The 63,957-nt window shown below is 37.8% G+C and overlaps 4 protein-coding genes across 9 annotated transcripts; 3 read left to right on the top strand and 1 right to left on the bottom strand.

The window, feature by feature from the left end:
• Window positions 1-13,641: 13,641 nt before the first annotated feature.
• LOC110704799 lies at window positions 13,642-19,230 on the top strand. 5 transcript variants are annotated; one of them, XM_021882618.1, is made up of 8 exons: window positions 13,642-13,846; window positions 13,936-14,074; window positions 14,388-14,429; window positions 14,883-14,931; window positions 15,388-17,617; window positions 17,721-18,041; window positions 18,148-18,247; window positions 18,392-19,230. In XM_021882618.1, the coding sequence occupies exons 5-8, from the start codon at window positions 17,145-17,147 to the stop codon at window positions 18,677-18,679; spliced, it is 1,182 nt and encodes a 393-aa protein (XP_021738310.1). In that variant the 5' UTR covers window positions 13,642-13,846; window positions 13,936-14,074; window positions 14,388-14,429; window positions 14,883-14,931; window positions 15,388-17,144; the 3' UTR covers window positions 18,680-19,230. The 5 variants fall into 5 exon arrangements, with proteins under 5 accessions (XP_021738310.1, XP_021738306.1, XP_021738309.1 ...); XM_021882614.1 differs by having other exon boundaries at window positions 13,650-13,846; window positions 18,332-19,230; XM_021882617.1 differs by lacking the exon at window positions 14,388-14,429 and having other exon boundaries at window positions 13,650-13,846; window positions 18,332-19,230.
• A 20,600-nt stretch (window positions 19,231-39,830) lies between these two features.
• Window positions 39,831-42,137, top strand: LOC110704731 (IQ domain-containing protein IQM6-like). Its single transcript, XM_021882539.1, has 9 exons — window positions 39,831-40,099; window positions 40,463-40,577; window positions 40,704-40,769; window positions 40,867-40,955; window positions 41,046-41,136; window positions 41,449-41,688; window positions 41,778-41,879; window positions 41,998-42,079; window positions 42,130-42,137. Exons 1-9 carry the CDS (start codon window positions 39,831-39,833, stop codon window positions 42,135-42,137), a joined length of 1,062 nt encoding a protein of 353 aa, XP_021738231.1.
• A 6-nt stretch (window positions 42,138-42,143) lies between these two features.
• On the top strand, window positions 42,144-42,742 carry LOC110704798 (IQ domain-containing protein IQM6-like). The gene has a single exon (XM_021882613.1). It carries the CDS (start codon window positions 42,163-42,165, stop codon window positions 42,718-42,720), a length of 558 nt encoding a protein of 185 aa, XP_021738305.1. The 5' UTR covers window positions 42,144-42,162; the 3' UTR covers window positions 42,721-42,742.
• A 349-nt stretch (window positions 42,743-43,091) lies between these two features.
• Window positions 43,092-55,818, bottom strand: LOC110704797 (homogentisate solanesyltransferase, chloroplastic-like). 2 transcript variants are annotated; one of them, XM_021882611.1, is made up of 10 exons: window positions 55,507-55,818; window positions 54,169-54,290; window positions 53,915-54,061; window positions 53,014-53,239; window positions 47,708-47,781; window positions 46,712-46,804; window positions 45,567-45,684; window positions 45,372-45,434; window positions 44,846-44,878; window positions 43,092-43,374 (listed from the first exon to the last, which is right to left on the bottom strand). In XM_021882611.1, the coding sequence occupies exons 1-10, from the start codon at window positions 55,726-55,728 to the stop codon at window positions 43,300-43,302; spliced, it is 1,173 nt and encodes a 390-aa protein (XP_021738303.1). In that variant the 5' UTR covers window positions 55,729-55,818; the 3' UTR covers window positions 43,092-43,299. The 2 variants fall into 2 exon arrangements, with proteins under 2 accessions (XP_021738303.1, XP_021738304.1); XM_021882612.1 differs by having other exon boundaries at window positions 55,516-55,816.
• Between the last annotated feature and the right edge of the window lie 8,139 nt (window positions 55,819-63,957).

Here is a 63,957-nt window from a genome sequence, read left to right as displayed (position 1 = left end):
CGCCTCGGCCGAGCTGCCACCAACCGAACCTTGCCCTGGCTTGGCCATCACCAGACCTTCAGGAACCATAGGATTCTTGCCCTTATCTTTCTTCCCTCCAGAGTCCACCTAATTTCCTGAAGGAGGAGCTGCAAGTGGGCAGGTCTGTCGGCTTAGAAATATAAATGCCAATTCTAGGCCTGGCCAACCTGGTATGTTGTGAAGGGGGTTGTTGAGGATTTTGGACGGATGCCCTAGCGTCCGCCTTAAAAGAAGAAGGATGTCTCTTAGAAGAAAGTAGCTCGGACGGCATCAGGATCGAGCTGGTATATTGGGAAGGGGGTCGTTTCGGATTTCGCCCGGACGCCTTCTTGGAAGAAGAAGTGCCTGGATGATTTTGCCCATCAGAAGAGGAGACAGTCACTTCTACTATGGATCATGCACTACCACTAACAGTGGTTGTGTTTGTGTCCTCCCTGTCCAAGTTGCTCGGATCGTAGGGGACTAGGGGGTCCACCATACTGCCATCAGGGTTTCTAGGGACATCTTGCTCGTACGCGCCATGTTCGAATGCAGGGATAAAGAAGAATAGGTGGGGGTGAGTTGGTACGCACTAGAAATGGACCCACTCCATAGAGAGGAAGACTCTTCCCCGTCCACTCTAGACTCCTCAGTCTCAGGCGAACGACCAGCCTCATGAGGAGAAATAGATGAAGTCGAGTGTTGTGCCAGTTCGTGTTTAAAAAATAAAATAAGTATGGAAAAGGAAAAGAAAAAATATAAAAGAGAGGAAACGGGTGGTTACCTCATTACGAGTAGAAAGTTTGAGGAGCTTTGAAGATCTTGAACAACGTTGACCAGAGAATTCATAAACTCGGACGGAAACCTCAACCTCACGGCGGAGCTCTCTAAGATTTCGGAAGAACAATACTTTCTCTCTCTAAAAGCTCTGACTTCTCTTTAGAAAACACAAAAATCCAAAGTGTTTTTATGATGTCAAACCAGACCTATTTATAGGCCAAATTTATGAGGGAAAAAGGGTAAAATCACTTTTCCTGCCCAGAAGTACAAGCGGTAACTTTTAAAAAAGTTTAACCTAGAAATTCGAATGGTTAAAAAACTGAACCCGTCATTTAAGACGGGAAGATGTACAGACACTCTAATGTCGCGTCAAAATAGACGACCAGGTCAGCAGAATTCGAATCATAATTCCGGAAAATACAGAAGACAGTTGTTCACTTAAAGCCAGTCGGCACAACCCGTCCGCCTGATTTTAAGACTTTAAGTCCACTAATGAAATCAGGCGGACTGATCAAGGCAGCTATCCCAAAGGAGAAATCCCATGGACGGACGGACGATACTGTCTGTCTCCTTTTAATGATGATGCTCCATCAGCCTGACATTCGGACAATACTGACGGATAAAAATCAGAGGAGGCGGCCTGTATGGTACGAGTTACCCTCTCTAAGGGGCAAATATTTAGGGTAAAAATACACCAACACGTGGTCCAATCCCATACACGTGGCCCAAATAAATGGAAATACGTGTCCCTATAGGAAGATGACACGTGGAAACCCTAAGAGCACCTTAAGGAGATAAAGGCCTCCTAAATCCCGAGAAAGCCACAAAAACGGCGCCTCCAAATGACACATGTCCTTATCTAATTGTGCCGCCAATCAGAGCACAGCTTTTTAGGGCACTAACCCTCAAGGGGCACACTTTCCCACCCCTATAATTACCCTAATCATTTATAATGGGAAGGGTGGATTAAGACATCATTCAAAAACATTGAATAGATCCAACTTCTCTCTACTTTCTCTCTCTCCGTTACTTCATTTTCCGGTCACTAACATGATCGTCGGAGGCGAATATTCCATCAACCGGTCATTGTTTTGCAGGTGTCCTAGTCCATCCGGCCGTGTTCAAGACCTGTATCCCGAGGGATTCCAAAAAAACCCGAAACAAAGCTCAACAAAAGAACCTTGGCCACCAAGTCCAGTCCCTAAATTTGAATCCCTAAGTCCAACTACCTGCTCATGTTCTGTGCACAAGTTAATGACCCTAAACTCAAGTAATAATGTGAGGAAAGGATCACAGGACCTATTGTCAAACCCCAAATATCTTATACCAGATTGAAATACTTTCTAGGGTCCCAAAATTGAACTTTAACAATGCCTGTATACCCTAAGCTGTCAACTATTTTTTTTAACATATTTAGCATCAACATTTTGAAAGGAATGGTGTCCTTCCAACAAGTTTACTATTCCGGTAGAGGGTTCAGAATTATTACAGAGGTAATTCTTCAGTAAGGTCAAGTGATAGGAATGCATAGGTGGAGGCCGCTTCCGATCAGTAATATCAGGGTACAATTGATATTACAGCTTAATCTTAACTAAACCCTTCGGGTCGAACCCAATCGAATCTTCGATCCGAGACGTCGAATTAATCCGAAAGGATTTAATCAGTCGACAGAGTTTTACGAATACAGACGTCGGAAATCGAGCCTAGGGCGTCGATACCGAGCGTCACAAAATCACAATCGACAAGCATGAGCGTAGCCATAGCTAGGCTAGGCTAGCTCATCGCAACCTAGGTGCACCATGTGTGTGCTAGGCGCACCATGGTGTGCTAGGCACCATCGCAGCCTAGGCGCACCCTAGTAGCCCATCGCAAGCTAGCATGGGTGCCTAGGTGCGCATGGCAGCCATCGCAGGCCACACAGGCACCAGGCAGCCCATAGCAGCTAGCAAGCATGCTAGCGTGGTGCCTGGGTGCATGTGGCGCCTATCGCAGGCCATGGCAACACCAGGCGCACCATCGCAAGCACTAGGTGTTGCGTGCTTGCGTGCCTAGCATGGCAGCAGCATCGCAAGCACCAAGTGCTGGCATGGCTGGCTGCCTGGCAATGGCGCGCCATGTGCGTGTGCTTGAGTGCTAGCCTTCGCATGGCAGCACTAAGCATCGCAGCATATGCGAGGGCTGGGGCCAGCTTGATGCTAGGCCTGGCACTAGCAGCCTCGCACAAGCAGCCTCGAATGTGATGCTTGTTGGCTGGCAGTGCGTGGTGCGTGGCGCATGGCTGGTGCGTGTACGTGCGCACATGCCTCGCATCAAGAACAAGCAGTGCTAGGCACTGGCTAGTGCTAGTGCGATGGGGTATGCGAATAATGCGGGGGGCAGTGTGGCCAGCATGCGTGGCTCGCTAGCAGCACGCATGATGGCTGTGCTAGCAGTGAGGCGCGAAGAGTGAGTGTGTGGGCTTCTAGGGCTAATGCCAGCACTAGGTGCTAGCAGCGCCCAGCGCCAGCACGTAGCACCAGCACAGCCCAACAGCAGCGTACACTGGCTGGCTGGCTGGGTGCTGGGCAGCGAGGCACGCTAGCTGGCAGCCCCAGCTGGCACGCTGGCTGGCAGCCAGCTAGCACACCTTGACCCGGTTTTGGGCATGGTGTGTGGGGACCAATACATGGCCTTGGGGATCAAGGCAATGGTCCCCCCAAGCATTGGTCCTCACTTGGCCTTCTCTATATTTGTGCCATGTGTCGATTTGTGATTGTGTTGATTAATTATTTAATTTTGGAATTAAATAATTATAATTTTACCAACTCTCCCACATTGATGGGAGATTGGAAATCAAGGGATCATTTCCCTATAAATACCAAGCTTGGTATTGGGATTTGATACAACCTTGAGTGGAATTAAAAAGGAAACTCTAGAAAAGAGTAAACCTTTGATTCGTAAAACTCATAGTTATTTTGTCCGGGTCTTGACTAACCTTCAAGACTTAGGACGCTCGGGTCGGGTCGAGGGTACGATCCGTTGGAGATCTCGTCTTTTCGGGATTTTGAAGTAAGAGCTCTTTGGGAGCGAAGCACGCGTCAAAGGTATAATTCTTGTCCTTAATCTTGTTTGATTAAGTTAATTATGCTTGTTTAATTGCTTTAATTAAGGGGCGGGTCTTGGTGGGTTTCCTTCCGCGTAGTGTCGGGTCACTACGAAACCCTACAGTGGTATCGGAGCCACGCTCCTTTTAATTTTTGCAATTATTGTTTAATTGAGGTGTTATAAAGAATTTATTTTTCTGGTTCATGTTCATCTAATTAGATTAGATGCTCGTTTTAATTAAATTTTAAAACTCGATTTTATTATCGATTTGGCTGTCGAACCCAGATTTTGGCTCAAAAATAGTGATTTTTGGGTGGAATCGACATTCTGGAACTGTTTCAATCCTTTAGGGTTGTCCAGAAGCCAAATTCGAACCAGAAACCCATTTTTTCTAGGGTTTTTCGTTTTTCAACGAAAGTTTTAATTCTTTTTAAGCCTTGATTAATGCAAGCATTACAAGGTTAGATTAAATGCACATTTGCATCACTAATCTACTGGTTTTAAAATATCCTTGAGCATAATAATGGAGTGTTTATTAGTGCTTAAGTTGATATACCAAGTAATCACATAAACTTGTTTTTCACAATTTTGCTAATAAATTGCAATAAGGTGTGAAAACTTGTTGTGATTTTGCATTTTGAGTTCCCAAGTAATGTTAAAGTTCTAATCTTTAAGTGTTTAAATGATTGGAACCCTAACCCTAAATTCCAAGTTGAACAAAGTTTGGATTTTTTCATGTTTTTGGTTGATTAAAATCCATTATGTTCAATTACTTGTGAGTAAAATTTGATTAATCTTCATATTGGAAGATGTAATCTTGGTATTTTACACAAGTATGCAAGTTGGAAAATTTTATCATTGGATGATTATTTTGTTTTTCCAACCCCCTTTTGTCAAATCCATGATTAATTTGCATATTGGCAAGATTAATTTTGGACATAGCTCATTTTATTTTAAGCATAATGTTTGACCTAATTTTGTTCAAAGTTAAAATTTTGGATAATTTTAGGCTAGTGCACCAATTAAAATAAAATTTGTTTAAGTTAGACTTAATGGTTGTTTTATTTTATTTTATTTTCCCTAAAATTAATTCTAAAATATAATTTGGAATTAATTCATGTCACACGTAAATCGGGATTCAAAATCCTAAGTCATAGCACGCAAATCAAGGTCACACACCCAAGTGGCACCAAGGCCAGCCGGGCTGCCTAGCAGCCCACATGTGGCTGTCTATGGTGCGCACAAGGGTAAGGCTTGATGCTGCTATGCGCTGTGTATGTGTGGCGGGGATGCATGGCAGGGGTGCGTAGGGTGGCTGGGCTGGCTTGCGAAGTAAGCTGCTGGGCAGCAGGGCAGCAAGCATCAGCCAGCGCACCACGAGCATCATGATGCGTCTGCCCAGCAGGCCAGATGCTCGCAGGCACCAGCGTGCTAGCAAGCATGCGAAGCATGCTGCCTGGCAGCTGGGGCTTGAGGCACTGCTTGCTAGGCACAGCAGGCCTCAACCACGCACCATGGCGCCATGCCATGGGCTGCCTAGCAGAGTAGCAGCCATGGTGCGCACCCACCAAGGGCTTTGTTGGGTGATCTTGCTTAACGTTAAGCTATGATTTTCAATTTTTCCTGTATTAATAATTTTAATTATTTATTTTAACGAGGCTAAAAACCTCGAATTTTATTTTGCAAAATTTTGACAAATTACGGGTTATACCGACTTAATTAATCGGGTTAATTAAGTACGGATGCGGAATTTAGTGGGAGCTTGATTAAATGCGTTAGCATTTTGCGTTTAGAAATAATGAATTAAACCATTTTGACTAGTTTTAATTAGGCGCGTTAATTGGATTAACGACCTAAGTTAGTTACTAGTTTTGCGTGTTTAATTATGTATTTTGTAAAATTGCATGGGCCGTTCACAAATAGTGAACGGGTGAATGAAAAATTGCTTTCGAAACAGGTTGTTTGAAAATGGCAACTAGTGGGGCCCGACTAGGATAGAAAATACGGACTGCGTTCCGTTATGTATTGTTGTAAATCTAAATACGGTCTGCGAACCGTTAAGTATTTTTGTACTATTTAGATTAATCTTAGTCGTTCTAGCTAGTTTCTTTTATTTCATTTTGGTCAAGAAGTCTTAAGATGGTGTTCGAGGAAGACGAGCCAAGATGAAGACCCATGGAAATTGAAGATTTCAAGGGGTCAGCCAAATGCATCTTTTTATGCCTTATATATTGTTATATATATTTGTTTTCTAGATGCATGTCTAGGATTTCTATGATGTTGCGATGATTAGTTAAGTTCACTTAAATCAACCAACATAGAAACCCTAGGTCCCTTAATAATATTGAGCTAAAATTTGCCATTCCAAGGACAACACTTACCGAACTAATGCGCGTACGTGATGGATTACGCCAAAGCGAGGCATCACTACTTCCCTAGGAACGTAAGGTATACTAGGTATACAAGTTGTCTTGGTTAAGCTCAACGATATCAGTAAGGAGTCCTTAGATGTCGTGGCAAAAGAGATAAAATGTCAAGTATGCATTAGATGCGACATTTTATCAAACCGAGAGTAGCTTGGAGCTATTAGCGATTGGATTGCTTACCTTAAGATATTTAATGGTTAAGACAAGCCAAAGCATGCTTGACCATTTCTTGATCTTTGGGATCTCGGAATCATTTTATTCTCGCCCAAGAGGGACAATCTTAAAATGCGTGGATAAAAAGTTCAATAAGTGTGAATAAATGCATGAATGCTTTAAATTTCAACTTATTGATGTATGAATGGTTTTTCACTTCAAATTCTTTCAATTGTAGAACAATGTCTGCAAGTAACTCGAACAACAACCAAATGTGCCCGGAACTCCCCGAAAAGTTGGCATTTCCCTTAAACTTGGTCAACTTTAAGGAATGGGAAGAGGAACTCAGGAAAACTCTCCGGAATTGTTCCTTGGAGTATACTCTTGATACTCCCATTCCAAGCTTCTTTGCTAAAGGGATCATGACCGACGAGGCTCATGAAGAATGGTCTTCCAATTGCAAAAGGGTCTCACGACTCATGGCAAATTCCATCCCGGAAGACTTGAAGGAAACTCTATCCTCCTACCTTCCGGACATGTTCCTCAAAGCTCTTGAGGACGTTGTCAATGTAAGAGTCACCAAGAGTGACAATGGCAACTTTGATGGACTCGTGTTTGACTTGACCAGGTCACTTTCAAACATGAGAATTAAGCCACCAAATGTTGGGTGTCTTGCTAAGGAAAGGCAACGGCTTTGGACCAAGGTCTACAATGCTAAATTGAGACCAGGCATGCCCCTCCGACCTCATGTGCTTGGTATGACTAGGCTCTTCAAGCACATGCAGCTTCTCGGAATTCCATTGGAAGATGAGATGGCGGGGCATATCTTGCTTGCTTCACTCCACTCGGGCTATGATGCACTTAGAGTGCATATCGCTGCGGGAAAGGAGACACACTCCCTAAAGGAGGTGGTGCAACTACTTAGCCAAGCCACTGCCTATGGAATGACCAAAAGGCCCTTGAGAGCTAAGAAGAAGGAGTTCAAGAAGGTCAAGGCAAAGATGAGATGCTTCCATTGTGGCATGCAAGGCCACTACAAGAGGGAATGCATGCTCATCAAGAAAGAGGGGATCACTCCGACCACCTCAGGTATCTTCCTTAACACTTGTGGATTAAGCTTATCATAAGGTATTGGATACCAAGTATGACTCATTTAATGTTGCCTTTTCAGGGACCAAGTGAGAAGCTTATCAAGTGTTGGTGCATGGACAAAAGACGACGAAGATGGTTTTTCGGTCGTGCCTGCATGCACTATTTTGTCTATGACATGTAATTAAAACTATTTCTAGTTTTATCATGCTTTGAACATATTATGATCCGTGGTGTTGGACACCTAGGAATTTCAAATGTAAAACTTTTAACAATAGTTGTTTCAAGTTTACAAATTTATGTTCAATTAAATTGCATGTTTTACATATGACAAAAGTTGATACCACTAAGCTAAGACCATTGAGTCGAATCAAACCTACTTGTGGCATTGTCGTCTTGGCCACATTAATATCAAACGCATCAAGAAACTTCTTCAAGAAGGTGTTCTTGACTCATTTGACTTAGAGTCATTTGAAAATTGCGAAGGATGCTTATTAGGCAAGATGATCAAACAGCCATTCTCCAAGTTGGGAGAAAGGGAAAGTGACTTATTAGGCCTAATACACACGGATGTATGTGGACCTATGAGCACACCCGCAAGGCAAGGTTACCGATATTTCATCACCTTCACCGACGATTATAGTAGGTATGGCTATATCTACTTAATGTCGAATAAATCTGAATCCTTTGAAAAGTTCAAGGAATTTCAGAAAGAGGTTGAAAATCAACTTGGCAAGAAAATTAAAGCACTTCGATCGAATCGAGGTGGCGAATATTTGAGCCATGAATTCGACGATCATTTGAAAGAATGTGGTATTCTTTCAGAATTGACACCTCCTGGAACTCCTCAATGGAACAGAGTGTCCGAACGGAGGAATCGAACCTTGTTAGACATGGTTCGGTCAATGATGGGTCTTAGTGAACTCCCTATCTCGTTTTGGGGACATGCGCTACAAACAGCAGCACTAACACTGAATAGAGCTCCGTCAAAAGCTGTTGAAAAGACTCCATATGAATTATGGACTAAGAGACCTCCAAGGTTGTCTTTTCTCAAGATTTGGGGATGCGAAGCATATGTCAAGCGATTAATTTCGGACAAACTTCACCCCAAATCGGATAAGTGTTTCTTTGTGGGATATCCAAAAGAAACCAAAGGGTATTACTTCTACAATAAATCCGAGAACAAAGTATTTGTTGCTCGTGATGGTGTCTTTTTGGAGAAGGATCACCTTTCCAAAATGACAAGTAGGAGGAAAATCGAACTCGATGAAGTTCGAGAGGACGAGCAACAACAATGTCAACCTGACAAAACTGACAATCTGGATACTTTGGAAGCATCTGAGAAGATTGGTCAAAGTCAAACAGACAATGTAAATGCTCAACCGATTACCCTACGTAGGTCGCAACGACAAAGATCTCAACCAGACAAATACCTCGGTATTGTCTTAACTGATGATCAGGACATCCTAGTTATGGATGGTGATGAGCCGGCGACATACAAGCAAGCTATGACGAGCCCCGACTCTGCAAAATGGCAAGAGGCCATGAAATCCGAGATGGACTCCCTGTCTGAAAATCAAGTCTGGGACTTGGTGAATTTGCCCGAGGGTTATACACCCATTGGTTGCAAATGGATCTTCAAAGTGAAGACAGACAAAGATGGAAATGTATCGGTATACAAAGCTAGACTAGTGGCAAAAGGTTATAGACAAGTCCACGGGATTGACTATGATGAAACTTTTTCACCAGTTGCAATGCTAAAGTCCGTCCGGATTATCCTAGCGATTGCTGCATATTACGATTACGAAATATGGCAAATGGATGTCAAAACCGCCTTCCTTAATGGGATTATGGAAGAAACTGTGTATATAACACAGCCAGAGTGTTTTGTCAATCCAGGCAACGCTGGAAAGGTTTGCAAGCTGAAGAAGTCCATTTATGGACTAAAGCAAGCCAGCAGGAGTTGGAATCTGCGATTTGATGAAGCCATCAACAAGTTTGGTTTTATCAAGAATCCAGATGAGTCTTGTGTATACAAGAAGGTCAGTGGGAGTGATATTGCATTCCTAGTCCTGTATGTCGATGACATACTGCTCATTGGAAACAGCACAAAATTGTTGGAGTCCGTAAAGGGCTGGTTGGGAAAGTGCTTTTCAATGAAGGACTTAGGAGAGGCACAGTACATATTGGGCATCAAGATCTACAGGGATAGATCTAAGAGGATGATTGGATTAAGCCAGAGTACTTACATTGATAAGGTACTGGCTCGATTCAACATGGAAAATGCCAAAAGAGGGCATTTACCCATGTCCCATGGCATAACTCTCAGCAAGAAACAGTGTCCACAGACACCTGTTGAGCGAGAAAGAATGAATCAGATCCCATATGCTTCGCTAATCGGATCGATCATGTATGCCATGATATGTACAAGGCCGGATGTATCGTATGCCCTAAGTGCAACAAGTCGATACCAATCGAACCCAGGAGAGGCGCATTGGACTGCGACCAAGAATATCCTTAAGTACCTGAAAAGGAACAAGGATAAATTCCTGGTATATGGAGGCCACAAAGAACTGGTTGTTGAAGGTTACACCGACGCTAGCTTCCAGACTGACAGAGACGACTTTAAGTCACAGTCAGGATATGTATTCTGTCTGAATGGAGGAGCGTTCAACTGAAAGAGTGCCAAGCAGAGCACCACTGCAGACTCTACAACTGAAGCCGAGTACTTGGCCGCTTCGGAAGCAGCCAAGGAAGCTGTTTTGATTCGCAAGTTCATCAGTGAACTTGGTGTTGTACCCTCAATCAAGGGACCGATAGACCTTTATTGTGATAATAATGGAGCTATCGCTCAGGCTAGAGAGCCGAGAGAACACCAGAAGGTCAAACACGTGCAACGACCATTTCACATGATAAGGGAATGGAAATCCGAAGGTGAAATCAGAATTTGTAAGATCGGCACGTGCAACGGCCGATCCTTTGACTAAACCTCTGCCTCAAGTGAAACACAACAAACACGTTGAGGCAATGGGAATCAAGCATGTTTGGAGACTGGCTTTGATATTCCCTGTACAAGTGTTTTAATTAAACAGGGTTGATTTAATGTAAGACACTGTACTAAAACCATTCATTAATGGAGTAGTTAATTTTTGTGCAAAATTATCATTCACTCCATTACTATTTAATTATGGTTTAGAATTAAATAATGAGTCCATTCGATTTACGAAAATATTCAAAACAGGGTATCAAGACCATGTCTTGGATAAAGAAACACCTGTTAAGTGAACGTTGAATATTAAATCGAAAAGTATCCCTAATCGAGGTCATCTAACAGATGGACGATTGATGACCGCAATAGATTAGTGTGTAGTATGATTTACATCACCGTTTCTTGTGCTGCGAGGACGTGACAGTCATAAATCATTTGCACAGGTACAGTTTAGAACTGTACTGGATAAGACCTATGAGAGTACTTTAAGAAAATTAAATTTTGTCATAAGTACATTTCTCATTATGGCTATCGGAACTTATTTCCTCAGACCATGAGTACTGTGAAGTTTTCTTGTTTGAGTACTAGGCTCTTTGATGTTTCCTAACGTCTGCCGTAACTGGGGATCATAACGGGAATACTCGGGAGTCTATGTCCTCTTAGTAAGAAGAACTTACAATACAAGACTAGGATTGTCCCCCTACTAACAATAGGGAAAATGTTTTGTTGTTTAAAAGGCCGCTCGAAGAGTGAGACTGTAAAATGCATGGCCATGCTAGATGGATTTTAGAAATCATCTGCTTATTTGACAGTCGAACTCGGAGATCGAGAAACACTTCTTAACGTAATAAGGATGACAAGGAATCTTACCTTATAGTTCACGAAGAAACATTAAGTGACAAAGGAAATGAGCTATACACAATATGCACACTTGTCCGGAAAGACAAGTGGGAGATTGAAAGGAATGGTGTCCTTCCAACAAGTGTATTATTCCGGTAGAGGGTTCAGAATTATTACAGAGGTAATTCTTCAGTAAGGTCAAGTGATCGGAATGCCTAGGTGGAGACCGCTTCCGATCAGTAATATCAGGGTACAATTGATATTACAGCTTAATCTTAACTGAACCCTTCGGGTCGAACCCAATCGAATCTCCGATCCGAGACGTCGAATTAATCCGAAAGGATTTAATCAGTCGACAGAGTTTTACGAATACAGACGTCGAAAATCGAGCCTAGGGCGTCGATACCGAGCGTCGCAAAATCACAATCGACAAGCATGAGCGTAGCCATAGCTAGGCTAGGCTAGCTCATCGCAACCTAGGCGCACCATGTGTGTGCTAGGCGCACCATGGTGTGCTAGGCACCATCGCAGCCTAGGCGCACCCTAGTAGCCCATCGCAAGCTAGCATGGGTGCCTAGGTGCGCATGGCAGCCATCGCAGGCCACACAGGCACCAGGCAGCCCATAGCAGCTAGCAAGCATGCTAGCGTGGTGCCTGGGTGCATGTGGCGCCTATCGCAGGCCATGGCAACACCAGGCGCACCATCGCAAGCATTAGGTGCTGCGTGCTTGCGTGCTTGGCCTGGCAGCAGCATTGCAAGCACCAAGTGCTGGCATGGCTGGCTGCCTGGCAATGGCGCGCCATGTGCGTGTGCTTGAGTGCTAGCCTTCGCATGTCAGCACTAAGCATCGCAGCATATGCGAGGGCTGGGGCCAGCTTGATGCTAGGCCTGGCACTAGCAGCCTCGCGCACTAGCCTCTCAAAAGCAGCCTCACATGTGATGCGTGTGGGCTGGCAGTGCGTGGTGCGTGGCGCATGGCTGGTGCGTGTACGTGCGCACATGCCTCGCATCAAGCACAAGCAGTTCTAGGCACTGGCTAGTGCTAGTGCGATGGGGTATGCGAATAATGCGGGGGGCAGTGTGGCCAGCATGCGTGGCTCGCTAGCAGCACGCATGTTGGGTGTGCTAGCAGTGAGGCGCGAAGAGTGAGTGCGTGGGCTGCTGGGGCTAATGCCAGTACTAGGTGCTAGCAGCGCCCAGCGCCAGCACGTAGCACCAGCACAGCCCAACAGCAGCGTACACTGGCTGGCTGGCTGGGTGCTGGGCCGCGAGGCATGCTAGCTGGCAGCCCCAGCTGGCACGCTGGCTGGCAGCCAGCTAGCACACCTTGACCCGGTTTTGGGCATGGTGTGTGGGGACCAATACATGGCCTTGGGGATCAAGGCAATGGTCCCCCCAAACATTGGTCCTCACTTGGCCTTCTCTATATTTGTGCCATGTGTCGATTTGTGATTGTGTTGATTAATTATTTAATTTTGGAATTAAATAATTATCATTTTACCAACTCTCCCACATTGATGGGAGATTGGAAATCAAGGGATCATTTCCCTATAAATACCAAGCTTGGTATTGGGATTTGATACAACCTTGAGTGGAATTAAAAAGGAAACTCTAGAAAAGAGTAAACCTTTGATTCGTAAAACTCATAGTTATTTTGTCCGGGTCTTGACTAACCTTCAAGACTTAGGACGCTCGGGTCGGGTCGAGGGTACGATCCGTTGGAGATCTCGTCTTTTCGGGATTTTGAAGTAAGAGCTCTTTGGGAGCGAAGCACGCGTCAAAGGTATAATTCTTGTCCTTAATCTTGTTTGATTAAGTTAATTATGCTTGTTTAATTGCTTTAATTAAGGGGCGGGTCTTGGTGGGTTTCCTTCCGCGTAGTGTCGGGTCACTACGAAACCCTACACATTTTCCGGTATATCATCAAATGTGCTCACTCTCCCCCCCCCCCACTATAAATCATTTGACCAGCCTAACCCATTCCCCCCCATGATGAACTATTAAGCAAGGTTTCAAATGCAGCATATTGGTTAATAAACAAAGGAAATGAATACATGATCACATATCCACTATAAGTTCAAATCATTTGTCACTACTAGAATCCGCCTAAATAACGACAGTTTAGCTACGATGGCCATAAAAAACCATCGTAAATTACGACGGTTATTATACCTTTTACGACGGTTGATTTGTCATTAAATTATATAATAAACTTATGACAGACAATAACCATCGTAAAAATTGCTTTTTAATTTTTTTAAAAATTCGAAAGCTTGCGACATCCTTAAACTATTGCAAAAACTATTGCAGATTTATGAAATTTTTTTCTAAAAACTAATTTTATTAAAACAACCCTATTTCCCCCTCTTTCACTCCATTCCCATTAACAGGCGCCGCGACGAGAGAGGAACGAGAGGGAACTCCGTCAACACTCCTCTCGTCGATCCGTCGTTGGGAATTCGATCCTCCACAATCGTCTAGTTGGTAATCCCGTTTCTTGTCTATTCTATTTAATTAATTTTAATTTTATCATTTTATCACTTAAACCCTACCTTTTCGTCGCTCGCCTAAAGCCATCAGAAGGCCATCGGAGTGTCGCTTTTTCTGACGCCGGTGCGCCGCCTGCCCTGACTCTGGTTTGCGACCTCACTAACGCTTGAGCTCTGAATGCCCTGACGCCGGACTAGATTTGTCCTTTGACGCCGGTTTGAGGTAAAAACCGACCTTTATCCTTCAAGAACTTTATCCTTATCGCAACTTCTTAGAAGTATTGCAGTTATCTAGAAGTATTAAATTTGGATTCTTGAAAATTTTCTGACTTGTTACTAGTCAGATTTATATATATGTCCATTTAAGAAAGAAGATGTGTTAACAACATTTGTATGGCGATATGAATTGGAGACTTAGAGCTTTAACCCTAGGTGCCAAATTCTTGTGAGATAGTTGGTGATGGTTGTTTTCTCTATTTTGCGGCAAGTATGAATAGTCTCCCTCCCTAATACTCTGTACAACAAATTGGTGACAGGTTTTGCTGAAAATTTGCAACCGCATGTAGGAAGATTATAAGGTACAGTGAAGCTATACTGCAGTGAAAATATTTTGTTATACTGTCAACCACTATCTCTCTGGCATAAAAAGCTCAGCAATCAGCTCTTTGTGGCTAAGCTAATCTCCCTAAGCTTTCTAGTTATAATGGTTTTTTTTTTTTTTTTTTTTTTTTTTCACTTCGTTTTTACTATTGAAATTTGAGAAAAACTATGAATTTATCATGCACTAGTGCCTTTTAAATTATAGGTTGATTATGTGAATTAGCAACATGCTGAACATACTAGTCTAGATTTTAAAGTAAACATATTTAATTTATCATGAATTATGAGAAACCTTGAGAAGGGCAGTAGAAATCTGGAAAATTATGAGAACCCATATAATCTATATTTTTTTTAACTTAGTTTTTACTATTTTTATCAAAAATATTTATAATAGTTCACAATTAATAATTTATTTTTTCTAATTTATGTAGGATTTAAGCAAATTGGTGTGCTTTTGCTTTGAGTTGGTTCCTTTCTAAGGTGAGTTGTGCATAAATTTATTTTGTATGCTTCGAATGAAATTTTTTTTGTTACATTTGTATGAGCTATAGGAGTTAGTTTATAGGATGAGTATGAGTATGAGAATGAGTTTGTTTAAAGTGTGTATAAGTATGTAATAGTTTATACTAAAATATGTATGTTATAGTTTTAAATTCAAGTTAAAGTAGTTATGCATATTGTTTAAAGTTAGTGTGTATGTAATAGCTTAAAATGTCATTTATAAAATAATTCCATATTTAAATCTGAAAAAGTATAAATTTTATATAAGGTAAAAGTTTACAATAGTGAATGTCATGATTAAAGCATAGAATTTTGTTTATGAAATATTAATTTATGTAATGTATGTTATGATTTGTTCTTCAAATTTGAGATTCTTAATGCTAGGTGATTATTAATATTTGTGATAAAGTTCTGTGATTTTCCGATATTGAATAGTGTTGTAGAATTTATCACCATGAAAAGGAAGGAGCACTGGTGGATGTACGATAGATATGACGGCCGTAACTTTAGGTCCGAGTTCTTGAATGGGGTCGACGAATATATTGCGTTTTGCAAAGCAAATCCCGAGAGCCCGGGGTTAGATGAAGTTAGATGCCCTTGTGTGAAATGCTAGAATAAACGTTTGTTACCTGCTGACACGGTGAAACTTCATTTGTATAAGAAGGGGTTCTTACCTGAATACTTTGATTGGGTTTCTCACGGGAAGGGTTCCCTCAATCAACTGATGAGCAACCTAATCCATACCATGAAATGATCTTTGATGCTCTTGGGAATAACCTTGAAACGTTGGGTCATACTAAGACTAGTGACGGTGTTGAGGAAGAGCCTAATGATCAAGCCAAAGAGTTTTTTTAACCTTTTACAGGCATCCCAGAAACCACTGTACAAGGGGAGCTCCATGTCTATGTTGGAAATGGCTTCTAGAATTGTATCTATCAAGTGAATACAATTTGCCTCATCGGTGTGGTGATGCATTTGCTTCTTTACTATATGAGGCATTACCTAACAACATGGGTAAGACATTTTCACAAAGAAGATTCTTAAAGGTTTGGAGCTTCCCCACGAGAAAATTCATGTGTGCCCGAAAGGTTGTATGTTATTTTGGAGAGCTGATGCACAGTTGGACAAGTGTAGAGTGTGTAAAAGCAACAAATACAAGAAAACTTCACAAGGGTCTTTGGTTCCGTTGAAAGTCCTCACTTATTTCCCAATCACTCCTAGGTTGCAAAGGTTGTTTGAAACCAAGAATGTTGCTGAAGAAATGACTTGGCACTCTAAAAATCCCCGAGTCCAAGACATCATGGTACATCCTAGTGATAGTGAAGCTTGGAAGCACTTGGACACATCATTTCCTGAGTTTGCATCAGAACCTTGTAATGTGCGACTCAGATTGTGTACCGATGGGTTTGCTCCACATGATAAGTTCTGTGGTCAATATTCATGTTAGCCGGTGATTTTAACCCCTTACAGCTTGCCTCCTTCTATGTCCATGAAAAACCATTCATGCTCTTGTTGTTGCTTATTTCGGGTCTTAAGAATCCAAAAGGGAATTTGGATGTTTACATGCATTCTCAAGTCTATGAGTTGAAGCAATTGTGGGATGTTGGTGCAACAGCTTATGACATTTCTAGAAAGCAGAATTTTAATCTGCGTGCTGCCATTTTGTGGACCATTAGTGATTTTTCAGCCTATGGTATGCTTTCTGGTTGGTCTACAGCCGGGAAAAAGGCTTGCCTTAACTGTATGGACAAGGCAAAAACACTTTGGCTTGACCATGAAGGTAAAGCCTCGTGGTTTGATTTTCGCAAACAATTCCTTTCTATTGATCACCCATTATGAACAATAAAGTCGCCTTCTGTAGAAACAAGGTGGAGAAGGGTCATCCACCACACATCATGTCCGGCGAGGAGTTGTGGCAATGTGTTAAAGACATGCCAAAGGCCACGGATCGCCTTAAAGCTCTCGCAAGACTTAAGAAGTCGAAAAAGAGTTGGTTCAAACAAAGCACTTTATGGGAGCTACCGTACTGGAAGACTCTATTGGTATGCCATAACCTAGATGTCATGCATATTGAGAAGAATTTTTTCAACCAACTAATTCACACTGTTATGGATGTGAAATAAAAGACTTGCGACACACCCGCCTCCCGAAAAGATATTGCCAAGTTTTGTAAACGTCCACGGCTCTATGTTATGGAGGATGCTCGAGGAAACAAAACTCTACCAAAGGCCCCATTCACCCTCAATAGGGCCCAGAAACAAGTGCTATGCAATTGGGTCAAAGATTTGAAGTTTCCAGACGGTTATGCTTCTGACTTGGCAAGGTGCGTAGCCTTATTATCGTGCAAGCTACATGGTATGAAAAGCCACGATTGCCATGTCTTCATGGAGAGATTGTTACCGGTTACTTTTAAGGAATTGTTGCCTGTTCATGTGTGGAAAGCCATTACGGAAATAAGTTTATTCTTTCGTGACTTGTGTTGCTCCACTATCACCTTAAGTGACATTGAAAGGTTGGAACACAACATTGCTGAGATATTGTGTAAGCTTGAGAAGATATTTCCACCATCATTCTTCCATTCCATGGAACGCTTACCTGTCCACTTGCCATATGAAGCTCGGTTATGTGGACCTGTTCATTACCGGTGGATGTATCCATTTGAAAGGTAATGTAAATTACCAAAGCTTCTTTTTTTTATCTACAACAATTAACTACCATAGTTATTTCCATTTCATACATTTGTAATATCGAGTTAGTCCTTATTTCAGGTTCCTTAATCATTTGAAACGCAAAATCGGCAACAAAGCCCGCGTTGAACGGTCCATTTGCATGGCATACCTTGCTGAAGAGATTTCAAACTTCTGTAGCAACTACTTCCAGGACGGTGTAGATACAAAAACTAGGGGCTTATCACGAAAAGTCAATCTTAATGTTGAGAATACCTTAGATCAAAATGTACCAGAATGCTTTAGGGTTGATTGCGGACGTTCTTCCACTGGTGGTGTTCTTCGGTTCATGGATGAGGTTAAACTTATACGGGCACACTTGTATGTGTTAACAAATACTGGAATTTTAGAAGACTATAAGAGGTAATTGATTGTTACATGTTTTAATTAAAGTTTTTCATATTGGATGAATAGATAATCTGAGTTTCAATACACTCACAATTATAATCATTATGGTGCTTAATTTAAGGGGTTTCGAGGAGTATATTGTACAAACCCGACCTATAATCCGTAAAGAAGATGTGTGGGTTCGTCATGAAGTTGAGTTCCTCGAGTGGTTTAGGAAAAAAGTGAGTACTATTGGACTTTCAAATGTTAAGTTTTTTTCATTATTGAATGAAGTTATGATTTTTAACATTTTAATGGCTAATCAGGTGATTGAAGATAAGCCAGATAATTATGTACTATTTGCTTTGGCAATGGGTCCATCTAAGCGAGTGCGCACTTGGAACCAATACTATGTGAACGGATACAATTTTCAGACTCATGAACATGGAAAACATAAATCCACCCAATACTATGTGAACGGATACAATTTTCAGACTCATGAACATGGGAAACATAAATTCACCCAAAACTACGGTGTTGTGTGTCAAATAAGGAAGGTGGAGACTACTTTGGTATCTTGCAGGATGTCATTGAACTCGAGTTCACTAATGCCAGCAGAGTTTATAAAACTGTTTTGTTCAAGTGCAGTTGGATGGACCGTACGAGGGGCATGAATGTTGATCATTATAAGCTCGTAAAAGTCAATCATACAAAGAAATACCCGAAGTACGATCCTTTTGTGCTATCTCACCAAGCAAAGTAGGTGTAATTTGCACCCTACCCTAGTCTGAAAAAAGATCGTTGTTAATGGTGGGCTGTGTTTAAGACAAAGGCAAGGTCGTTTGTTGATGCTCCAATAGACCTCGGCTTTATACAAGAAACACATGTAGAGGCACCAACCTTGAGTGCTCCAGAAGATATTCCTGGGTACGAGAACGGCGATGATGATTCGGATGATGAAGATATCCCAAACCTTGAACCCACTTCAGAAGAGTCCAGTTTTGAGTCAACCAATAGCGATGATGACGAGGACGATCTTTTTTTGGATTATGATAGTGATGAGGATTATTATAGCGATGACGGGGATTCTTGAGAACTTTAGTTTGTGTACTCAGATAACTATATATGTAATAATATGAACAATGAAGTGTCTTTGTAATGTAGAATATCGTTCTTCCCTAACTGCTTAATTCCTTATTTTTTATATTTATCTTTATTGTGATTATACCATCTTTAATTGATTCCTTATTGTTTATACAGGTATACCATTGTTGTGTTTGTGTGTGTGTGTGTGGGTGGGTGGGTGGGTGGGTGCGTGCGTGCGTGCGTGTTTTTTTCCCAGGTTGTTATAGCTGGAGGTAGGCGACGAGTTTTGGGACAGGGTGTACCTGAACACAGGAAGGAACTATTTCCATCATCCGAGACACATGACAGCCAAGATAGTCATGTACCAAAGATCTCGATACCAGAGACCCTAGTAGATGATTCTAAGACACAGTATTTTGGGTCCCCTATAATTCACACCACTACATGCACCTGAAACCCAGAATACTTCTACACCCGATGTAGAGCATGTTGGGAGTTTGTCTAGCCCAAGTTACACAGTTAATTCATGGATGATATACGCATATTTATCAATAATAACTATTTTCTATGCCTTTATTCATAGGTTCAATGACAATACAATAGCTAATGTAATCACAGACATTTTTCAGGCTCACTTTCGTGGTCCATGGATCAACTACAAGGAGGTGGACGATGCCACTAAGACTCATTGGTGGAACAAGTTTAAGGTTTATTTGTATTCTTGATAATGAACATGTTATCTTTGGAACACAATTGCATTTACTAACTAATTCATTCTTGTGCCCTTGGTCTAGGCTCGATTCATTTGGTCTCGTGACTTGCAGAATATTGTGGAAAAAGAGTACTCGAAGAAGGCGACAAAACGGTTGAGCGACATGTCCTACAATGTCAGTGTCAGAACTCCGGGCTACCCATACTGGATGGGGAAACTTTCTTTGCATATTTGATGAAGAAACGAGAGGATGAAAAGTTCTTAAAGAGGTCTGAACAAGCTAAAAAGAACAGAAGGGGCGGTTCCCTGTCTAATCCAATTGAACCGTCACACTTTCAAGGTTCTATTTCGGCGGTTCAGCATGCTAAGAAATTGGTAAAGTATTAGTAATGGATAACCATTTCTATGTGATAGTTATCTATTACAATTTCAAACTAATCTATTGTATTTGAATGTGTATAGGCAAAGACTACTGGTGGAGTTCTCCCGTCTGCCCCAAAAGTATTCTTGAAGACCCATTTCAAGGATGTTCCCGGGGAAGGAAAAGTGCCAACAAATAAGAGAGCTAGGGAGATCGCGGTAATATGATATATTCACTCGATTCATTACTTGAATTATACGGAAAATAGGCCCGTGTTAATTTAGTTTCTTCGAAGTTGTACCTAAAATGTTAGAAATGTGATCAAGAAACATATATCTATGCATATAAGACATGATTGAAGGCTTTTTTCATTCATTTCATACCATATATGAGTTATAGGAAACTAAGTAACCATATATGCTCACTTAGAGCTAGTTTGTTGAAACTTAAAATCTAATTGTTAGTAAAATGATCAAGAAACTTATTTTTAAGTGTTAGAAACTTATATCTACCCATATAAGACATGATTGAAGGCTTGTTTCATTCCTTTCATTCCATATATGAGTTATAGGAAAGTAAGTATGCTCACTTAGAGCTAGTTTGTTGAAACTTGTACTTTAAATGTTAGTAATATGATCAAGAAACTTCTTTTGAAGTGTTAGAAACTTATATCTACCCATATAAGACATGATTGAAGGCTTGTTTTATTCATTTCATTCCATATATGAGTTATAGGAAAGTAAGTAGCCATACATGCTCTCTTTGAGCTAGTTTGTTGAAACTTGAACTTAAAATGTTAGAAATATGATCAAGAGACTTCTTTTCAATTGTTAGAAATGTATATCTATGTTTATAAGACATGATTGAAGGTTTCTTTCTTTCATTTCATTCAATATATGAATTATAGGAATGTTAGTGGCTATAATTGCTCACTTTGAGCTAGTTTGGTACAAGTTGAAACTAAAATTTTATTCAATGATTAATGTATGTATTTTTAAGCGTTAGAAACTTAAATATGTATGTATGTGTGTGTATTGTTACAGGATGCATATCAGAAGAAGGTGGTAAAATGCACTTCTCAGGGTTCGCAACCTAACCCAAAACAATTATATTGGGAGACTGTTTGCGGTAGAAAGCGGGGTGTGGTAAAGGGACTAGGTCAGAGTGATTGCCTGTTCTACAAACCTCCTTCTGGTTGGGGAACGATTCATCGCAACCATATTGTCCTTCCATTGTTTCTCGGGTAGAAGCTCGGGTACAGGAAGAGGTTGCATCGCACTTAGAGGGCATAAATGCTCTATTCAATCTCAGGCTACAAGAGGCACTAAAAAATGAGCAAGCAGAAGCAGTACAAGCGAAAAAGGTTCTCATTGCAGACATGCTGAGGGGATGGTCTGAATTTGGCCACGAATACCTTTCTTCTTGCATTCCTAGTCCACCTCTCCATCCTAGGTGGCAAGATTGTTCAGACATGGGGGGTGGTGGTGCTAACCAGACTCCAGTGTCGTAGCTCTTATGTTTTAATTAGTTAGTCCTAACCTTTTGTATGTTAGGTGTGCAGTCCTAACCTTTTGTATGTTAGGTGTGCAGTACTAACCTTTTGTATGTTATTTCTAGAACTAACCTTTTAATCACTACCTAATTAAACTTTAATGCAATTAGTATTTAAATCAATTTATGCTTTATACATATATATTCATATTATGGATATTATGGAAGTAGGTTCAGCTTAGGATGATATATGGAATCAACGAATCATAAGCAGTAATTACGCAGTAACCTGCTTAGGTCATTGTGACAGAAAGAATCCGTCGCAGTTTGCGACAGTTGTTTGCGTCGCAATCTGCGACAGTTTAGAACTGTCGCCCTGCCCAAAATTTGCGACAGTTTTAGTTTGTCGTAAAATGCGATGGCTTTAAAAACTGTCGCAGTTTGCCATGGCTTTAACTATTGTCAATTTTGGCGTAGCGACAGTTAGTAGCTGTCGCAATTTACAACAGCTGTGGAATCTGTCTTAAATTACGACAGTTTAGTGTTGTCGTCATATAATTTCAGCGACAGTTAATAAAATTGTCGCTTAAATTAGTTAAACTGTCGTAATATTTCTGTACGACAGCCAAACTGTCGTAAAAATGAATTTCTGCGATGTTTGTGATAGCGACAAAAGGGTTACGACAGTTAGCTGTCGTAACTAATTTTTGCGATGGTTTTTAATATTTTTTGCGACAAATTCAAGCTGTCGCAAAATGCCTATTTTCTTGTAGTGTGTTTATGTAGACAATCATATGTATATAAACGGCAATTTTTATGCAAATAAAGCAATGAAAATTGACACAATTGCATACATAATTCATAATTTCATTCACATTAATAATAATAATAATAATAATTTTGTTCATACAATCATTCAAAAGGTAGGCTCACCAACTACAGCCTACTAGAACTACCTTTGAACACTATCATGGCAAAGTGAAAAGAACCAACAGCTACCGCTCTTGTCACACAAAAACCTACTTATCCCATGACAGCCACATTCTACTTCCTTCATTTTTACATCAAATTAAAAAAAATAAAAAATACTGGATCCACAAAAGCTTAATTAACTAGGCAGCACCCCAAAAACAAGCATAACCGTGCTGCACCTAAACCACCCCACCCCCCTACTCCTAGTCCTCCTTGAAGAGGAGTGGGAAACCATCAAAGTAGAAGGTCATGTCTTTGTTCAGCCACGCATGGAGGTCGCGGCCGTTGTTGGATAGTACATCTCGAAGGATCCACTTCTGAATGGCTACCCTTGGGCCATGGAAGGGGTAGGTGAAGTTCAAGTTGCGGAGGCGCCACCAAACCTGCCACTTCTTGCAGGTTTTCTCCACAAGCTTGGTCCTCCCACAGCAGGCACTTGAAGATGTGAGTGACCAACATATCCTGTTGGCTGGAAAGGGGGTGAGCGTTTCCCAGAGCGTCCATACCTAAAGGCTAAGATTTTTTAATTCCATTAGTGAGGTGTTCTTACTCTAAGGGTGTGTTACACAAACTAACAGCAACACCCTAATTATATAATTAATTATAAAATTATTTTACAATTAAAAAAACAGAGACACACACAACAATCAAGATTAATACCTTTGTTTAATCATAGTCAAAACCTTTAGCAACAACAAAATTAAAAAAAAAAACCTTAGTTTAATCAAAGTCAAAGCCTTTAACAACAACAAAATTAGTTTTTTACTCCTTCGATGAAAACAAACAAACAAACCCACAGAACATTCATGCAAAAAAGACAAAGAAAAGGAATATACCTTCTCCTGATGTCAGCTTCGATACTTCGCGAGCCCTTTCCTCAACAAGATTAATGGCGGCCAAGTCATCAAGATTCTTACAGAAAACTTTCTTTTTTCGGAGGTGCTTTGATGGAGTAAATGTGAGTATAAGGTCCCCCCGTACTTGCTTTATATAGGGAAGTGGGAGCTTATGTGTTGTCTGATATGGGAACTTAAGGGGTAATTTTGGGAAAGCTTGCCCAAGAAGCTTCGTGAAGAAGATTTCCCGCCACAAGCTGATGTTGATGGATAAGCGTTGGGAGAAGAAAACGCATCTTTTCTCTTTTACCAGGGCAAAGTCATCATTGCTCTGATTTTCGAAATGAAAAAAAATATTTTTTTTAAGTAAAATCGGTTACAACCGGTTATTAGAGGTAAACTCATCGGAATATTCCCACCGGCAGGTACTCTGCCATAATTGAATACTCTTTTTGCAACTTGTGAAAAGTGAGTACCTTATTTGCAACTTCTTTGATAGTTTAGTACCCACTAATGTAGTTCACTCAGTGATACATACATATTCTTCAAAAAAAAGTGATACATACATACAATAAAGATGACTTAGTTTTACAATATTGTGAGATACAAGTGTAGCTCAAGCCCACAATTAACATGATTTGAAAATAATATATGACTTAGTTTCATAATATTTGTAAGATAAATTGAAATGAATCTGTCATAGTCTCATTTGAGGTTCAGTGGTGTTGAATTAAAGTGTGTTTTAGTCCTATAAAATATCACATATGGTATATATATGATAAAGATATGGTAAATTACTGAGAAACTTATTTATGTTTTTTTTTCGTTTTTTTTTTTTTTTGTACTTGCATTTTTTACTTTAGCGGAAACTTAACCAAATGAGGTGAAATTCCTTTTTGAAGAAGTGGTCATGAAAGAACCTAATAAGGAAGTGATTATTGAAGAAGTGGTCAAGTGCAAGAGAGGTGGAGAAGCTTGTAATGTTAATAAAGATCCTGTTGCAACGGGTTTGTTTGTATGATGCTCGAGGACATATGCTTCTAAATTCTAAGCTGCCTAGCTATTATGCCCTATGATGTCTTATCATTATTGTCGAATTATATATTTTGTAATGTTGCATGGTTAATGGTGGATAATATCCTACTTTGTAAGATCTTTGGTTAGTCAAGATCTATATATATATATATATATATATATATATATATATATATATATATATATATATATATATATATATATATATATATATATATGGAATAAATTAAAAGTGCAACATTCTTGTGTGGTACTATGCGTTTTATTCATATTATGGTAGAAGATAGATAAGTATATATCAACTTATTTATCACAAAAATTCCTCAAACAACTTATTTATCATAAAAATTCGTAAAAACCTCCTTATAACTACATTCATTTCGATTTTCAAGAAGTAGACCATTATAAAGTGCATATCCTGCACCATCTACCATGACAAGAAAAGTTAATATAAACAGCATAGCAAATTGTATGACCAAGAGCTTACCATTCCGCAAGCATGTAACGCTTACCAAAACAAAGGAGAGTCCGAAATGAATCAAAACCCTCAAAAAATACAAACTGAGAACGAAGAACACAACCTTCAATTCGGGCAATCCGATATTTCAGCCAATGAAGTATCTCTTGTGCTTTTTTGTGTACTCAAATCAATATGATCCACAAAATGCTAGAATCAATGGGGCCAACTCTTCCTATTGTTGGTTGATTAATTCAAACTTAGTTGGAGTATTTTTAGGAATATTGTTTTAGTGTTTCGGTTAAGTATGTAGTGGATTATCTAGTTGTTGTTAGTGGGTCAAATTATAGTTGCATTAATATAGGTTATGGTGGATTATGCTTCCATCATTATAGCTTTAGTTGTTTATCATTTATTCTTTATTTAAGTAGTGCAGTACGTTAGTTTTGTTAGTGTGCAAGTGAATAAATATCAGTTTTGTTTCTTTCAAAAAAAAAAAAAAATCAATTTTGTTTCTCCATTAATATCACCGCTTTAGTATTAGCTTCAACGCCGCCTATTGCACTTCTTTTGCCTATGTCTACAATCAAAGTTTTATTATTTCTTACTTTAAAGTTAGCTTAGTTTGCATTGCATCACCGCTTCCCCTAGTTGAAATCAGTCCATATTTTTCTACCATGATGCAAGCACAAGAGTTCATAAAAGCCAATGCACTTGTAACAAAATCCATAAAAAGACCTATAAGAAAAAATAGTTCTTGATTTGCATGGTGCACCCGATCCAAAAAAAAAAAAAAAAACATTGTTATAATTTTAAAGAGCATAAATATATATAGAAAAGAACATGTTACCTGGGATATTGCTCAAGACAAGCTCAATGAAACTGTATCTGGGATTGCCAGATGTCTGCTGGGAGCCTAGGAAGCTAAATGTGGAGTATCGTCTAACATCCAATGAAGTCAAAGGCAACTGAATTTGGCATAATTTCATATATTTGTGGAACAGAAGAAGTGTTATGTAGGAATCGGAAGCAACTTTCCATAAGATGTTACCCTAGAAAATATGATACAGTAGCAATGATATTAGGGCCTTTGAATCCACTTTGAATTGACTAGGGCGATACTTGACTATACACTGTTGAATTTGATAGTCTATGTTGTAAGTGATGATTGACGATATATGTATCATTGATTTTGTAACTTAATTTGTTTAGGAGGCGAGAAGAGGCACAAAAACATGTGAATGAAGCACTCGGAACTTAGATTGTAAGTGATTTTGAATTATTCAACACTGATAAGCACGGTCTGATGATCTTGATCTCTACTTGGGCGGATATACGTAAACCAAATCAATGGCTGTGTTACTGGATAAATACGTTATCCTGTGTGGGAGTTTACTCATGATGGTGATTATCCCATTGCTGATATTAGGAAATTAACATGAACTTCTGATGATCTTTGTATATTAGGATTTAGGACTAATATAACGAACCGTATCCGGACTACTGGTAACTATATTCCCACACGTCTGGAATTGATGATACCAATTAACATGAACTCGATTTGTCCCATTTTGATTGTTTGCTTCCAAAATTTGCAAAAGCTCCACAATATTTTGCATAAATAAATTGAGATTTCACTAATAAAAAACACAGGGTGCTGCAATTTTGAAACTATACCAAAAGACGAAGGAGAGAGAGTGTTCATTGAAGTTGAATCTTTGAAAACCCCTGTTTCGTTAACTTACGGCTATTATGTGGCGTTTACTGAATCTTCAACTCTGTCCGGTAACGTGGCTGCTTACTCACCTTCAGTATGCACACTTGTCCATGTCACGCCACGGAAATTACAATTGCATCCTCAACTTAATAGGATGAAATACCAGTAAAGCTCTTAGAAGATTAACTTGAATTTACCGCTAGTATTTAGTAGGATTAACTTACAAGTAATTTATGGGCATTGTAATTTTATTTATTTATTTATTTGAAATCAAGCTGCGCATTTCATTATAATAGATTAATATCTATCAAAGTGATTAAACTTTGAGGGAACGGACCAAGAGATACCATTGTAAAATCATCCATCAGTACTCCTCACAATCCTTTTCATATTCTTGCATTGTTTCCCAATTTGGAAGGTTTAAAAAGCTTTCCCCATTTAGAATTTTTGCATATAGTAAAAAAATACTCCGTACTTTTCAGGTTTCCTTAGTTTTATTTGATGAATGTGCCCAATTCTATTATAGAGTATGAATATATTTTCTTTGTCCAAACAATCAATAATCGTCAATAATATATATTATCAATTATTTATTAGATGATGTGATTAATTATTTGAATAATATCATCCGTTTATTGGATGATATAATTAGTTTTTTGGATGATATCATTCGTTTACTAGCTTATATGATAAATTGTTTGGATGATATTATTTATTTAATAGAGGATATTACTAATTTATTGGATGATATCATTTTTTTTATTGGATGATATGATTAATTTATTGGATGATACTATCCATTTATTAGATGATATGATTACTTGTTTAGAAAAATTAAGAATCTCTATACCTCCAAATGACATGTCTAGATTATTCTCCAACATCATACATTTTAAATAACAACAAAATATATATATAAAAAAAAAAAAGTTAGACACTTAGTATTTCTTGCCTTATTTTTCTCTCTCCTCCACTCAAGAGTTCCTTAACTGCTTGCTCAAGAACTTCAACTCATCATCAATCAAATCAAAGCAATAATCTTGTCTTCCACTACTTTATTTGCTCTTCCAACAACCAATTCGTATGGCTTTATTTGTTCATCTGAATATCTAATTTTGATTGATTTTAATTTGCAGTCGTTCTTCCCTGCAATGACAAAGATCGTCAAAAGTTTTGAATGTCAACTAATTTTCTCTGTCATTTTTTGGATTAATTAATTACAACACTATTTGATTCATTTCTTCACTTTTCGAATATTTATAGTGGTGTTTTTGGGATATTTGATTTGTTGTAGTTGCTAGATTTGATTTTTGATTTTTGATTTTTGATGGGAGAAAATATATTCATCACCAAACTCATTTGAAGAGGGTAGGGCTTGCCTTTAATTAGAGCGTGTCTGACGAAAGTATTGGTGAGGCGTGCCTCACGCAATATGCTCTCATATTACAAACAACATTACAATTTTCTCTCTATTTTTTTAAATGCCCATTGGAGCTTGACACACATGCCGATGCAGAACTTTAATCAATAGGAATAATGTTTTTAATTACCAATAACTATAAATTACATTAATTGAATATTAATAATTTATTCATTGTGACGATTCTACCAAATATCTGAGCACTATATTTTTTCTTATGTAAAATTTACAAGTATTGGTCAAAGTTGATCAAATGAATAGTGCAAAAGTATCCATGAAACACTTTGGGGTCGTTTGGTTAGAACAATGGAAATGAAGTGGAAAGGAAACAAATAAGAGAAAAAAAGAAATCATTTAACTATTACCTTTTCATTTGTTTGGTTTAACTATGAAAAAGAATCACTTTATTTGAGGAGGGTAAGGGTATTTGTTATCTTAGGTTTTAGAGAGGTAACAAATTGGTGGAATCCCTTACCGTTAGGTAAAGGTAATTGTTACCAAACCTTCTAACCAAACATTCGGTAATGCTAATGGTTTAATCGAATCCGTTTCCAACCCAAGATACACACTAACCAAACATGCTATCAAAGAAAAACGAGGGAGTATGTATTAATGTATTGACATAAATGAGGGATATAAAGATTGTTGTAATTAGAGCTGACAATCGTGTCGTGTCGTGTTCATGTTCGAAATTAAATAGGTTGGGAAGTTTCAACACTAACTCGACCCAATTATTAAACGTGTCGTGTCTTGATGATCCGTTTAATTAAACGTGTCGGAAACCCTTGACATACACTAAGCCGTTTTATTCGTGTCTGATTCATGCCGTGTGGGTGTGTTACATGGGAAAAAAAATATATATTAGTTTCATTCAATAAGTTTATCAAAATTTCCGTTATTTATAAATGTGGGTTTTTTTTTCTTAGACGGGTTGAGTCGTGTTAATTTCGTGTTGGAAATCTCAACGTTAATACGACCTGTTTAAGTAAACGTATCATGTCGTGCCGATTCTTTTAATTAAACGTGTTGAAAACCCCTTATACTAACCCAATATTTCGTGTCCAATTCGTGTCTTGTTGTCGTGTCAACTTTTGCCATCACTATTCGTAATGTAATGTGATGACATTAAATTAGGTACAATAATGGAGAGCGCCTCACCACATTAGTCACTTAATTATTTCGGAGTGAAGGGCTTTTGTCAAAAATTACATGATTGCCCAAGGCATTGTATATATAAGCACAACTAAAGCTAGGCACGGGCCGGGGTGGCCCGCGTGTCGCCCGGCACAGCCCGCCATTCGACGCAACACGGCACGGCCCGACCCCAGGCCCGGCCTGGCACGCCCACCGGATTTCGTGCCACGGGCCGTGCCACGGACACGATGCTGGTTTTCCAGGCACGGCACGGCACGAGCATGGTTGTGGCCCCGCGTGCTGGCACGTTGGCCCGGCACGTGGCACGGTGTAAAGCACGGCCCGCCGGCACGAAGTTCGTGCCGGCCCGGCATGGCCCGCGTGCCTGGTGTTAATAACGGTAATATTACCGTTTTACAACAGCCATTAACGGCTATATTTTAGCCAAATTGCTCCCCATATAAATACCCACCTCCATTCACTTCCCAAATCACAATCTCTTCTTCTAATCTCTTATATTCTCTAATAATCCTTAATCTCTTATTCTCTTATATTCTCTAATAATTCTCTTAAGTTCTCTAATTATTTTTTAATATAAGAAAAAATTAAAAAGTTCGTAATCGTAATTAGTGGAGCGTTGAAGCACGGTTGTAAGATCTAAATTAAACTTTAATTTATTATTGTTTTTATTGTTATTATTTGACTTGTTTAATTATTATTGTTGTTAATTGTTATTGTTATTGTTATTGTTATAATTGTTGTTATTAATTATTATTGTTACAATTATTGTTATTATTTATTATTGTTGTTATTGTTATTGTTATAATTGTTGTTATTAATTATTATTATTGTTATTTTTATTGTTAAAATTGTTGTTATTAATTATTATTATTGTTAATCAGTTTTTATTAAAAATGTAATTGTTAATTATGGCATCGAACAACCCATCATTTAGGGGGGGGGGGGAAAGGTCGACTTGGCCGTAGTAGTAGTTCTAGGGAACCACCTAATACAACGAGCCCCCAAATTCCGAGTCCAACCAATGACCCCGGTTACTTCCCCCCGGGCTATGAGCCATTTAGACACGATGGTACTTCCGGTTTTCAACCCTATAATATGTCGGATTTCCACCACCACTATCAAACCAATTTTCACCATCAAACCAATTTCAAAATCCACAACAATTCCCACAATCCGGTCAATTCCCACCTAATTATTTTGGTGATCAACAAAACTATTATTCTAGCCAAAGTAGCCAAGAAGATACTGAAATTCCCTCCGGTTCTACCCCTTCTACTACTACTAACCCAAACACACATCATGAATGGTTAACCGAAAGTGAGATGCTACTTTTGAAAAAGTGAAAGAGTGATGTATGGCGTTATTTCCTCCTAAATAAACCCCAAACACGTGCAAAATGTAAAACATGTAATAGTGTATCCTCGGCACTATCCAAATCCGGGACGGGACACTTAAGTAGACACATGAAAACTTGTGCACAACCAGCTAGTGATCCAACCCAGCCAAAAATTTCTCAGTACCATCCATACGGCTTTACCTACAACTATGAGAGGGATAGGGATGAACTAGGGAAAATGTTAGTACACGCCGAACAACCTTTTCTTTTCTCGGAAAGTGACCCATTTAACACTTACATTAACAAAGCACTACAACCCTAACATAAAAGAATCTCTAGGAAAACCGTTCGTTCCGCCGCCATGAAAACCTTCCTAGAGTACAAATTGCTGTTACAAGCCGAATTGAGTAACCTTAACTGTAGAGTGTCTTTGACAACCGATTCTTGGGATAGTGGTTATAAATATCACTAATTATGTGTGACTTGCCATTGGGTAGATGATCAATGGTTGTTACAAAAAAGAATAATACATTTCAAAATGCTGGAATACCCACACACCGGCATTAACATTGCTCACCATTTAATGCAAGCAATAGACGAATACAACCTTCGAGATAAATTGATGTCTATGACTTTTGACAATGCAACCTCTATGACATACACAGCTAATCTTGTCAAACAAAACTTAACCGATGTAATATTAGACGATAATGCTCTTCATACTAGATGTGTTTGCCAGGTATTTAACTTATGTGTACAGGATGGAGTTCGGGCAATTGGCCCATACTACAACAAAATCAAAGATGCTATTATGTCCATTAATAGCTCAAACATGAGGTAGCAAGAATGGAAGAGTTTTCTAATTAACAAAAGATAAGGGCAATAAAAATCAAAACCGATTGCCCAACTGGGTGGAATTCCACCTATGACATGTTAACCAAGGCAATTGAGTACAAGAATCCGTTAACACTATTTTACAACCAAAAATTTCCATAAACTGCTTTATATGATGATGATTGGTATAACTTTGAAAGATATATGCAATTTTTACAGTTATTATATAACATGACGTATTGTTTTTCTTCTGTTTACAATCCTTGTGCTCAAAACTTTCTTTCTAATGCATGTTTACTCTCCCAACTTTTCGGTGATCATCGCAGCCAAAGTGATTATGATCAGTATCTTCCAGCAATGGAAACAAAGTGGCGTAAATATTATAGTGAAATTCCTTTGATTTATATTTTTGTATCCATATTAGATCCTAGGCAAAAGTATGAAAACACATTTATGTTAGTTGACATTTATTTTCAATGCATGAATCTTGACGATGATGTAGAAACCAATAAGACTCATGTGAAGGATCAGTTTTTTGCTTTATATAGAGTCTATATATGAAATCAAATATGGCACCGTTCCTCGCTCAGGCCTTTCCCAGCCATCCAAAAACGTAAGTAAGAAGGCCAAACATTTATTTTCACAAGCTACTAACTTGATTTCAAGGTTTTCAGGTGATTCATCAATCAGGAGAACGCAAAGCGACGTCTCGGTTTGCAGATGTACCTGAGTTACGACTTCACCAAAGGCATGGACGACGATGAGATAAACAGCCTCGACCTCCTTCCATGGTGGAAACAACAAAGCGGGAAGCATCCAACTTTGGCGGCAAGCGCATCCGGAAGGGTTCTGGACGATAGAAGAACAAGTCTAAAACCCTAAACACTAGAAATGTGCGTGTGTTTCAAAAATTGGTTGGATGCGGAAAATCGCTCACAAGACCGTTCTTACGAGGACAACGATAACGATGAAGGAACCTCCGCTTCCGACCGTTCGGGTTCGGCTAGTTCCCAATCTATCCAACTAGCCGATGAAGCCGAAGCCGAAGCCGACGACGAAGACGAAGACGAGCAACAAGAAGAATAGACAATTTTTGTATATTGTACGATTTTAATCATTATCGTTTATCAATATTATCATTATCCAATTTTCATTGTTATCATTGTACAATTTTCACAACTCAAGTAATAATAATATGAAGTATGCATTATTCACATCCAAAGTCCAATTTGCCTTTTTTCCCCGTTTGTTATAATTTGTATATTAATATAACAAAAAGAAAATTATACCAATTAATAATACAAAAAAATATTTAATAAATCATAAACATTAAATTTTAAAGTAATAGTATAAACTAAATATATAAATATAAATATTGAATATAAAAAATAATAAAACATAAATGTTCAACTTAATTTATTTTATAACTTATAATTTTATAACTTATAGCTTATAAGTTATAAGTTATAATTATAATTTTATAACTTATAAGTTATAAACTTATAAATTTATAACTTATAAAAGTTATAAGTTATAATTATAATTGTATAAATTATAGGTTATAAAATTATAACTTATAAGTTATAATTATAATTTTATAATTTATAAGTTATTAACCGTTAACAAAAAATAAAAAAAAATAAAAAAATTATTTACCAAAGGCCAGCCCGCCAGGCCAGCCCACCAGGCCAGCACGCAGGCCAGCCCACCAGGCCAGCACGCAGGCCAGCCCGCCAGGCCAGCCCACTAGACCAGCACGGCATGAGCCCGCCAGTCACGAAAGGGTCGTGCCAGGCCGTGGGCTGGCCTTTGACATTGGCCGGCACGGCACGACACAAACACCTGGGCATGCCAGTGACCGTGGCCCGCCAGGCACGGCCCGCGGCGGCCCGACACGGCACGATGCCCAGGTTAATGCACAACTTATGGATAAATGATGTTACAACAACAACTAATTTTTTTTTTTTTTTTTTTTTTTTTTTTTTTTTTGAGCCACAAGGCGGGTGATGTAAATCGATCTCAAGATCACCTGAAACCGGGAGGGGAGCTTTAACAACAACTAATTAATATAATAGAAATATAAAATTATGGAAAGAGTTGCTTTCAATTATCTTAAGCTGGTCATCTTTGCAGCACTCTTGATGAGTGCTACACGTTCGTCTATTGGTAAATTAAAATTTTATTTTAGTTTCTTACTTAAGCTAAATTGTTAGAATTAAGCCCTGCTCACTTCACATTATTAATGTTGAATTTAAATTATTTTTGCTTAACTTAAATTATTTTTCAGAATTGAAAATAATTTTACTGAACTGAATTTATTTTTATGGAAGTGAAATTATTTTTACTCAACTGAACTTATTTTTATTGTGCTGAATTTATTTTTACATAATCTTATTTTTTAAGGTAAAGTGAACAGTAATAACAATTGTGTAAAATATTGGAGTTGCAGCAACAGTTGGGCAGAAGACCTTTATATATATAAAAATATGCATGCATAGCGTGCATGTAGGACTAATGCTTATTATCTATTCTTATTTTTATTGCAGTAGAACACATATGTGAATGTGCTGGAACGTATTTTTGTTGAAATCTTATGAAATTATATTATTTAATTTGTTTTTGTTTTATATGAAAAGGTCAAAATATATGAAACAAGTTAAAAACAAGCCCTAACTTAGTGTTCGTTGTACTTGTTTATAAAATTATATATTCGTACTTGTTTTACTAAATTATTATAATACCACAAGCCAAATTGAAATGAATTGCTCAGTCTTTATGTGAGGTTTACTGTTGAAAGTTGTTCCAAAAATTAAAAGGGTTTAGGGTTGAAACTTGAAAGTACGTTTTAATCCCATGAAATATCACTTGTGCTACATGCATGATAAAGACATGATATATTACCGACTGATATGAGGAACAATTAATTATCTCTCGTGTGTGTGTGTTTTTTTTTTCTTGGTACTTACAGTTTTAACTTTAGCGGAAACTGAACCAGATGAGGTGAAATTCCTTGTTGAAAAAGTGATCATCAAAGAACCTAACAAGCAAGTGATTATTGAAGAAGTGGTCAAGTCACTCGAGTGCAGGAGAGATAAAGAAAATTGTAATGTTTTTAGTGATCCTTGTTGCAATGGGTTTGTTTGTGTTTTAAACAGATGCATCTGAAAATTAAGTTGCCTAGCTGCTTTGCCCTGTGATGGCTTATCCAATCATTGTCGAATTATATATTCTGTATGTGAACTGCTATTCGACGCTCCCAATTTACATGGTGACGCTCCCATTTAAATGTGAAATTACTGTTTTGCCATTGTGTTAATTTGACCTATATAAGGCTCCACCACTTTGTCACATAGTTTACCGAGCAGTTTAATATTATTCCCGAACACTTTGACCCACCACTTGCATTTAATCAATTATTTAAAAAATATTAATCACAACAAAAAAAACCAAAATTACATAACATTAATCATGAGTAAAAAAAATTTAAGCACGAAAAAAAAACCAAAAAAAAAAACAAAAACAAAAAAAAAACAAAAAAAAAGACGAATTTTAGGGACATCCGCCTGAAATTTCCGGATGTTCCTTAGGACATCCGCCTGAAATTTCCGGATGTTCCTTGGGACAACCGGAAATTTCAGGCGGATGTCCTTTGGGACATCCGCCTAGGAACATCCGGAAATTTCAGGCGGATGTCCCAAGGAACATCTAGAAATTTTAGGCGGATGTCCCTTAAGACATCCAGAAATTTCAGGTGGATGTCCCAAATTTTCAATTTTTTTTGTTTTTTTGAATTTTCAGATTTAAAAAAGAAAAATTCTGTTTTTTTTTTATTTTTGAAGAGAATTAGTTTTTAGAGAGAAAGTACGAGCGTTAAATGTGTTGTAACTGTCGGTAGTGAGTGTCGTGAGTTATTTATATACGGGGGCAAAAACGAAATTTCATGAAAAAACTGCGAGCGAGGAGTTGTAATTTGGGAACGACGTTTAACAACACCCATATATTCATGCATGGTTAATGGTGGATAATATCCTACTTTGTAAGATCTTTGGTTAGTCAAGATCTATATATATGGAATAAATAAAAAGTGTACCATTATTAAATGGTACTATATGTATCTTAGTTTTATTTTTGGTAAAATTAAGATGAATAGGTATGTACTTATTTATTAGGAACATTTACCAAAAATTTCCTTATAAAACACTTTTTTTTTTCTATTTTTTTTTTGTGGAAACACAAATTCTTAATTAAGGCGAACTTTCATTAAATTATTGTAAGATTGGTTAAAATTACCCTAAAAGTATATATAGCTATCCTTATATATATAATATATTATAAAAATTTACCATTCTTCAAACATAAATTTTAATCTTAAAAAAACACTCATAATGTATTAGATTATCATATTATCTTTTATAACATGTAATCATTAGAAAATACACATTATATTAAGTTAAACTCATCACAAATTAAAAGTTACCCTTAAAGGGATTAAAATCACCACAAAAATTGTTAAAGTTATAGCTCTCAGAGTGACCGTCTTTCAACAAAACTAACATAAGTCCGACTTATACAAGAGTTATTGTGGAAATCTACTTTATAACCCCTTTTTTTTTTTTTTTTTTTTTTTGTGAAACACAGTACACCTTAAACAATAATTATTTTTTTTTGCAAGGCACCACAATATCCTGGTCACCAAACTCCAGTCATATTGTGACATATGTACAACCAATATAATTTTATTTTATTTTTTTATATTTTATTTAATGAAAATTATATTATAAGATGTTGTAGCTCACTAATAGAACATTTTGTAGCTAAAAAGTAGTGTAGCTGAAAAAATTGATGTGGCAAAAGACAAGCTACGTACAAGCTAAGACATTGTAGCTTACTATGGAGATGCTCTAAGAAAGCAAAGAAAACATGCCATCAAAAAATTTGCATTTTACCACCCCCAAAAACATTTATGCTATTTTATTATTTTACTACTACATACTCCTTTAAAACTTTTTTTTTTTAATACCACCTCATAAAAGACATTAAATAAGATTTCACCGCCTCTTACCTTTATTCCGGTTAAGTTTCCGGTTGTGCTGTCCACATAAAGGCTATTTTGATCACTATTCATAAGATAAGAGAATTTTCTAAATTACTCTCAATATATAAAACATAATATAGTCATGTTGGGTGTTAATTAATTCGTCTTATTAAATAAATTATTAATATTCAATTGTTATATTTTTTTTTTACTAATATGCAATTAAAGATATTTATGGTCAAAGTAATGCATTGGCAAACATGTACTTGTAAATGGAAAAAACTTTTAAGAATTGTGAGAGTATATTTAATATTAAGCCAATTTTAATTTTAAAGCAATTAGAAAATTTTACAAGTATCGTCATTATTAATTAGTTTAAGTTTCTTTCAAAAAATAAAAATTGTTTAAGTATGAGAAATTTGTTAAAACAGATTTTTATGTTGTCATTTTGTGAGAAAGGGTATTTTATTTAAACAAATTAAAGATGGTAATTTGGGACCTTAACGTACTTAATTTTTTGCTCACCAGGACCGTTTCTTGGGCTTCAGTCATTAACTACCACTTTCGACATTGACTATCATGTGCATAGCACGTGCCTTCGTCAAAAGTCTCATATCTCTCCCTTTTTCTTCCCAACATCCATTTTCCACCATTGCACTAGGCATCACCATTGCATTACCATTCAACCACCATTTTATCATCTTAATCAACATTATGCATTAAATAAACTTTAATTAAGTGTTTAAATCAAGTTCAATTTCAATTTTAAGAGAGAGAGACGGAGAGAGAGAGAGAGATGGGGGGGGGGAGGCGACGAGCCTATGTGGGGTTTGCATTAGGGCATTATTAGATGGGTCTAAGGAGGAGAGACATCCTAGGCCTTGTTTAGCAATTGACTGTTACATGTCAGCTGTTTACATCGGCTGCTTTGACTGCTTGTTTACATTGGCTGGTTTGACTAGCTGTTTGACCATTGGTTGTATACAAATATATGTTTGGTAAAATCAGTTGTTAGCTGTTCGCTTCAACAATGTAAAATGACCTTGAAGGATATTATTATGTGTATTCATCTATTATGAATAATCAGTTGTTAGCTGTTATCTATTATGAGTCGTAACTAAATATAAAATACTAATTGGTAATGCATACTTGTTTATTAATTATTTACATACCTATTAGGTTATATCAAACTAAAATTATAAAAAATAATTTATAAACTGTTTAGTGTAGTTAATTTATTATTCAATAATGATTAAAAGGGAATATTAAACAATTATTATATAATTAGTAATAAATAATTAACATCTCTTAATGAATATTAATTATTAAAGTAATTACTATGGAGTAATTAATTAGTTTATTAATAATTTTTAGTTAATTTATTACTTCGTACTAATTGCTAATTATTACTTAATTTTATTAAAAATTAATTTTTTTAATTACTTCATACTATTACTAATTATTACTTAAATTTTATTAAATATTATTTATTAATTATTTTATTAGTAATTAATTAATAATTAATACAAAGTAGTTAATAATAGTATAAATTTATGACGAGCCGAGGTATCGCGCGGCCTGACCAATAACTAGTTTATTTTAGTAAAAATCTAGAGCGATAAAAACTTCCCTTCTTAAATAAATGCTTATTAATCACAACCACAACCATTAAAAACGAAAAGGTCAGTAGATATTCCTCTAAAAAAAGTCAAAAAGAATTTTTGGAAAAATAGTTGTCAAAGGTTTTTTTTTTAATTGATTTTTCCTATTAATGATATTTTCTCCATCCTACATTGTTTTTTCCCTTCTTTTATCCAACCTTTATATAATTAATTTTCCTCTTTTGACAACTTTGTCCCATCATTTTGTATCATTGTTTCTCTTTTCTCCTTGATGTTTCCTTTTAGTTGCATTCTTTTTACAGATTGATCAGGCAGAAATCTCCTTTTGATGGTATGTAACTCTATATTTTATTCTAAGATTTTCATTTTTCTGCAAACAACAATTAATTGAAGTATATATATATATAACACATTTTGCATGTTTATTTTTTATTTACATGATTTTTGAAACTTGTCTTTGATCAATTAACTTGTTAAACATAAAAGGCAATGAATGGGGTTTGCATAAAATTTTTACCCTTGTGAGAAACGCAAAGAATGGAGCTTTTAATTAAATTTTCTTGTAAAATATTTATAATCTTTTCATCTTATGAGAGATAGTAATGTGCAAAGTTAATTTAAATTTTCTTGTAAAATATTTATAATCTTTTCATCAAAGTGTGCAATGCATTTTATTAAATGCCAAAATGCAATGCACTCTTTGATGTGCAATTTTCAGAGGTTTTTTTTTTTTTTTTGGTCTGTGTAAATGATGTTTTTACTTAATAATCACGCAAGCAATCCCTTGAATAATTCCGTTAATCATGCAAGTAGTAGTTATAATCTGAAACCTCAATAACAAGTCAAATTACAGAATAAATAAAAATACATAGCCCCAAACTTTTATAAGAGGAGAGAGATAATCTAATAAAATTAGGTAGAAAAACTCGTCTTTGATAAAAAAAAAAATTAATAAAAAATAAAAAAAAAAAATAAAAAAAATCACGCTCATAAAATAATAAACAAGTTAAAAAAAAAATAACTTGAAAATAAAGGTTTACCACCAACTTAAAGACTGGTGATAGCCCCTGGAACAACAAATTTTCTTTAGTTTGAATGTATATCATATAAAAGAAGGAAATTAATTTATGTACGTATATTCCCATTAATTGAAATAATGCTTGTTTGCTGCTGGCCACAACATGTGGCGGATTGATAGCATGTAAAAGAACAAAGTAACCTCTATAACATTAACTGAGTAACCCCTGTAATACTGATCAAGTAACCCATATATCACTAACTGGGTAACCGTATAAAACTGACGAAGTAACTCATGTAACACTTACCGAGTAACCCCTATAATTCAAATGAAGTAACCGCCTTAATGGCCGGCCACATGGTGTAGCCTGCCATATATAGAATTTGTGTTATCCAATGTATTTCGTATGTGACTATTGCTTTCAGATGGTGAATCATTGATCTTTCAAAACTTATGCAACATACATTCTTCATATTGATGTAGCACAGCCTTAGTTGTACAATGTAACTGAATATGCATTCTAACTTCAAGTAAATTTTACAGGGAGTTGGACCTCAAAGACTATGTTCATCTACAAATACTTATGAAAGTTTCATCCTTCACTGTACGCTATGGGGCTAATAATCTCTAGCTGTTTTCGTGCTTGAAGCCTAAAATTTGTCTTCTAGAGATCATTTGGATCTGCAAAGGAATGAAGATCAGAAGATGTGGATGTTAAGTTTGTAAAGGCTATAAGAGATGGACTCAACAGAAGAGATTACGATGCAACTTCCATTTTCATGTAGTATGGAAAATGTTGATGAAGCTAACGCTGAACAACTTGATTCTAAACAATCGACGTATACTCGAATACTACATCAGACTACTCCAAAAATACCATCCTCATCATTAACACCCAAGATGCGAGATAATAGAAGTTTGGCTGCAGTAAAATTACAGAAAGTGTACAAAAGTTTTCGGATCAGAAGGCAGCTTGCAGATTGTGCTGTGCTTGCTGAACAAAAATGGTATGATTGCTTATTTATCTTCTTTAGGTCATCAAATCTGAATGTATTTTGTCATTGTACTAGTTTTGCTTTTCGATTTTGAGACTTTGAAAGTGTCATGTAAGATTTTGAACAATCGACATCAAAAGTTGCAGGTAACATGTTAAATCGTATTCTTATATGCATAACTGTCAACCTGCAGTAGCCAAGCAACTGCTAGCATCTTAAAATGACATGTTAGATCATTATCATCATTCGATTTTTCCATCAACTTCATGCATCAGTTACAAATGCCTAACATCAAGAAGGTTCCGTATATAATATCAGTCAATTTTCGAAAACAAAACTTAATAATTGTTCTAAGTCTCTAAATGATCAATGTAGGTGGCAGGTACTAGACTTTGCTGAACTCAAGCACAGCTCTATTTCATTCTTTGACATAGAGAAGCCTGAATCAGCTCTGTCGCGATGGTCAAGAGCAAGAACAAGGGCTGCTAAAGTTAGTAATCAAGAATTTCTCCAAACATGGTGCATATGCACTATACTTAATTGGCTCAATTCCTAGCATATACAGGTTTTTCTTGTTTCATAGTCCATATATTCATGATTTTTTGGCTTCACTTAGGTTGGAAAAGGCTCGTCTAAAGATTCGAAATCTAGGAAACTTGCCCTGCAACATTGGCTCGAGGCTGTGAGTTAAATCTACATACACCATATACTCATCAACACAAAGGTTGGATCTTATTCATCTTCGAAACTTCTAACATACGTCCTTTCCTTGTCGATAGATAGATCCTCGACATCGCTATGGACACAACCTACAATTTTACTATGCAAGGTGGCTTCATTGTGACAGTAATCAACCATTCTTTTATTGGTATAAATTCTATGATTAACACAATTTCAAAAAGTACAACCATTATTCAAGGTAGATTCATGACAAACATAATTTGGCTGTTGAAACTAGGCTTGACATTGGAGATGGAAAAGAAGTTGACCTAACTGACAGATGCTCGCGATCACGACTTCAACAACAGTGCATCAAGTACCTAGATCCAGTGAGTTGATTTTCTCTAACTTCTCTAACACCTTTCTTACGATTATTTCTTCTTTACAGTAACCAGCCATTCTGTTATTGGTACGAAGACAAACTAAACGACTAATTAACCCAAATTGAACTGGCCTAAAGCAAATGATCCGTCCTGCTATCTCTCCCCTCACCCTCCCAAGAATAAAATACTCCATGGAAAACAATGAATAAAGCCACTCTAGTTTATCGCTTATCCTATGTATGTATGTACATTGTATTGTCATTTGATCAACATCAGTCATGAGGACAACCTAAGACGATATGTGATTTCGTGTTATAGGGAGAGAGGGAGGCTTATGAAGTAATAGTAGAGAACGGGAAGCTCATATACAAAGCAACTCAACAGGCTGTTGATACAGTAGGAGTGCCTAAAGATACTAAATGGATCTTCGTTTTAAGCACGACAAAAACCTTGTATGTTGCCCAGAAAATCAAAGGCAAGTTTCAGCATTCAAGTTTCTTGGCTGGAGGTGCTACATTATCTGCTGGCAGATTGATTGTTGACAATGGCATTTTAGTGGTACTAACAATTTTTTTTTTTTTTTGGAACATTATTTTTTCGGATTTGATTGATTTAGTTTTGACTTACAATTTGTTCAATTGTTACAGTCAGTTTGGCCTCACAGTGGTCACTACCTTCCTACCGAAGAAAACTTCCAGGCATTTATGTCGTTCCTCAAAGAGCATAACGTCGATCTCACTTGTGTCAAGGTATGTAAAATTCCCAAACCGAATTCTATCTGAACGACCCGTTTGCTGCCTCTAGCTACTATTTGGAGTTATAGAGTAAAGAATTATGTACTTGCCTGATTTTGTTTTGTCAATGTAGAGTACACCACAGGAGGAAGAAGATGGAGTTAGTAGCAAAACTCCTGCCTTCCGCACGAATCAATTTAGAACAGAGGAAGAAGGTACTAGTTCAAGCTGTTTAACTCAAGATGATAATCAACCAAGGCCACAGGTTTTTAAGCTTTCAGAAGTCGCCACCTCGGCCATGCTAATAAAAAGATCTCAGCTTCTAGGCTCTAAGATTGCCAAACTTAGAATTCCAAGCATGCATGAAGTGGTGGAAGAAGAGTTTAAGACACCACAACCACCACCAGAACAAAGTCCCAGTAATGATGGTGATGTTGAAGAGAATTTCTCAACAGACGACGGCTTTGAGACAGCAGAAGAAACGCTACTCTCAGAGCATGATTTCATGTGTCCTAAACTGAACTTATTTGAGGTGTATGACGATCCTGAGTTTGAAGAGCGAATATCAGAAGCAACAATTCTCAAGAGGATCCAAAGTCACAGAAGAACCAGATCTTACCAATTGGGTGAACATTTACAATTTAAATGGACAACGGGAGCCGGACCTAGAATTGGGTGTGTGAGGGATTATCCTTCAATGTTGCAATGCCAAGTGCTGGAGCAAGTGCAATTGTCTCCAAGGAGTACAAGGAGTAGTGATGCTACTCCTCGGAACAAGAATTATACCCCCCGGACATCATCAGGTTTACACAAAGAAACATCTCCAAGTAAAAGTAACCTTAGTCCTGAACCCTGAACAAATCAATAAATTTCCAGACACTAACTACTAATCAGTAAAAAAGTTAAAGCCACGCAGAAACTTTCTGTTTTTGACTATGAAAAGCATCAAGAACTGTGACATGTAACCATGTATCTTTAGGCAACTCTTGTTTTGCTCTTTTTGACAATGAGGATTATCTACTTGCCTAACAAATTACGCAATTACTAGATGCCTTATTATGAACCAGACTCGAGTTAGCTATTGGTCAAGGATAGAGTACAACTTATGACATGATTAACTTTTACCCCCCCTACTAGTTACCTATCTATTAAACAATTAGCCTGACTCTTTGAAGTTCAATAACCAAACTGGCAAGGGAAAGTCATCATATTACTGACTCTGTTGCATGCTTGCACTGTTGCGACTATAGCTTTGGATATTAATATATGGTGAAGAATAAAGTTATCATGACAATAACCTAGAATGTCATACATTTTGGTACATTACATGGTCCGAAATAGGGTACATGCTATGCTATTTGGATACAGTCAGTATGTTGAAATATAAACAAAATCAGGAAAATTCTTGCCTGATCACCTAGGCTCCCGTGAATTTTCAAAGCAGAGGAAATATAATATACTCTGCATAAAATAGATTCCAGATAAATCTGTAGAAAGTTGTGATTGCTTCCTGCAAAATGAGGTCAAAGAATATTCAGAAATTGGAAGCTGCTTATACAGATATACTAGCGAGCACCTTTCACTGGGGGATGGGGTACTGGGGTGGGGGAAAGAGAGAAGTGCTAAACAATCATAATAGACCAAGGTTGAAAGAAGAAAACAATATGAAGAAAGCTTGAACTTGGCATGAAACAGCACACTACACTATGTTTGGATAGTCACAATGGAGGGAAAGGAAAGTGAGGGATACAAATTCCTTTGCCTTTTTCTTTCTATTTCTTGGCCTTTTTTTTATTAAAATACCATAGTTAGATAAGACATAGGGAAAGAAAATAGAGAGACCCGCTTTCCTTCCCCTTTTAATAATTCTAATTCCTCCATTGTGAAAGAGATTTGGAAGGAAAATGGAAGGCCACTCTTTCCTTCCCCTCCATTTCCCTTCACTACTGTGAGTAATAGTGATTGATTTTAAGGTTAGCAATTAGCATGGCTCCTTCAAATACTATCAAATAATTTCTTAGTTGCATCTGGCTGGATCTCTCAGCCCTAGCCAGCAGCTGGATTCTTACTAGACGATATTTTCATCGATATGCTTCCAGCTTACATACCAAGATTGACTAAACATTCACATGAAACTGAAAGTGATGACTTAGCTATCACATTTTGATTCAAATAGGTCCATGGAAAGGGTCAGCTTTTCCTCTTGACCAGCACATCTCAGAAAAATGAAGCTGAGTAGTGAGGACTTTTAAATGTGATTTTTACTTGGAATAGAAGCTTTCTTAGCTTCCTCGGAGGCTTATTATCTTTCCCCTTAAATGGATATCTTAATCAAATAGACAAATAATTAGTGACTGAAAACAATTGTAATGGCTTATTAGGTGTTTTGCACACCATTTGGAGATTTTGTCACCTACACTACTACATTCCATCTTATGAACTGAATTTCATCCTTGTTCTGGTCAACCATTTATTGGAGTAACTTTAATTTTCAGTAGCAGCACAAAAATAGCAGCCAGAATTTCCATCCAAAACCTATGTTACTCAGACACTTGTCAGATGCAGATATGTATCCAAGTGTTAAACATGGCCATTTTATGAAAGCTTTGACTGATTTTGGCCCAAAATGAAGTGTCTTAGAGTCACACTAACGTGCAAGTGCCAAGTATCTAACTTGCAAATTTGAGGTGAAATTAAGGGTCAGGTATGGTCCAAAACACAATCAATACTGAAATTTGAAATCCTCATGTTACCGCAAGGCCAATTTGATCTAGATTATACTTTGTATCATTTACTCAGAAAAGTATATGAATATCTTCAGACAGAATAGAAGAAAGGACTCAATCAAAAAACAAACAGTGATAATGATCAAATTTTCATCTCTACAATAAGGCAAGTCTATCAAGAAAGATCTGAAATAAGATAATAATCACAGTAATTTGGCCCTAGCATAACATTAACAAAAACATGTAAAGTATTACCTTGGAGTATTTAGCTTGGTCGAGCAACCATGTCTGAAGACAAGAATAACAAAACACACACAAAGAACTCACATCAGAAAAAAAAAATAGTGAGTATTTTATCCATGTTAGATGATATGTTCACTTTAGCTTAAGCACACACATCGGTATATTAATGCAGGTGGCAAGACTTGACAGTTGATATTTTGATTTCAACCAACAAAATATTAAAAATTTGGCTTAAACCAACACTTGCAGATGTATCTTGGACAATTTTAACCTAGGCCATAAAGATTCAGTTGAAATTGCTTCTGCTCATCACCACCAACACTTGCAACCTAGCATAAATCCAACAATCCACAGGCTTTGAGGGATGACATGTCTATGAAATATTTACTAATTCCAAACATGATATCACAAGTGTTTCATAAGGACTATGCTTAACGTTAAAAATGAGGATGGTATTATAAAGCAATTTGCCCCTCTAACATGATAATGATTGATCAGTTATTTAAGATTTTTTCCTATCAACATTATGAGCGCATACCTGGAAAACCAAACATATTGCCAAAATGGTGTGTGTAGGTATCATCAAGCTGCACCTGAAGGCCTAAACAACAAGCAAACCAATCATGTTATCATTTGGAAGGGAAATTTTCTCAGCAAAATACAACTTTCTAGAACCAAAACCTAAACTACAAGCAAAGATATACAATGAACATGTCAATTAAAGAAAACTCACCTCGGGTAAGAAAAATGCAGCAATGATAGAGCCAATATAGTTAACCAGCAATAGGCCAGAACCAAGCAGTGAAATATTTTTCACCCCCAGCTTTGTTGCCAGGGTTGATATCTGAAACCTATAAAAGCATTATGTTACATTAATTTAAAATTTCATTGGAGAAGAACATGAGAAATATGAAGGGAAAACATGTTACCAATGATACTCCCTTTGTCATACAATGGCGTATACCATTTCCATTTAGGGTTTTCCTAGATTATGTAGGGCACTTTCCATCTCATAATTTGACCAGCACATTTTAATTTTCGTTATTATATCTACAGAAATTTAAAATTTGTCCAAGTTTCTCTTTTCAATATAATCAGGCCTTACTATCTCTTTCTTATAGCATCTAACTCTCATAAAATTATACTTGTATATGAAATGACAAAGCCTAATGGAAGTACTCCCTCCGTTCTTTTATGTGCTACCCACTTTCTGTTTTTGCCAGCTCTTTTTTACTATAGTCATATTGTTTTATTCTATTTTAGACATGCCTGCTTTACCATCTTACCCGTCTTACCTCATTTTCTTACAGCCATCCACCTTTTACATTCTCTCTCTTAGATTTTATCCTACACACACTAACCTACTTCAAAATTTTCTCCGTGTCTACAATAGGCCGAGTAAAACATAGATGAACAAGGGGAGTACAGTACTACATATCAATTCACCATTACATTAACCACTTCTCGCTATATGCATGAAAATAGAAGCTGAGAGTTCTTCATATTAAACTATTAACACTTTTTTTTTTTTTTCTCAGAGAAATGAGTGCCATATATAGTTGTAAACCCTATGATGCCCTAATAGGAAACAAGATTATCAAATGTGTTCAAATCTTCGATTTCCCACTATCCCCAGAAACTTGTTGGATGATAGAAATTCTCTTCAAAAGTTATTAGTCTTGTCTCACTGCTACTAGCTGTTTGTTATGTACTTATGTATACGTCTATTTGTTCAATAGATCTCAAAAATCCATCTTTCACATAAAGCCCTCCCGCTGTTCTTCAAAATATTCTATGCTTTCTACATAAAGCAAACATGCAACTGATAGAAAATTCATCAAACAATTACAAAGAAAAGATGATAGAAGCAGGACTTACTTGCGATCTCCTTCCACATCTGGGAGATCTTTTGTTATGGCAATCACCAATGCAAACAAAGTTACAAATGTTGTGATGAATACCACAGGATAACTGCATATCAAAATCACAGTATAGAGTGTGTAAATGTCTAGATTAGCTCAATCACAATGGTGTACATGCAACATCAAAGAGTAAAATTTCGACTAGTATCACACTAAAGTCAGAGTAGTTTTGCATTATATTGGACTCAATCAATATGCCTTATTAACTGTTTGGGCTTCTTATACATTGTCAAATAACACATGGTTTTTGCAAATCATCAAATAGAAACAACTCTGTCACTGCAGAAGTAGGGGTGCATAACTTTCCTCCACATACGCCACTCCCCTCAGTCTACTACTCTATGTTACTTAGACTCTTCTACAGTCAAACACAAGTATGTAGCCCAGTTTCCAGCCCAACCAATTTGTAAAATGCTTTGCATGATAATACTTATACCCATGTTGAAGTATCTCCAACACAAGTACTTGAGGTGAAATGCAAAATCCAAGTAGCATATGCCTTGCTTTAGGTAAGATCTTAAATATTCTGGGATAGTATTGGTATTGCCATTAATACAAAACTATTGAGCATTTGAGCACAAAATCAGGCCACAAAGAAAATACATAAACAGCCAATAATTACAGCTAAAAACAAACATTATAGACAGCTGAAAATAACTCTTACTAAGGAAGTCAGTGATAGAACCGAATAATTCACCAAACAGATTACAAAATGCTAGGTTTTTGCTATCAGAAATCTGGATCAGGGTGGCAGAGATATATGAAACAATTTTCTAAGACATTAAAAACTTCTATTGTAAAATACTTCTGTAAAAATTCACTTTTCCAATCATAATTCTAGACAGAATGAGCATTATTATCATTATATAAAAAGCCCTCTGCGCCGTTTACCTAATCATAGAAAGAACAGACTCATGTTTCTAGAAAACTGTATTGAGAAACAAAGACATACCTCCACTCAAATGGGAGTCCTAAAGCTGCTCTGGTGGCATAGTATACACCAAAATTAAGAAGAAATCCACGAACCTGCAAAGTTATTCTGCATCATCTTCATAGCCTTGTTGAAAAGTGCATAAAGTAACCCGAGCACAAGTATCTCTGCTATGATGAATCTGCTCATGTAGACACCACGCTCACAAATATACCCCAATAGCAATAACTAGGGGGTGACCAAAAATAACTGGTACCAGGTTCTGGACTCAGATTTGGTATCACCGGGACCAGTACTGGATCCAATATCTCGGAACCAGTCATGACCGGTTCCAAAACCTCACTTCTTGGATTCAGTACCCCTGGGTACCCTGGTGGAACCAATTCTTGACAGATCAGAAAATTGGTGAAATTGGTCCAGATTTTTATACAAACATATATGTAATAGACATTGCAAGTATCTCTACAAACCCAACCCTCCTAATAAAAAAAAAAGCCAAGCCTGCCCTACCATCATACTTTAGGATCTGCTTGATTAACTTATTTCAAACAAGACAAGTTAAGTTCTGACAACAACAAAGCTTTAGTCCCAAAATTATTTGGGGTCGGCTAACATGAATCGTCATAAGGAATCGTACGATATAAGGAAAAGGACATAACAAATTCATCACTTAAAAGAGTTTGAAAAATTTGAGTAAAGTGAGTAAACGAAAGAGCATTTAAGAAAATTAAGGGAGTTTTAAAAAAGAACCAAGAATAAAATTCAAGAAAAATTTAAAAGAGTGGTTAAAACGTTGAATTGGATAGAATTAGCCAAAACACCACGTCGGTCGGCTACTAAGCCGATACAACTCTACTAATTCCTAGATACAGAAACACCACTAGGTACAATTGAGAGAAGAAAATTGGATACAGTAGCACCACCAAGGTGTAATGTAACGGATTTATGTAAACGCAATTATGCTAATTAAACACGAATTAAGGGAAGCTTGAGTAGTTTGATTAATTAAGTGGAAAGTTAACAAGGATTACATAGCTTGAAGCTATCAATCTCATGGTAGCTTTAGGCTACTAATCTCAAAGGTTTCTAACTCAATTTCTGGATACCCTTACTAATAACATTATTACACTACTTATACTCAAGCCAACTAAGACAAGAAGTAACCCTTAAGATGGATACATGTGATACTTAGCTAAAATGGCAAAACCACATTTAGATATTGTTGAGACTTGTCGCTTGCTTTCCTTAATCTCTTATTAATGTGTTTTGTCACTTTTTTCTTTGTTGTTGTTGACTCCTTTTGTTGTCCCTTTCATTGACTCCCCTTGTTGACCGTTTTCTTTCACTGCTTCCCTTTGTTGACCGTTGCTTCCTCTCCTTGGCTTGGGCCTACGTGTATAAACTTTGATGGGTTGGACCGTGCCACAAAGTGGATCCATAACACAAGGATTAGGGAGATAGTACTCCACCTAAGAACACTCAAAGTGTAATTATATTTTCATTCTCAAAAGCTTGAGTTTCACGGTTACATTCATGGCTTATTTATAGCCTTGAATTAGTCACTATTACAACCAACTAAGTTAATGCAAGAAGCTAATTGATGCAGCGAGTAAATGATAGTATTGAATTTTGACGTTGCCAACATGGGGGGTATAGGATGCCGACATGAAGGAGCTTCTAAATGTTTGTCAAACCTTGTCAAACTTCCCTTATTGGAGAAGACTCGACCCCGAGTCTTTGCTCTTCTCCATTCTCGTAATATGGGGACAAATCAGCAACATTAAGTGTAGCTGAAACATTATATTCCTCTGGAAGCTCAGTTTAACATGTGTTCCCCTTGGAAACCTTTCCTACCTTAAGTGAATCCAAACCAGATCTCCTTCTTTAAAACAAGCAGGTTTACGAAACTTGTTAGCTTGTTCTTGATAACGCTGATTTTGCCTTGTGATTTGAGCTCTAACCTTCTCATGTATCTTCTAGATTTCTCTAGCTCGTTCATCGGCATCACCGCTAAAGTGGTTAGGAGAGGGTAGTGGAACTAGATCAACTGGCGTAGTTTGATTTTCACCGTAGAAGATCTTGAAAGCGCTTTCACCGGTGGTTTGGCTTGGGAAACAATTGTAGGCGAACTCGCCATGTGCTAAGACTACTAACAACACATCCCACTGTCGAAGGTTCTTGCTCACAAGACTTCTCAATATATTCCCAAGAGTCCTATCGACAACTTCATTTTGACTAACACTGCAATTGTGTTCCTAACTTGCGCCATAAGGTCTGCCAAAAGTGGCTCATAAACTTGACATCTGGATCAGAAGTGATGGTCTTTGGGATTCCGTGTAGGCGTACGATTTCTCGAAAATAAAGATCAGCAATTTGCATGACATCATAAGTCTTATTGCATGAAATAAAGTGAGCCATCTTCGAGAATCGATCAGCAACCATTATGGAATCTTTGTTGCGTTGGGTCCCGACAACAAAATCCATACTAACATCCTTCCAAGGAGGGGCAATGGCGTGTAAAGACCAGTATTTTGACCTAGGGCATTAGCAATATGACATGCTTGACATCGCTTGACATATCGATCGATGTCACGAACCATGTGTGGCCAAAAGAAATTTTTAACAAGTACGGTGTCAAAGAAGATGAGTGGTTACACAACATCTTCCACACTCGATGTACATCTCATGGCAAAATATGTGATGTCATCATCGATAGTGGTAGTTGTGAGAATGTGATTGCCGCCACCATGGTCGAAAAACTAAAACTATCAAATACCACATTCCTATTCCGATGAGTAGCAGTATGATCATCATGCTAGGTTGCACGGAAACGGATACGGGTACGGGGACAAGATACGACAAAATCAAAATTTTAAAAAACGGGTACGGCATGGATACGGCAAAAAATAATTGAGCAAAATATAAATCCATAGAATGTTTTTATAAAATAAATAAAACAAAAAATAATACAATACAAATTAAAAGAAAAACCACTTGTAATGTCTTAATCACATGATAATTAGATAATTATAACCATTCAAAACAAAACAAAAAAAAAAAAAAAAAAAAAAACAAGCACAAACCTACTGACTTACCGCTGAGAATCCTGAGGCAACTGCGGCTACAGTAAATTGAAAGGAAATTAAAAATTATTCAAATAATAATAATGGTTTTTTTAACTGCTATAGTCGAAGAGAAAGAATATGAGAAGGAGAACTGTAGAAAGAGAAGTAGAAGGAATTGCAGGTGGTCGCCAGTGTCGGGGTGGGTCGCAGGTGGTCGCCAGTATCGTGGTGGGTCGCAGCAGGTGATCGCTTGCAAAGAATTCAAGGAATCTTGGCTTCTCAATTTCTAGGGTTTTTGAGAAATCAACCTGGTGTAAGTAAATTTGGAGTTTTTTTTTTATAAAAAGGGGTTGGGCTTGTATTGAGGACGTCATCCGTCCCCAAAACGTTTCCGAAGCTCCTCCCAGTTGTCCCCAAAATAGCTTCCCGTAACACCTTTCGAGGGTACGCCATGGGGACATATTTGGGGCGTACCCATCCCCAATACGTCCCCCATCACAGTCGTCATGGTAATCAAAGTTGTATGCTAATTTTATATTGTCATTCCGATGAGTGGCAGTATGATCGTTGAGATTCCAATAAAAAAAATTTGGAATTAAAGTTGAAATTCCAGATTTTGAAAAAGGTGTTCATCACGATGAGTTCATTGAATGGCTCTACACCGTGGAACGTGTCTTTGATTTTAAAGACATTGCGGACGAACACAAAGTCAACTTAGTTGCCATCAAATTTAAGAAACATGCATCCATTAGGTGGGAGAATTTAAGGCGACAACATGAACGAGAAGGTCGTAGCAAGATTTGCACATGAGATAAAATGAAACACGAACTCAAGCGTAAGTTTTTGCCAATCAATATCGCCAAGATCTTTATTTTCGAGAAATCGTACGTCTACATAGAATCCCAAAGACCATCATTTCTAATCGAGATGTCCAGTTTATAAGCCACTTTTGGCAGACCTTATTGCGCAAGTTAGGAACACAATTGCAATTTAGCTCAGCCACACATCCTCAATTGAAGTTGTCAATATGACTCTTGGGAATATGTTAAGAAGTCTTGTAAGCAAGAACCTTCGACAGTGGGATGTGTTGTTAACACAAGCCGAGTTCGCCCACAATTGTTCCCCAAACAAACCACTTGTGAAAGCCCTTTCAAGATCGCTAACGGCAAAAATCCAACTACACCAGTTGATCTTGTTCCACTACCATCTCCTAACCACTTTAGTGGTGATGCCGATGAACGAGCTAGAGAAATCAAGAAGATACATGAGAAGGTTAAAGCTTAAATCACAGGGCAAAATCAGCGCTATCAAGAAATAAGCTAACAAGTTTCGTAAACCAGCTTGTTGTAAAGCAGGAGATCTGGTTTGGATTCACTTAAGGAAGGAAAAGTATCCAAGGAGAACACACGGTAAACTCAAGCCCAGAGCCGTTGAACCATTCAAGGTGCTAAAATTCAGAGAAAATGCATTTAAGATCAAGCTTCTAGGGGAATACAATGTTTCAGCTACATTTAATGTTGTTGATTTGTCTCCATATTATGAGAATGGGGAAGAGCAAAAACTCAAGGTCGAGTCTTCTCAAACAAGGGAAGTTTAACAAGGTTTGACAAACATCTAGAAGCTCCCTCATGTCGCGTCCTATACCCCCCATGTCGGCAACATCAAAATTCAACACTATCATTTACTCCTTGCATTAATTAGCTTCATGCATTAACTTAGTTGGTTGTAATAGTGACTAAATCAAGGCTATGAATAAGCCATGAATGTAACCGTGAAACTCAAGCTTTTGGGTATGAAAATATAATTACACTTTGAGTGTTCTTAGGTAGAGTACTATCTCCCTAATCCTTGGTGGTGCTACTGTATCCAAGGTTCTCTCAATTGTTCCTAGTGGTGTTTCTGTATCTAGTATTGTAGGAGTAGCTGTCTATCAGACCCCTAACCAGTACGTTGTCATACCTTTTTACTTGTTATCCACCTTTTTCTTAAACCCACTCCCCTTTTTTTCAAACTTTCTTTAAAACAAGAGTATGTGAACTTTCTGGAACGTAGGTAGTATGTAAAATGCAAAATACTACCAGAAAAATACAATGTTATAAAATATGTTATTATGGTCAACCATGGAATCGTTTGTGCATCAAATAATCTTACAAAAAAAAAATATTCTTTGCCAAAGAGTAAATGCGACTCCACAGTGTGAAGCTAAGTAATTGCTACACACTTTAAATGCTAGAAGAAGAAAGAAGTAGATAAAAAGCATACCGTTGCAATTATAAGAAATGCTACGACAGGAAATCGCTTCATTCTAAATGGAGGAACAGAATAGATGGTTCCAAGAAACAATCCCAAACAATATAGGGACGTTATGAAAGGACCAAAGTTTGATGCAACAATAGAAAATCCAGTGACCGCAAAAGCCAACACTAGCACCCATGCAGATCCGACAGAAAGGTCTCCTGCTGCTATAGGTAAATAAGGTTTGTTCACCCTGTAACCAAAATAGAAAATCGCACTTACTATTTCAACTACAACAAGTTTAGGAAATCCAAATCCAGAAAGATAAAATACTAAACATTGCCACCAGACAAAAATTGCCCTCAATTATTGAAGTGCAACTGACATATAGTCGTAGATGAAATTATTTTCAGCTGTAAGTAAAAATAATTCAAGGATGTGCATTTCCTGGATTATTTTAAGTTGCTAATAATTCTGACATAGTAACATGACAAAAATTCCAATTTCATAATTATGTCAAAGTGTGTGTTTGTGTTTGCAACACATTCTGCAATAATTTTGAAGTGGATGGATAGAAGTATGCCATGACTCAAGGATTCTGGGATACTGGTGGTAGCCAAGTGCTAACTGCATTGAGGTCTTGTATGATTTTCAAGATTTAGAGTTTTATGTTTTAGACGCCTTAAATGGCCAAATAAGAATCATCACATAATTAGTTATACCTATCCAACAACTATGGCCCCAACAAAGTAAGTAGGAATATTCAAATTCAATTAAAAAATTCCCATCAGAAATTTAATAAGGTTGAAATTGCATGGTATGGGCACACATAAAGATACTAGCTGGTGCCAATAATGATTAGCCTCTTAAAAACCAAATAGAAAAATTACAAACCAAATGACACTATATCACAATTATAATTGCATACTTATCAATACCAATATCGTAGATCTGATTGATGCCCACTATATAGCCATTCCCACATATCAGAGCGACAAGACCAGAAACAGCCTTTAACACTAGAGACCATTTTATCAAATTTGGATTTTCAATAAGTGCTCTCGCCACCAAAGCACTGCCAATAAGAAGTACAGAAAGAGTAGTTCAGTATACCCGCAAGGCCTTCATAAGAAGAATAACCTTAACAACAGAAATTGCTGGATTAGAACAGAAGCAACTTACAAGGAACCTAAAGCTGTTCCACGAATAGTATGTGGTCTTAGGAATCTCCAAAAGGCATTTCTGAACTCTGAAACTTTGTCTACAACTGGATCAGAGTCAGTGGCTCCAGCTTCTGCACTAGCCTAAAAACCACTTGAAAATCTTAAATCAATAGGATGTGCTAGAGATCAAACAAGGCTACACAAATACACAACTACACGCAAATCATACAATTTAAGAGAACTTTAGCTTCACATAACAATAACAATCTTTCTCAACGACATTAGGTCGTTTGTGTTGGATTACCAACTTTCTCAGAGGCTAAGAGCTTGTACAGATTTTCATATTGAAGTAAATGATTGCAACTTTGAAAATGATGTTATTCTTTCCCTGCTTGACAGAGAATGCACTGGTGCAACTTAGTTGGTGTTATATTGGCTCATGCATTATTAACTCATGTCTACTCGTTAACAGCTGAAATGCTGGATTTCCAAAGAGGATCAAATGGGATATAGAATAGAAAACAGCTCCTCACTTCTTGAATGAACATCATTCATCATTATCTAAGGAAACTACAACGAAATAGACAACCATGGCAAAGGCAGGAATTCAACTCCACCTACTAGAGCTCAAAGATACTGGTAAAATGTATATGTAAACCAAAGACTAAGACCATAAGGCATGATTATGAAAGTTTCTTCTTCTTAATCTTCGAATCCTTTGTCGATTCATCCAAGGCATGTAGCAATAACAAATACACCTTGGATGGCTTAATAAGTTACAAACCACCAAAGAATAGCCTCTCATTCAGGTCTCTAAAGTTTAAAATTTATCAATGATTAATATAAATTGTGAATGCTTCTCAAAAAAGGCACACCAAACATTGAATCCCTTACTGAAATCATTAGTTTCAAAGTCCTAAAATATTTTATAACCCTCAAACTACAATATGACACCAGCAACTTTGTTCACTGAAACATACACAAGACATAGCCTTTCAATGCAACCGCAATACATACTGTAAAACCCACCAAGGGATATCAAAGATATGTAGGTCAGTTTCAAGATTGAAGTTAAGTTGATATCGGTTTCGAGTCGTAAAATCTTGTTTAAATTCCACAACTTTGTCCTCCATTAAAATCAATTCAAATTCAATAATCTTAACCAATCAATAATAAAGCTTAAATCAATCAAAATAAAGCATCACAACAATATCCCAAAAATTAGTCCAATCATCATCATCACAAGTACAAGAAATTCATCCAAAAATCAAACATACACCAAACAAATTACATTATTATATAAAATAATAATTGCAATTAAAAAATAAAAATAAAAATAAAAAAGCAAGTAAATTACGGGAAATACCCGGATGGATAAACGGGCACGAGAGCTGGAAATTGTAATGGTGGGTAATCTGCATTTTCTTGTTGATTGAACGGAAGAGAAATTTGTGGGAAATCCCAAAGAAATTTTGGAGGGATTTTGAATAAGAAATGAAGTGGGGTTAGAGAAATTCCGTTTGATTGAAGAGATAGGATGAAGATGAGTGGAAGTGGATGAACACTGTAAGAGCTCCATTTCGAATTCAAAAGCAACACGTCCAGTCAAGTAGGATTTGAGAAAGAGGTTGGGTAATGAGTACCGGAGACTAAAATTTTGAAAAATAAGTGATGACACACTCTATTTTTCTATTTTCGATTTTTTATCGTTATATATCTTTAATTTTGTAAAAAAAAATTGAAAATTATTAACTAATAAAATACACATTATTATGAATATAACAAGACCCCACTTGATATATTTTTTGTTTATAAATTTTACGAATGTAATAACATTTCACTTGATATATTATTTTTCCTCAAAGATTTATCATACACATTAAGTAAAACATTAGTCACAATCAAATCAGATCAGCAAAAATAAGATGAACCACATAAGCCCTTACTTTGACTTGTGGCTTTATGCATTATTTACCTACACTCTTTACTTCCTCCGTTTTTTTTTTTTTTTAAGTTGGCACATTTATTTGGCCACGTTTGTCAATGCACAAATTTAACCATTAACATCTTTAATGATTATCGATAAGTAAAAATGATAAAAAGTTGATATTTTGAAAAAAAAATATATCGTGACAAATCTAACAAGATCGCACATAACTATATTTTCACTACGTATAAATCACAGAAGACAACCATAGGGAATAGTAACATGGTTTTTACATGATTTGATCTCATGACTTCAATATTACGAAGTATAACATTACGGAGTAGTATCTTTTGGAACAAAGATCAGTATCTTAACCACTAAACCATAAATATTTGGATGTTTTTTTCCAAAGTAAAACAATAATAAATGAAAATAAATTGACCCAAGGCTACACCTGATCCTAAAAAATATTTATTTTATTATAAAATGAATAAATGTTATTTCCTCCATTTTAAAATTAGTTGATATATTTTGACTTTTTAACGCTATTTATGAACTTTGTTTTGACAAACGTTTGTGAATTATAAATGTAAGGGAGGGACCTCAATCGGATGACCTGTTGAGTTTTTACTGATAAGGTTGAACACTCAAAAGAGTTGGCATGAGGAACCTTATACCACCTCTGAAGGGCTAGTTGTAAGGGATAGCTCCTGCTGAGTTATCTCCTGCTCCCAACTATACTTGAAGGGCGCGTGATGACCATTAGAGGAACGCAGCAAGGGCTCAACAAGCCATTCAGGTCGGCGCCATAGGTTGACCAGTCAAGCTCTGACTTAGAGGAGTTCGTATACCTATAAATAGTACGCCAAGTAGAATGAGTTAGACACTTTTGAGTTTATCACTCACCCTCACTTTAAAAAATACTCTTTCTCTTTAAACACTAATTAACTTAAGCTTTGGAGGGGGGTTTCTCGAGCCACCCCGGAAGACAGTGACGTGTGTTTCCTGCGCAGTTATTTCGGCCGGACCCAGCCAATCCCCAACTCGAACCACTAGTATAGCATGTGGAACAACAAACATGAAAAATATAGTCATATGAGATCTTATTAGATTCGTTTCATTGTGTACTTAATTAAAATTCAATTTTTGATATGAAATATTTGTGGATATCCATTATCCTCCTCGTATTATTCCGGAATATTCTAGATGTAGGGTTTATATTCTTTTCCAAGCAACCCCTAATTATATTGTATGTGTATATACCCCCATCATATGGAATAAATATACACAGATTAATTCTCTCTCAATCTCTCATGTTTCTCTTTATTTCACACGTTATCTAAGTGACCGATCGATTAAGATTAGAATTTAATCAAAATCAAAGGTAATTTTACTAACAATTTAGAAGCAAAATAGTATTAAATAATATACTTTTTTTTTCCTTCAATTACACCGATTTTGAGTAGAAAGAAAAATTTATATGTATCTGTTTTGATGTTTTGCTAAGTGTCGAAACACAAGAATTTTATTTTTATGGATTTGGGGACTTCCAATGAATGTCATTATGCAAATCGGCAAGTCCTCTATAATACCCACCCAGCGGGTTAGGTTTAATTTTATTATGCAAATAATGAGCGCTTTCCCTAAATAATGTTGGGAAAGTATGTAATTCCCAAATTACAGCCATTCTTTTTTTAATTCCCAAATTACCGTCCACGTCAGCTTTGGGAAAAAAATCGTTTTTTTTTTTATCGGTCCAGCAACAAACTGCTACTTGAAGTAGCGGTGTTCTGGAAATAAACCGCTACTTCAAGTAGCAGTTTATAAAATTGACACCGCTACTTCAAGTAGCGATTTATAAAATAGACACCACTATTTCAAGTAGCGATTTTTACCAGTAAACCGCTACTTCAAGTAGCAGTTTTTGCTGTAATTTTTTTTTTTTTTTTTTTTTTTTTTTTTTTTTTTTACAAAATATCAGTAAATCAGCCAAAAAATAAACCTGCAAGTGTACTTGTAAAACCTTTAAACCTACTATTTTCAGCTAGCAAAGTCCATATACCATATTTTCAACACAACCACTACAAATAACAAGTTTATGAACTTAAACATTCTAATCTATGGAAAGTCCAAATTGTATTAAGGTATTCTAAGAGCAATGTCAAATACTTATCAAATGATAAAATATAAAGAAACTCTAATACTATCATTTGTAAAATAGCATATGTTAATGGTACCAAAATATATACCTAGCTCGTACGTTGCTTCTTCCCATGAAGTGATGATGAAGGTGATGTAGCTGTCCCCTCCTCTGGAATGTCATGTAGGCCAATTCCAACTCCAACTCCAACCTGAGACTCACTATTGCCACGCCGTCGAACTCTATGATATTGGCGTTGCACTAGTGGAGGAGATGTGACGATAGTATGTTGAGGAGGAGGAGGGGGTGGGGTAGGTGGAACTAGTGGAGCATAAGTAACAACTGGATGTCGAACTGTAGAAGAGGGAGAAGGAGCATGTAAAGGAGAGGGGGAAGGAGCATGCAAGGGAGAGCGAGTGGGAACATGTAATGGAGAGCGAATGGGAGTCGGTGGACGAAAGGCACGTGATGAATGACCACCACGATGAGATGGTGGTCTGATCGGCCGAGTCTGCACAATAGAAGCAGAAGAAGATAGCGAAGTGGACACTCGAGGCTGCTCAATAAGGTGCGAATGCCCCACCCTAGACAAGGTCAGCCCACGAAATGATGTAAGACTCTGTATCGTATGTATGGAAAATGGTAGAGCCTTGTCCTGTGGAAAATCAAAGATGGTCTTAGTAGCTCCTGATAGCTTCACGTGCAAATCAGCAATTGCATGTGCCTACATTGAAGTTTAGTTTTAATGTTAGTACAATGAATTCAAAACGAAATAACTACATTATAATTGCAATGAAATGAAGTTCATACAAGTACTAGGTCAGAGCTAGATGGCTGGTAATGACTCGAGGGGCGTGGCTGTGAAGGTGGAGTAATGATCAACCTCGTGATGCGATGGTAGCAAGCCATGTACTCTGTCATGATTACCCTGGATTACTAATGCCTCTAGTCGACTCCGCTCATGTACATGCCCAGAATGTCGAATCTCCCAATTACGCTGTCCCCTTCGATCCTTCTTGGATAGAGCAACGTCCGTTTCAACTGCCTCTGGGATCGGCTGCTCCAACCCGAACTGACGCATGATTCGATCTGGGAGGTGGAACTCAACGACGTCAAAGCAAATCAAAGGGGATCGTGTACGCCAAATGTGAATGTCAGAGCGACAAATCTGGAAGTCGCTCCATCACCACCTCAGTATATGGCTGCCAAATCATCTAATTCCCAAAATAGGTATGTTATTTGTATAATTTAATATAACTATTATAATGAACGAATACCAATGCATAAAAAAAACACCGATTATACCTGGTCCTCATGCTGATGGTCAAACGCATCTCGATAGTATGAGAGTCCAGAAGCAGTATGCGCACACGAAATATGTACACGTAGCCAACTGTACAAATTAGTTGATAATAATTCTTAATTCTCGAGGGACAGCAATGTAAGAACTAAAACTCTAGGAAATACACTACCTGCACGCCAAAGAGTCAACACCTCGCTCATGCTGAGTCCCCAAAATGTCATCCTCCTCCTGAAGGTCCTCCTGCGGCGAATCTCGAGGCTTCCTTACATAGGGTTGACCAATACTAATGTGCTCCCACGACCACAGCTGCACTAGGATAAGTGGGCCTCCAATTTGACACGCTCCTCTCTGACATGCTCGACATAGCTGACGGTACAAAGAGTCGCACTCCCTCAATTATAGGTTGAAGTTGTCTCCCAATCTCTAAGTAACAACAAGTAGTAGAGTGACACAGCATCGCCACTCTTGTCAGCGAGGAGAATAGATCCCATGAGAGTAAGAATGTAAGCACGACTATGTCGCTAAACAGTAACGTCATCAGCTCCCTCTAGAATCTGTGAGAAGTGTCGTCTGAGAACCGTCAACTTCAAAGAAGATCCCTCCAAAAAAGGCTTACCCTTGTCATCAATGTCAGGTCGAACTCCAAACAACTCCTTAACAAGGTCATACCATCCCTCAAGCGGAGGACCAATGACAGGTGGGCCGTGAACTCTCAAACCTAACAGAACGGCAACATTATGTAAAGTAATGGTGGCCTCTCCCCCCACGAGATGGAAAGTATGTGTCTTCTGCCTCCACCTCTTAACCAACGCAGTGAGAAGAGAACGATCAAGCTAAAACCCTCCACCCGCTATTCTATGCACACCGTAAATCCCAACACGCTTCACATACTCTAGTACTCCACCCTCTACCCTCCACTCACGTCCCAAGCTTACCACATGCTCCCTAACTGACAAAACTCTATCAACCACGCCACTCCAAACGTCATGACTCCTATGGGAAGTTTGCAACCGTAGAACAGATGAATCAATTGGGCCTGGTCGAATCACCGGATCCATGGGACCTACATGATAAGAGGAAATTTAATTAATTTTAAGCATGCGTAAGGAACAAAATTAAAAATAAATAAGATTTCAATTTTTAGCAATATCTAATGGTCGTTACCCAGATGATCGAACACCACCACTAATTATAGGACATGTCTTCTTGTTATGCCCAGGTCGCCGACAAACATTGCATGCCTTCTTGACACGATAGGGATGCTCATCCATTTCATTCCGGATTCTAGTAGACCGTCGGCCTAGGCCTCTTTTCAGATTTGGGTTGGCTACTACATTAGGCCCATTATAAGTGGACCAATGGCAAGGATCAGCAACTGGTGTGAAACACTTCGAGTATGAAAGTCCGTATTTGGCGGTCCTAAAAAAGAATCCACAAAGTCTGAGTGTGATAGGCTTCGATGCCGACAAACTGCTAGGACATGAGAGCATGGCAAATTGTATATTTTCAACTTCTCACAAGTACATGTCTTTCTCATCAAATTCATAGTGTGGGAGTCCTCACCTTTACCAGCTTTTATACTTCCACGACCTGTCCTAACCTGATACAACCATATGACATCATAGTCAAAAGCAACAACCTCATGGTGCATGGCTTTCTCCATGTTGGCCTCTATTGTCTTTATATCCTTTTCTGATAACTCATGGCCCTCTTCAAGTCTTCTTTTACTCCAACTTCGTCTAGTTGCAAAATAGGAGTTAACTCGAAAAAAGGTCATTTGCACTAAGGCAGTTATCTGGAGACAATGAGCCCCTTTTAAGACTCCATTAAAAACTTCTGACATGTTTGTAGTCTTCACACCAAACCTTAAACCTCCATCATGGTGGATGGACCACTTATAGTACGAAATCTCCATCAAGTACCGACGGGCCTCTACATTCAAGTCACCAGTTTTGTTGATGTAGTAATCGAACTTCTTCTTCTGCCTTGCAGTAGCTGCTTTTCCAAAAAGGTTCTTTATGACGACACTTTTAAATTTTGAATTCACATTAGAAGCCAAGTGACATGTGCAATACTTTTGGTAGGCATTGGGCTCCTCCCAACCACTTCCAACCTCACCCACTGCTGCTAAAATGCCAGCACGTTTATCAGATATCACACATAACCCTTTTCTATCTGTTACTTGAGCTCTAATACAAGCCATGAACCAAGACCAACTATCATTGTTTTCTCCTTCAACAACCGCAAACGCGAGGGGGAATAGTTGAAAATTAGCATCAGTTCCCATAGCAATAAGTAGAGTCCCTTTGTATTTTCCATATAAATGAGTTCCATCAATGGTGATAAGGGGCCTACAACGATGGAATCCATCAATACATGGCTTGAATGCCCAAAAAACTCGTTGGAAAACGTAAGTTCCAGGAACCGTAGTCTGTAACAACCTCCACTCAACAACAGTTCCAGCATTTGATTCCTTCAACGCTTGCATGTACTTAGGCAACTCTTGAAATGAACCCTCCCTATCCCCATAAATGAGTTTTATTGCCTTTTGTTTTGCTAGCCATGATCTCTTGTAGGTTATTGAGAACTCAAACTTCTCTTTCACAAGTTGCACAATTGTCTTGATTTTCAATGAAGGGTCAACGCAAAGGACATCTAAAAGAGCATTGCAAACAAACTCGGAAGTGAGTAGCTTATGATCCACTGAGTTGATGTCACCAACACAATTACTTTCATGAGGGTCTTTGTACCGAACAATTTTAAAAGTAGAAAGTGTTGGATCTTTCACTCCTCTAAGCCTCCACGAACAACTACATTGTTCTTTCCTCTTGCACTCAACAACATATTTCTCTGGCTTTGCCTCCACAACTCAAATTTTTTTATTTCTAGCTATGGAGTAAGACTTCACAACATCTTTCAATTGTTGCAATGAGTCAAACTGCTGTCCAACCTCAAATTCCCCCCCCCCATTGGTATATGTCTCATTTCCTAACCAAGTCATCCATGAGTTATTCAAACGTGGATCAACTTGCGGCACTTCATTGAAGTCTGTAGTGGGAGTGCTTTCTTTAATTGCCTTATCACAAGCTTCAATCACATCTTCATCATCATCTTCATCAATATCATTCATCTCGACATCCCCAAAAACATCAACATTGTTTGGGTCAAGAGAATCGATAATGGCTTGTGGTTGTGTGTGTAGGGTTTCGTAGTGACCCTCACTACGCGGAAGGAAACCCTCCAAGACCCGCCCCCATAATTAATGCAACTAATACAAGCAAAACATAATTAAGAGTAAGGATAAGAAATACACCCTCGACGCGTGCTTCCCTCTTACAACGAGCTCTTACTTCAACCTCGATAATGCGAGGCCTCCAACGGGATCGTACCCTCGAACCCGACCCAATCGTCCTAAGCCTCGAAGGTTAGTCAAGGCCCGGACAAAATATAAACTTGGAGTTTTACGAATTTCAAGGTATACTCAACAATGGAGTTTCCTTTACTATTCCACTCAAGTGTCTTCTTTCCCAATTTCCAAAACCTTGGTATTTATAGGGAAAAGGGACTTGAAACCCTTGTTCATGATCAATGTGGGATCATGTGTAATTTTGATAATTTATTTAATTCTAAATTAAATAATTAATCAAAGCAATCACAATGCAACAAGTGTCAAGGGGAGAGAGAGAGAGTTAGGTGAGGACCAAAAGTAAGGGGGGGACCATTGCCTTGCTCCCCAAGGCTTTGCCCAAGGGTTGGTCCCCACTTCCTCACAAAACCGGCACCAAGGGGCTGCTGGGCTGACAGCCAGCTAGCACACCAGCTAGCAGTGCCAGCAAGCCCAGCCAGCTAGCACCAGCCCAACCAGCACAAGTATGATGCGTGTGGCTGTGCTAAGCAGTGCCTATGCTACTACTGCTTGCTAGGCGCTGTTGCCCAGCCATCGCACACGCACATGCAAGGCCAGGCTAGCTGTTACGTAGTGCTACTGCCTAGCCCCTCCTCGCACACCCTCGCATAGCCAGCATGCGTGCTGTTAGCGAGCCACGCATGTTGGGCAATGCCTCGCCAGCCACATGCATAAGCATGCCATGCTTAGTGCGATGCACACGCACATGGCTACGCTGCCTAGTGCTGTGCTGTGTGCTGCGATGGTGCGATAGCCCTGGGTAAGCTCACGCACGCACATCCAAGTGCCTAGCACTGCGATGGTGTTGTGCTTGTGCGGTGGCACACACGCACGCACACACGCCAGTGCCTAGCACTGCGATGGTGCTGTGCTTGTGCGATGGGCTGTGCGAAGGTGCTTCCATGCCATGCGAAGCTGCGATGCCATCTAGGCACCTAAGCACGCATGCTGCGGTGCTGCCGTGCCATGCAAAGGCACGCACACACGCAAGCATGCTGGTGCGATGGGCTGCCTTGTGCGCCTAGGCTTGCG

The sequence above is a fragment of the Chenopodium quinoa genome, unplaced genomic scaffold (assembly GCF_001683475.1).
Source record: "Chenopodium quinoa cultivar QQ74 unplaced genomic scaffold, ASM168347v1, whole genome shotgun sequence".
Classification (NCBI taxonomy): domain Eukaryota; kingdom Viridiplantae; phylum Streptophyta; class Magnoliopsida; order Caryophyllales; family Amaranthaceae; genus Chenopodium; species Chenopodium quinoa.
The sequence above is the reverse complement of the archived record's forward strand: the minus strand, read 5'-3'. Positions and strand labels throughout refer to the sequence as shown.

Coding starts and splice junctions, on each gene's coding strand:
- LOC110704799 (XM_021882617.1), top strand. CDS start 17,145: ATGGAGGATGCTCGAGGAAACAAAACTCTACCAAAGGCCCCATTCACC. Junction 17,618..17,720: donor TGGATGTATCCATTTGAAAG/GTAATGTAAATT, acceptor TCCTTATTTCAG/GTTCCTTAATCATTTGAAAC. Junction 18,042..18,147: donor ATTTTAGAAGACTATAAGAG/GTAATTGATTGT, acceptor GCTTAATTTAAG/GGGTTTCGAGGAGTATATTG.
- LOC110704797 (XM_021882611.1), bottom strand. CDS start 55,728: ATGGAGCTCTTACAGTGTTCATCCACTTCCACTCATCTTCATCCTATC. Junction 44,879..45,371: donor CAATATGTTTGGTTTTCCAG/GTATGCGCTCAT, acceptor TCTTGTCTTCAG/ACATGGTTGCTCGACCAAGC. Junction 43,375..44,845: donor ACCAAGCTAAATACTCCAAG/GTAATACTTTAC, acceptor CTCATTTTGCAG/GAAGCAATCACAACTTTCTA.
- LOC110704731 (XM_021882539.1), top strand. CDS start 39,831: ATGGACTCAACAGAAGAGATTACGATGCAACTTCCATTTTCATGTAGT. Junction 40,770..40,866: donor TGCAACATTGGCTCGAGGCT/GTGAGTTAAATC, acceptor CCTTGTCGATAG/ATAGATCCTCGACATCGCTA. Junction 41,880..41,997: donor TCGATCTCACTTGTGTCAAG/GTATGTAAAATT, acceptor TTGTCAATGTAG/AGTACACCACAGGAGGAAGA.
- LOC110704798 (XM_021882613.1), top strand. CDS start 42,163: ATGCTAATAAAAAGATCTCAGCTTCTAGGCTCTAAGATTGCCAAACTT.